Here is a 71590-nt window from a genome sequence, read left to right on the forward strand (position 1 = left end):
TTGTGTGTAGTGGGCACTCTGTGTGTGTTGTAGTGGGCGTTGTGTGTGTGTGTACTGCGCCTTCTCTGTGTGTGTGCATTAGACACTCTGTGTGTGCGTGTGTGGTGGGGGTTACAGTGGAGCTGAATATCAAGTGTTGGCAGATGTGTGTCTATTGCCCTGCCCAGTGCTCTGGCTGGCGCCCCCCCTCCTCCCAGTGCAGGGCTCCTTGTGTGATCATAGAATCATAGCACTGGAAGGGACCTTGAGAAGTCATCTAGTCCAGTCCCCTGCACTCACAGAAGAACTGAGTATTATCTAGAACATCCCTGACAGGTGTTTCTCTCATCTCCTCTTAAAAATCTCCAAAGTGGAGATTCCACAAACTTCCGAGGCCAGTTATTCCAGTGCATAGGCACCCTCACTGTTGGGATCTGTTTCCTAACGTCCAACCTAAACCACCCTTACTGCAATTGAAGTCCATGGGTTCTTGTGCTATCCTCCCTCAGCCCACACACACACACTTTTTGCAATTTTATTCCTAATTTTATTCCTAAAACTCTGTGTAACTGGTTGGGTCACAGAAACACCTTTGGAACTGCCAACCAATGTCCTGAGATGTGAAGTTGAACATTTCACCCTCTAGGTGGATGCCCCTTAGCCACCAGCTTATAAAATCATTCTCTCTCGCTGGCCCTGTCATGCTTCCCATGTTTTGTCGACTGATCTCAGTTGGGGCCTGCAGACCTTGTAGGAATAGAAAAAAAAATAATAATAACGATGCAATAAAGAACAATACTCCCACGTGCTCTGCGAAATTACTTTGTAATGGGCTGGGAATTGAATTCATCTATTTCCATTCCCCACCACTAAACAGATTCAAAAATTGGTTAGGAGTTTATTCAATGCTTTCCTCAGGGCGTCCTTCACCTCCGTGTTCCTCAGGCTGTAGATAAGAGGGTTCAACATGGGGATCAATAGCATGTAAAACACTGAGGTCACTTTGTCTGTGTCCATGGAATAGCTGGAGGTGGGACGTAAATACATGAAGAAGAGGGTGCCAAAATACAGGACCACAGAATTCAAATGGAAAGTGCAGGTGGAGAAGGGTTTGTGCCGGCCCTCAGGAGAGCGGATCTGCAGGATGGTGGAGATGATATAGACATAGGAGAGGAGGACAGTCACAAAGCTGATCACTTGAATGCAGCTCATGGAAGCAAACATCACAATCTCATTGATGTGGGTGTCAGAACAGGAGAGCGCCAACAGTGGGAGGACGTCACAGAAGAAATGATTGATGATGTTGGAGCTGCAGAATGACAGCCGAAATGTACAACACGTGTGTATCATTGAATCCACCACCCCCACAGTGTAGACCCCAACCACCAGCTGTTTACAAAGCTGCCTGGACATGATGACCGTATAGAGCAGCGGGTTACAGATGGCCACATAACGGTCATACGCCATCACAGCCAGCAAGAGGCACTCAACATCTGCGAAAACGATAGAGAAAGACATTTGCACAGCGCAGGCAGTGAAAGAAATGCTTTTCCTCTGGACGGAGAAATTCAGCAGCATCGGAGGGGAAATTATCAAGGAAATGCAGAGGTCACAAAAAGACAAATTCCTGAGGAAAAAGTACATAGGGGTGTGGAGCTGGGGATCAATTGTGATTAACAAGATCATCCCCCCATTCCCCACCAGGGTGATACCATAAATCAGTAGGAACACCGCAAACAGGGGGACCTGAAGCTCCGGACGATTAGTCAGTCCTGAGAGAATGAACTCAGTCACCTCTGAGTGATTTCCCTCTTCCATCACCTCTCAACAGAGATCAGGCTGCTACATAGATGTGGTCAGGTGGATGGTGCGGAAAACCTGTCCCGTCTCTGTAATGAAGTAAGTGAAGATAAATGGAGATAAGTTTCTCAATGGACATCAGGACCCACTCTGGAAAGGGCTTTGTACACAGATCCAGATATTCACAGCTGGTCATTCCAGGTGTTTGATAAAATTCAGACACTGTGCAAACACAATAACACGCAGGTTAATCATGCCCCCCACACAAACACTGCTGTTCACTACTCCAAACAGAAAACTGGGACTTGTGACTCTGCTGGGAGAGAATCAGTCTGAAGGGATCATTCCGCAGCTAAAGAAGGGGTGAGAGTAAAGGAGTGTCAATCTTTCCACCCTCTTTGGGCAAGGGGACCACTATGGCTTGGCATGTCGGTTTGGGGTAAAGCTCCTCACTGTGCTAATTAAGCTGTTTGGCATTTACTGGAGCGTGTAAGAAAACCCAGAGTCATCATAGGAAGCCCTGGCTTCAGTGACTAGCTAATTGCCTTTTTTTTCCAACCCAGCTGTTCACTCCTTTCGCTGAAGGGGTCGGAGTTGGGGCTGAGGCTTTTGGTGCTGGAGGTCTGATATTCAATAGCTGCTGATCCCCATGGTGTCTGTGTGTGTGTGTGTGACGGTAATTCAGGACAATAGCACGTACCTGCCGAGAAGACAGAGAGAGATGTGTTCGTGTTTCCTCATCGACAGAAACTGCCTCTTTGGAGCATTCGGGAAGTTTTATACTGAGATGTTTGATCTATGGGACATGATTCCTGAAGCAACTGGGAATACCTGAGCTCAGAGAGACACAACACTGAATTAATGCATTCAGTGAACCAAAACTACCCTCAGTGTAATTGGTGCCCTGGGGATTAATTTGACCTGCTCTTTCTTACTGTGTAATTAAATGATGAAATTTCTACCAGAGTTACAGAGTATGAGGTTTGGGGTACATTTAATCCTGCTGTTTTCAGTGCAAGCTGTGTATTGTGAAGAGCTGATCCACAGAGGTTTTTTTTTTGTGTGTGTGTGTGTAGACCAAAATCTTTTAGCTAAAAACTTAATGCATTGACTTGGAAGTAGCACGGGAGTTCCGCAGATACCACACACCACCAATCTCTTCCATGGGCCAATTCCCAGGCTGGACTACATCCCCCATGATGCATGATGGTCTCTCCTCTTGCTGAACTGCCCTGGAACATCACCAGAATTCCAAAGCTATGGTTTAGGGAGGAGAGGAGTTTGGTGTTTTGATGGAAAGCTTATAATTTACAGGGAAAAGATATTTTTTTGGAAAAAATAGTTAAAGGAAAATCCAATTTCCTATAAAAAAAAAACTTCTCAATAAAAATGTTTAACCAGCCTGAGCAACAAATTTGGAATCAAAGGATCAGAAAGTTAGATACAGGTGAAACATAGTAATTGTTTCCGGCTGTAGCTGATATCTTCTCAGTTATTCCTGGTTTCAGAATCACCTCATTGTTCTGGCCCCAGTAGGTGGAATGTAAAACCTGTAAGACATGTAAGAGTACTCCAGATTATCTCGCTATTTATAGCATGCCAATCACCATGGTATCTTACGTCCTTCCATTGCGAGGTTACTCCCCAAAGTAGAAAAGATAGGTTCACTCATTTTGCTTGATGGAGACCACATGATGACCAGAGGAGCTGAAGAGGAAACCACAGCATGCTACAGACTTCTGCAGTTCACAAAACTATCCCTCTTTATGCATATTATCTGCACACAGAGCTCAGTTTAAGATGATAAATAAATCTATGAGTCAACTAGAAATAGTCATGCTCTCATCGCAAATATTAATACATTTTTGTTAATGTATGTGAAGTTATAAGATTACACTGCATCATTTTATTACTACATGTTCCAAACTGAGGCTGGCAAACTTGTCTCTCTTCAACAAAGAAATGTGTGTGCCGGTTAATCTAAATAGTAATGTACACAAAGTCCTGCTTCCTGAACACCACTAGAAAAAACAAACAATCAGCAATCTCTCTATCCAAAGTCTGTGACCTCAGGTCTGTGCCGAGGCAACACTATGCCCCCTCTAAGAGTCATGCTCATAACTCCTCCTCCTGGTTTCTGTGCCTCCTGTGACCTGGAGGTGCCTGGGGCAGTTCTCACTGAAAATGCCAAGGTCAGGGCAGGCTGCAAAAAGGAGGATATTCCCCAAACTGGTGGTTAACACTCAAGATCTCTGCAGCATCTCTGCAGAAGCTGCTACAAAATATCTCCGAGCAGGCCAACTCCCTTCTGATTCTTTTCTTAATTTTATTTATTTCCTATCATTTATAGTCCATGAAACAGAGTGTGGCATTGCACCCCATAATTCTTTATAGAAATATGCTTATGCATGTAAATATGACAAAACTGGAATATGTTTTATGGTAGCTAGGCCATTCAGCTCCACTGTACCCTCCACCACATGTACACACATAGTCCCTGATGCACACCAAACACACACACACAGACAGAGTGCCCGCTACACACACACAGCCTGACACTGAGCTCAGTCAGAATGCAGAATAATCTCTACTGGGAAGCTGGAACAGCTGGACTATTTCCAACTCGCCTGAACAGAAAGAACCGAAGGGGATTCTGCTGCCCTGGCAGGGAGATAGGACTAGATTTCCCAACTGGTCTTTTCCATCAGCAGCTTCTCTGAGGCCTGGTTTATGCTGAAAAATTAGATCAACAGAGCTCTGTCGCACAGGGAGGGGAAATTTTTCACACCCTGTGCAAGGCAGTTAGCTTGTGCTGACCCTAAGCGTCATTTTTCCATTGCCCTAGCTACTGCCTCTCGGAGACGTGGATTAACTACATTGAAGGAAAAACCCTTCCATCACTGTGGAAAGCATCTACACTATGGTGCTGCTGCACACCATAGCTGAGTCAATGTAGTGGGCTTCGTATAGACATTCCCTGACTCGATGGGGGAGTTTTCCCCCTTCCTCTTAAAGCTATTTCTCTCTCCTTTTCATGTCACTCTTCTCCCTTCCTTGTAAAGCTCTTTCCTTCTTTTGTTAAGTTGGTCACCTCTCCAAATGCCTCTTTATGTAATTGCCCAGCATTGGGACACAACAGTGTCTAGACATGGGTGAATTTCTTCTGGACTAATCGTTTATTGTCAAAAACAATACTGTTTGGATTCACCTGAAACTCTTCACAATTCTGTTACAAATACTCCTAATAGCTTTGTCCCAGAACACTGTGTGTGCCCAGGGGGAGGATTTAGGTGCCGGTCGCAACGCAGCCACCATAGGAGAAGGTAGTGATCCTTCTCTTTCTAATTTTTAGCCCAAGAATTAGGGTGTTCACTCGTGAGGTGGGAGATACAGGTTTAATTCCCCCTTCTGTCTAGTGCCGGGCAAAGCTCTGTGTGACATTGCACTCCATATGCTTTATAAAAATATGCTTATGAGTAAGACATAACTGGAATATGCTTCATGCTAAGTGCCCCATGTAACATATCATTATAAAGGTTATAATCTACTAAATGTGTTCATCCTATTTGTTTACATGGATTATTTCTATATCTGGAGTTAGGAGAATAACCTATAAACTTGTATTACTGAGGTAGACATTTTAAGTGGAGGCCATTAAAGGTGCTTCAGAATAAATGAACTGTGAATGGCTCTGTTTACCTTCCTGTGTACCTGTGGGACAGCCCAAGACCATGTCACCAGATAGTGTGCTCCATTTTGAAGCTTAAATCCTACCTTTTATACTTAATAAAATCACTTTTGTATATTTGTAAATTCAATGCAAGTAATTGTTACTTGGGGGACAAACAGCTGTGCATATGTCTCTTGCAGTGATATAGAGGGCAAACATTTATCATTTTACCCTGTATAACCTTTATACAAAGTAAAATGGATTTATTTGGGGTTTAAATTCCACTGGTAGCTGGGTGTCTGTGTGCTGGAGACAGGTATCCTGCTGAGGTGGTTTCAGTTTAGATCTGCAGTTTTCGGGGTGTGGCCCAGACCCTCAGTCTGTGTTGCACCTGGCTAGCATGTCTGGCTTGACAAGGCAGGGTTCTGGAGGCCCAGGCTGGCAGGGGAAAATGAACTCAGAGATAATTTCAGCACATTAGGTGACAGTCCCAATAAAATCACAATCTTTACTCACCAAGCAGGAAGGGAAGCAAACAAAGCCCAAAAAGGTGAGAAAAAAGCAGCACGGAACATCCTTCTACATTCACATTTTGTCCTCTGGTAACCAGGTGGAAATGTTTCTGAAAGGGGGAATAGGATTCTAAAAAGAAGATGGAGACATCCCAAGGCGCTGTGTACTCTCTCTCTCTCTCTGCCCATTGATTCACTGCATCTGAAGGGATAAAGGAAGCAGCCATTGGACTGGGGGATGGATCGTGACTGAAGATGTTTGGTCCGTAAGACTGCTGAAAGCATGTGGTGAGGAAATTTTAGCATTAAATTTCACATCATTTGTCAACATAGGCAAAAGTTGCATTTCAGCTTTATTTGTCTTGTAACCATGTCTGACTTCTATGCCTCATTATTTGCACTCAGTTAAAATCTCTCTTTGTGTTCAACAAACTTTGTTTTATTGTTTTATCTAATCCAGTGTGTTTAAATAGAAGTGTCTGAGAAGCTAAGCTGCAGGCCTGTTAGTGCTATTAAAGAAACAATGGACAATGTAGCTTGTATTGTCCAGGAAAGGACCGGGCAGCACAGGACGTACATTTTGCGAGGGAAATCAAAGAGTGGGGCGTGTGTTGGGGTCAACCTGCAGTATAACCAAGGGTAGTGAAAGCCAGAGTGTAACCCATCTATTCCTGGCCAGGCTGCAGTTACACACACATGCTCAGGGTGTGATATGCATGCTAGAGGGATGTTTGTGAGTGTCCCCGGTGGAAGCTACTTCAGCAAGGCATTGCAAGGTTGCAGGCAGGTGTGACACAGCTCCTGATTAGTCTGGGCTGGACCCTGGTATGTCACAGCCACCAACCTAGGAAATATCCCAGTAACACCAAAGGTGTGGTGCTGACTGACAGCAGTGTTCGATTGACATGAAAGGGTGAGGTCCCCACAGCGATGGGCCCATGCACTGATCCACGGCTGCAGATGTACAAGGCCATTGTGGTAACATCACCTGCCCCCATGGGAATACATAGCAGGCACAGTGATGACTCTTCCCTTCTTCACTATGGTAGCAGAAATTATCCCGCATGGGTTGCAGGTTTGGCTGGTATTATCAGTGCTCCAGAGCGTGCTGGTGCCCCCTTCTCCAAAGTGGTGCCAACCTGTGAGGCATTGCAGGGTTGATTGTATTAGGAGGAAAGATTGACGATCCAAGTCAGCTACATTCTTTTGTATAATCCGTTGGGGAAGGGGTGACAAAGAATGGACGCAAAGTCCTGCTTCCCTGAACAACAATAGAAACAACCAACAGCCAGCAACCTCTGTATTCAGAAACTCCCAAGTCTGTCACTCCAGGTCTGTGATCAGGAAACACTCTGCCCCTACTTCCTCTAGGAACTTACAACTCCTCCTCCTGCCCTCTGTGGCTCCTGTGACCCGGAGGTGCCTGGGGCAGTCCTCACTGAAAATACAAAGGTCAGGGCAGGCTGCAAAAAGGAGGATATGCCCCAAACTGGTGGTTAACACTCAAGATCTCTGCAGCATCTCTGCAGCTGCTGCCACAAAATATCTCTGAGCAGGCCAGCTCCCTTCTGATTCTTTTGTTAATTTTATTTATTTCCTATAACTTATAGTCCGTGAAACAGAATGTGACGTTGCACCCCATAATTCTTTATAGAAATACGCTTGTGACTGTAAATATGACATAACTGGAATATGTTTTATGCCAAATATGCCATGTAACATATATCTGCAAAGGTTATGATCTACTAGGTATATTCATAGTATTTGTATGCATGTATCAATTTTGTATTCGAAGTTATGAGTATTGGCTATGTACTTGTTTGATTTTAGGTAGCCTCTGTGAAGCAGTTGGTCAGCTTCTTGAGAAAAGACTATTCTCAGTAAGTGCCCAATCGAGAAACACTTAAGCTAAGAATGAACATTGTGAGATGCCAATCCACATGTGAGCTATCCTGGGAATGTGGGGTTGGCCTGTAAGGAACTGAGTCATGCATGGACATGTGACTTGCCCATGTGACTCCAAAACTCCATCTTGGAGCTGGATTCTCCTAGGAGATGGGAAGGGGTTTCCACACACAAGAGAGAGACTATATAAGCCCCTGGGGAAACCCCTCCATTTTGTCTTCAGCTAGCACAAGAGATAGCCTCTCCACCCCAAGGAGATCCCTGAAGGAAATTGAACAAAGGACAGTAACTGGAGGGGTGTGAGTGATTACTGTACTTAGACTAGGAGAAAGTCTAATCTGTAAAAGAAACTTATTGGAATGTCTCTGATGGTGAGATTTACCTGCATTTAGTTTTTACTGTATTAGGCTTAGACTTACATGTTTTATTTTATTTTGTATGGTAATTTACTTTGTTCTGTCTGTTATTGCTTGGAACCACTTAAATCCTACTTTTGTATTCCATAAAATCACTTTTTACTAATTAAGTAATCCAGAGTATGTATTAATACCCGGGGGGGGCAAACAGCTGTGCATATCTCTCTATCAGTGTTATAGAGGGAGAATAATTTATGAGTTTACCAAGTATAAATGTTATAGAGGGTCAAATGGATTTATTGGGGTTTGGAGCACATTGGGAGCTGGACATCTGAGTGCTGGAGAAAGGAGCGCTTCTTAAGCTGTTTTCAGTTAAACCTGCAGCTTGTGCGGGATGTGGTTAAGACTTGGATCTGTGTTTGCAGCAGGCAATCATGCTTGGCTCAAACATGATAAGGGATTGAAGTCCCAAGATGGTAGGCAAATCAGGCTCAGAGGTAGTCTAGGCACATCCGGAGGCAGTCCCAAAGGGGTTTTTAGGCGCAACCCGTCACACAGAGTTTAAGAATAAAATTGCAAAACAATGTAGTGGGAGTAGGGGAAGGATAGGACAAGGACTGATGGACCTCAATTGCAGCAATGGCGGTTTAGGTTGGACATTAGGAAAAAAATCCCAAGAGTGAGGGTGACTAAGCACTGGAAGAACTTGACCAGGAAGTTTGTGGATTCTAAACCAATGAAGATTTTCAGGGAGATAGGACTAGATTTCCCAACTGTTCTTTTTGATCAGCAGCTTCTCTGAGGCCTGGTTTATGCTTAAAAATTAGATCAACAGAGCCCCGTCGCACTAGGCAGGGAAACTTTTCACACCCTGTGCAAGGCAGTTAGCTTGTACTGACCCTCAGTGTCATTCTTCCATTGAGTGAGCTACTGCCTCTTGGACACATGGATTAACTACAATGATGGAAAAACCCTTCCGTCAATGTGGAAAGCATCTACACTATGGTGCTGCTGCACATCATAGCTGAGTCAATGTATTGGCCTTAGTATAGACATTCCCTGAATCGATGGGGGAGTTTCCCCCTTTCTATTAAAGCAATTTCCATCATTCTTCTCCCTCCCTTGGTAAAGCTCTTTCCTTCTTTTGAAAGGTAAATATGTTCAGAAAAGTTGAAATTGATCTTCTCAGGATAGTTCCTTCCTTCCCCTTCCATGAATGTCATTTCAATTAAAGGCCAAAATGCTCTGAAACTGACTTGTTTGCCCATCATGTGGTGGTACCTCTTTGTTTTCCCTCCCTTCACTTACAATGAGTTGAGGACGGAAGCCGTACCTGCTCAGAACCCTAAAATCAGAACCATAAAATCAAGAGTTGAATCATTTCCCTGTTTGCTAACCACACCAACGTTACCCTTAATACTCTGGAGCTGCTTACTGGGATGACTTTGAGATTTCCTCCCTGGAGCATCTTTGATCCCAGGAAAACGGGTATGCACAGCACATGCAATTCATATTGTTGTTTGTGTCTTTCCTTGTGGAAATGGAACACAGAGGGCCAGAGAATCAGCTGGTCTCTGTCGCTGTCACTCCCGTGAGGCCTTTTGAATATAATACGAAACTGAGGTGACTGTATTTGACTTCATCTGTTGGTCACTGGTGGTTAACATTGAAGATCTCTGCAGCTGCTGCAAAATAGAATCTCCAAGCATGCCACCCCCCTCCCTACCTCCTGTCATCTGGTGTGCTGTTTTCCCAGCCAGCCTGGGCCTCCAGAACCCTGCCTTGAGGAGCCAGACATGCTAGCCTGCTGCAACACAGACCAAGGGTCCGGGCCACACCCCCAAAACTGCAGATCTAGACTGAAACTAGCTCAGCAGGATACCTGTCTCCAGCACACAGACACCCAGCTCCCAAAGGGATCTAAACCCGAAATAAATCCATTTTACTCTGTATAAAGCTGTTTAATGGTTATTTAATTAGTTATCCACAGTAGAACAACTTTGAAAGGAGAGATTGAGAGAAAATTTCTGAACATATTTACCCATCAAAAGAAGGAAAGAGCTTTACAAGGGAGGAAGAAGAATGATGGAAAAGGAGAGAAAAATCTCTTTAATGGGAAGGGGAAAAACTCCCCCATCGAGTCAGGGAATGTCTATATGAAGGCCACTACATTGACTCAGCTATGGTGTGCAGCAGAGCCGTAGTGTAGATGGTTTCCACAGTGACGGAAGGGCTTTTCCTTCGATGTAGTTAATCCACGTCTCCGAGACGCAGTAGCTAGGTCAATGGAAAAATGACACTGAGGGTCAGCACAAGCTAACTGCCTTGCACAGGGTGTGAAAAATTTCCCCTTCCTGTGCAACAGGGAGCTCTCTTGATCTATTTTCTTAGGCCTAAATCAGGCCTTCGAAAGGCTGTCAATGGAAAAGACCAGTTGGGAAATCTAGTCCTATCTCCCAGCCAGGACAGCAGAATCCCCTTCGGTTCTTTTTGTTCAGGCAAGTTGAACATATTCCAGCCCTCCCAGCTGATTGAGCTCAGTGTCAGGCTGTGTGTGTGTGTGTTTGGTGTGCACACTGTGTGTGTTGTGTGTAGTGGGGGGTACAGTGGAGCTGAGTATCAAGTGTTGGCAGCTGTGTGTCCCTTGCCCTGCCCAGTGCTCTGGCTGGCGTCCCCCCTCCTCCCAGTGCAGGGCTTCTAGTGCTTCCATAGAACCATACGACTGGAAGGGACATTGAGACGTCATCTAGTCCCCTGCCCTGCACTCACAGCACAACTGAGTATTATCTAGACCATCCCTGGCAGGTGTTTCTCTCACCTGCTCTTAAAAATCTCCAATGGTGGAGATTCCACAAACTTCATGGGCAAGTTATTCCAGTGCATAGCCACCCTCACTGTTGGGATCTGTTTCCTAATGTCCAACCTAAACCGTCCTTCCATGGGTTCTTGTGCTATCCGCCCTCTGCCCACACACACACCCTCTTTTGCAATTTTATTCCTAATTTTATTCCTAAATTCTGTGTAACGAGTTGGGTCACAGAAACCGCTTTGGAGCTGCCACCCGATATACTGAGACATGAAATTGAACATTTCACCCTCAAGGTGGAGGTCCCCAGCCACCAGCTTATAAAATCATTCTCTCTCTTTCTGGCCCTGTGATGCTTCCCATGTTTTGTCCACTGATCTCAGTTGGGGCCTGCAGACTTTGAAGGAATACAAAAAAAAATAATACAAAACATACAAAAACCTTGAAGGAATATAAAAAAAATAATAATAACAACAGTATAATAAAGAACAATACTCCCACGGGCTCTGAAAAATTACTTTGTAATGGGCTGGGAACTGAATTCACCTGTTTCCACTCCCCTCCACTAAACCAGTACCGAATGAAACAGATTCAAGAATTGGTTATGAGTTTATTTAATGCTTTCCTCAGGGCATCCTTCACCTCCGTATTCCTCAGGCTGTAGATGAGGGGGTTCAACATGGGGATCACCAGTGTGTAAAACACTGAGGTCACTTTGTCTGTGTCCATGGAATAGCTGGAGGTGGGACGTAAATACATGAAGAAGAGGGTGCCAAAATACAGGACTACTGAGGTCAAGTGGAAACTGCAGGTGGAGAAGGCTTTGTGCCGGCCCTCAGCAGAGCGTATCTGCAGGATGGTGGAGATGATATAGACATAGGAGAGGAGGACAGTCACAAAGCTGCTCACTGCAATGCAGCTCATGAAAGCAAACATCACAATCTCATTGATGTGGGTGTCAGAACAGGAGAGCGCCAACAGTGGGAGGACATCACAGAAGAAATGATTGATGATGTTGGAGCTGCAGAATGACAGCTGAAATGTACAACACATGTATATCATTGAATCCACCACCCCCACAGCGTATATCCCAGCCACCAGCTGTTTACAAAGTTGCCTAGACATGGTGACCGTATAGAGCAGCGGGTTACAGATGGCCACATAACGGTCATACGCCATCACAGCCAGCAAGAGGCACTCAACATCTCCAAAAAAGAAAGAGAGATGCATCTGCACAGCACAGGTAGTGAAAGAAATGCTTTTCCTCTGGACAGAGAAATTCAGCAGCATTGGAGGGGAAATTATCAAGGAAATGCAGAGGTCACAGACAGACAAATTCCTGAGGAAAAAGTACATGGGTGTGTGGAGTCGGGGATCAATTGTGATTAACAAGATCATCCCCCCATTCCCCACCAGGGTGACACCATAAATCAGTAGAAACACTCCAAAGAGGGGGACCTGCAGCTCCGGACGATCTGTCAGTCCTGAGAGAATGAACTCAGTCACCTCTGAGTGATTTCCCTCTTCCATCTCCTCTGAACAGTGATCAGGCAGCTACAGAGATGTTGGCAGGTGGATGGTGCAGAAAACCTGTCCCTTCTCCGTAATGAAGAAAGTGAAGTTGAATGCAGATCAGTTTCTCAATGGACATCAGTACCCACTCAGGGAAGGGCTTAGTCCATAGAGCCAGATGTTCACAGCTGGTCATTCCAGGTGTTCGATAAAATGCACACTCTGTGCAAACACAATGACACACAGGTTAATCATGCCCCCCACACACAAATACTCCTGTTCACTAATCCGAGCAACAAGTAGTGACTTGTGACTCTGCTGTGAGAGAATCAGTATGAAAGGATTATTCCATCGCTAAAGAAGGGGTGAGAGTAAAGGAGTGTCAATCTTTTGACCCTTTTTGGGCAAGGGGAGCTCTGTGGCTTGGCATGTCTGTTTGGGGTAAATTTACTCACTGTGCTAATTTAGTTTTTTGGCATTTATTGGAGCCTGTATGAAAACCCAGCAACATCATGGGAAGCCCTGGCTTCAGTGACTAGGTAGTTGCCTACTTTTTTCCAACCAAGGAGGTCGCTCCTTTAGCTGCAGGGGTAGGAGTTGGGGCTGAGGCATTAAGAGTTGAAGGTACTGAATTTAATATCTGCTGATCCCCGTGGTGTCTCTATGTGTGTGTGACTGAAATTCAGGACAATAGCACGTACCTGCTGAGAAGAGAGAGAGAGATGTTTCATTTTTCCTCATCGACAGAAACTGACTCTTTGGGGCATTTGTGAAGTTTTATACTCAGATGTGTGATCTATGGGACATGATTCCAGAAGTAACTGGGAATACCTGAGCTCAGAGAGACAACACCTAATTAATGCATTCAGTGAACCAAAGCTAACCTCGGTTAATTGGTGCCCTGGGGATTAATTAGACCTACTCTTTTTTACTGTGTTATTAAATGATGCAAATTCTACCAGAGTTACAGAGTATGAGGTTAGGGGTATATTGCATCCTGCTGTTTTCAGTGCAAGCTGGGTACTGTGTAGAGCTGATCCACAAAGGTTTTTTTTCTTTTGTGGAGACCAAAATCTATTAGCTAAAAATGTAATATTTCGACCACGGGGGTTCCTCAGATACCACACACCACCAATCTCTTCCATGGGCCAGGCTCCCAGGTTGGACTACATCCCCCATGATGCATGATGGTCTCTCCTCTTGCTGAACTGCCCTGGAACATCACCAGAGTCCCACAGCCATGGTTTAGGGAGGAGGGGAGTTTGGTACTTTGATGGAAAGCTTATAATTTCCAGGGAAAAGATAATTTCTCGGAAAAAATAGTTCACTGGGAAATCCAATTTCCTATAAAAAAAAAACTTCTGAAGAAAAATTTTCAACCACCTGAGCAATAAATTTGGAATCAAAGGACCAGAAAGTTAAATACAGGTGAAACGTACTAATTGTTTGCAGCTGTAGCTGACATCTTCTCAGTTATTCATGGTTTCAGAGTAACCTCATTGTCCTGGCCCCAGTAGGTGGAATGTAAAACCTGTAAAACATGTAAGAGTGCTCCAGATTATCTCGATAATTATAGCATGCCAATCACCATGGTATCTTACATCCTTCCATTGCTAGGTTACTCCCCAAAGTAGAATCACAAAATCATAGAATATCAGGGTTTAAGGGACCTCATGAGGTCATCTAGTCCAAACCCCTGCTCAAAGCAGGACCAATCTCCAACTAAATCATCCCAACCAGGGCTTTGTCAAGCCTGACCGTATAAACCTCTAAGGAAGGAGATTCCACCACCTCCCTAGGTAACCTATTCCAGTGCTTCCCCACCCTGCTCGTGAAAAAGCTTTTCCTAATATTCAACCTAAACCTCCCCCACTGCAACTTGAGAACATTACTCCTTGTTCTGTCATCTTGTACCACTGAGAACAGTCGAGATCCATCCTCTTTGGAACCCCCTTTCAGGTAGTTGAAAGCAGCTATCAAATCCCCCCTCATTCTTCTCTTCCGCAGACTAAACAATCCCAGTTCCCTCAACCTCTCCTCATAAATCATGTGTTCCAGACCCCTAATCATTTTTGTTGCCCTCTGCTGGAAGTTTTCCAATTTTTCCACATCCTTCTTGCAGTGTGGGGCCCAAAATTGGACACAGTACTCCAGATGAGGCCTCAGCAATGTCGAATAGAGGGGAACGATCATGTCCCTCAATCTGCTGGCAATGCCCCTACTTATACATCCAAAAATGCCATTGGCCTTCTTGGCAACAATGGCACACTGTTGACTCATATCCAGCTTCTCGTCCACTCTAACCCCTAGGTCCTTTTCTGCAGAACTGCTGCTGAGCCATTCGTTCCCTAGTCTGTAGCGGTGCATGGGATTCTTCCGTCCTAAGTGCAGGACTCTGCACTTGTCCTTGTTGAACCTCAACAGATTTCTTTTGGCCCAATCCTCCAATTTGTCTAGGTCCTTCTGTATCCTATCCCTCCCCTCCAGCGTATCTCCCTCTCCTCCCAGTTTACTGTCATCTGCAAACTTGCTGAGGGTGCAATCCACACCATCCTCCAGTTCATTTATGAAGATAGTGAACAAAACTGGCCCGAGGACCGACCCTTGGGGCATTCCACTTGATACTGGCTGCCAACTAGAAATGGAGCCACTGATCACTCCGCATTGAGCCCAATGATCTAGCCAACTTTCTATCCACCTTATAGTCCATTCATCCAGCCCATACTTCTTTAACTTGCTGGCAAGAATACTGTGGGAGACCGTGTCAAAACCCCTGCCAAAGTCAAGGAACAACACGTCTGCAGCTTTCCCCTCATCCACAGAGCCAGTTATCTCATCATAGAAGGCAATTAGATTAGTCAGGCATGACTTGCCCTTGGTGAATCCATGCTAACTGTTCCTGATCACTTTCCTCTTCTCTAAGTGCTTCAGAATTGAAAAGATAGGTTCACTCATTTTCCTTGATGGAGATCACTTGATGACCAGAGGAGCTCAGGAGGAGACCACAGCATGCTACGGACTTCTGCAGTTCACAAAACTATCCCTCTTGCATGCATATTATCTGCACACAGAGCTCAGTTTAAGATGATAAATAAATCTATGGGTCAACTAAAATAGCAATGCTCTCATCGCAAATATTAATACATTTTTGATAATGTATGTGAACGGACTTCTGCAGTTCACAAAACTATCCCTCTTGCATGCATATTATCTGCACACAGAGCTCAGTTTAAGATGATAAATAAATCTATGGGTCAACTAAAATAGCAATGCTCTCATCGCAAATATTAATACATTTTTGATAATGTATGTGAAGTTATAAGATTACACTCTATCATGTTATTCATACATGTTCCAAACTGAGGCTGGCAAACTGCTCTCTCTTAAACAAAGAAATGTGTGCTCTGTTTAATTTTGTATCTAAGCTGTAAACAGAGTCGTTAAGCAGGAAGGGAAACAAACATAGCCCAAAAAGGTGAGGAAAAAGCAGCAGGGAACATCCTTCTACACAGAGTTTTTCTCTTCTGGTAAACAGGTGGAAATGTTTGTCAAAGTAGGGATAGCACTATAAAAAGAAGGGGCAGATATCCCAAGGCACCGCTCGCTCTCTCTCTCTCTCTGCCCACTGAAACTGACTTGTTTGTCCATGACTTGGTGGTATTTCTTTGTTTTTCCTCCCTTCACTTACAATGAGGATGGAAGCAGTACTTGCTCAGAACCCTAAAATCAGTACCGTAAAATCAGTTTTGAATCTTTCCCTGTTTGCTAACCACACCAATGTTACCCTTAATACCTCTGGAGCTGCTTCCTGGGATGACTTTGAGATTTTCTCCCTGGATCACCTTTGCTCCCAGGACAACAGGTGTGCACAGCACATGCAATTAATGTTGTTGTCGTGTCTTTCCTTGTGGAAATGGAACACAGGGGGCCAGAGAATCAGCTGGTCTTGATCGCTGTCTCTCCCGTGAGGCCTTTTGAATATAATATGAAATTGAGGTGATTGTACTCCCCTTCATGTGTTGGTCACTGGTGGTTAACAATGAAGATCTCTGCAGCAGCTCTGCAGATGTTGCAACAAAGTATCTCCAATCATGCCACCCCCCTCCCTCCCTCCTGTCATCTGCTGTGCTGTTTTCCCTGCCAGCCTGGGCCTCCAGAACCCTGCCTTGTTGAGCCAGACACACTAGCCTTTTTTGAAGGAGAAAGTAGTTAAGGACATTGAGGTCAATGGGACAAAATACAACATGGTTTTACAAAAGGTAAATCGTGCCAAACCAACCTGATCTCCTTCTCTGAGAAATTAACAGATTTTTTTAGACAAAGGAAACACAGTGGATCAAATTTACCTAGATTTTAGTAAGGTGCTTGATACGGGGTGACACAGGGAATTATTAGTTCAATTGGAAAAGATGGGGATCAATATGAAAATTGAAAGGTGGAAAAGGAAATGGTTAACAGGGAGACTACAGCAGGTCCTACTGAAAGGTGAACTGTCAGCCTGGAGGGAGGTTACCAGTGGAGTTCCTCAGGGCTCAGTTTTGGGACCAATCTAATTTAATCTTTTTATTTCTGATCTCGGCACAAAAAGTGGGAGTGTGCTAATAAAGTTTGAGGATGATACAAAGCTGGGAGGTATTGCTAATTTAGAGAGAGACCGGGATATCATACAGGAAGTTTTGGATGACCTTGTAAACTAGAGTAATAGTAATAGGATAAAATTTAATAGTGAGAAGTGTAAGTTTATGCATTTAGGGATTAATAACAAGAATTTTAGTTATAAACTGGGGACGCATCAATTAGAAGTAGTGGAGGAGGAGAAGGACCTTGGAGTATTGGTTGATCATAGGATGACTATGAGCTGCCAATGTGATATGAACGTGAAAAAAGCTAATGCGGTCTTGGGATGCATCAGGTGAGGTATTTCCAGTTGAGATAAGGAGGTTTTAGTACCGTTCTACAAGGCACTGGTGAGACCTCACCTGGAATACTGTGTGCAGTTCTGGTCTCCCAAGTTTAAGAAAGATGAATTCAAACTGGAACATGTACAGAGAAGGGCTACTAGGATGATCCGAGGAATGGAAAACCTGTCTTATGAAAGGAGACTCAAGGAGGTTAGCTTGTTTAGCCTAACTAAAAGAAGGTTGAGGGGAGATATGATTGCTCTCTATAAATATATCAGAGGGATAAATACCGGAGAGGGAGAGGAATTATTTAAGCTCAGTACCAATGTGGACACAAGAACAAATGGATATAAACTGGTCATTGGGAAGTTTAATCAGAGGAGTGAAGTTTTGGAATAGCCTTCCGAGGGAAGCAATGGGGGCAAAAGACCTATCTGGCTTTAAGATTAAACTCGATAAGTTTATGGAGGAGATGGTATGATGGGATAACATGATTTTGGCAATAAATTAATCTTTAAATTTTCATGGTAAATAGGCAAAATGGCCTGTGATGGGATGTTAGATGGGATGGGAGCTGAGTTATTACAGAGAATTCTTTCCTGGGTATCTGGCTGGTGAATCTTGCCCATAAGCTCAGGGTTTAGCTGATCGCCATATTTGGGGTCGGGAAGGAATTTTCCTCCAGGGCAGACTGTTAGGGGCCCTGGAGGTTTTTCGCCTTCCTCTGTAGCATGGGGCATGGGTCACTTGCTGGAGGATTCTCTGCTCCTTGAAGTCTTTAAACCGCAATTTGAGGACTTCAATAGCTTAGACATAGGTGAGCGGTTTTTCGCAGGAGTGGGTGCGTGAGATTCTGTGGCCTGCGTTGTGCAGGAGGTCAGACTAGATGATCATAACGGTCCTTTCTGACCTTAACATCCATGAATCTATGAAATCCTCCCCCCACACACACACACACTCACACAAACATTGTTTTGGGACAAAGCTGTTAGGAGTTTTTGTAACATGTTTGTGAAAAGTTTCAGGTCAATCCAAACGGTATTGTTTTTGACAATAATTTAATTAGTCAAGATGAAATTCACTCATTTCTGGACACCTTTCCATCCCAAAGTTGGGAAATTACTTAAAGAGGCATTTGAAGAGGTGACCGACAAATAAAGTGGAATATAGTCACCTCAGTTTTGTATCATGTTAAAATGACCTCACAGGAGAGACAGCGATCCAGGCCAGCTGATTCTCTGTCCGTCTGTGTTCCATTTCCACAAGGAAAGACACGGCAACACCATTAATTGCATGTGCTGTGCACACCTGTTGTCCTGGGAGCAAAGTTGCTCTAGGGACCAAATCTCAAAGTCATCAAAGCCAAATTTAACCTCTGCCGCCAAAGTTAGCAGCTCCAGAGGTATTAAGGGTAACATTGGTGTGGTTAGCAAACAGGGAAAAATTCAACTCTTAGTCTGATTTTTGGGTTCTGAGCTGGTACTGTTTCCGTCCTCCACTCATTGTAAGCGAAGGGCAGAGAAATAGAGAGGTACCACCAGGTCATGGACAAGTAAGTCAGTTTCAGAGCATTTCAGCCTTTAATTGAAATGAAATTCATGGGAGGGGAAGGAAGAAATTATCCTAAGAGGAAATTTTTCAACTTTTCTGAACATATTTACCTATCAAAGGAAGGAAAGAGTTTTATCAAGGGAGGGAGAAGAGTGACAGGAAAAGGAGAGAAAAATCGCTTTAATGGGAAGGGGGAAAACTCACCGATCGATACCGGGAATATCTATACTAAGGCCATTACATTGACTCAGCTATGATGTGCAGCGGTGCCATAGTGTAGATGCTTTCCACAGTGAAGGAAGGATTTTTCCTTCGATGTAGTTAATCCACGTCCCTGAGAGGCAGTAGCTAGGTCAATGGAAGAATGACACTGAGGGTCAGTACAAGCTAACTGCCACCCACAGGGTGTGAAAAGTTTCCCCTCCCTGTCTGACGGAGCTCTGTTGATCTTTTTTTTTCAGCATAAACCAGGCCTCAGAGAAGCTGCCGATGGAAAAGACCATTTGGGAAATCGAGTCCTATCTCCCGGCCAGGGCAGCAGAATCCTCTTCGGTTCTTTTTGTTCAGGCTCGTTGGAAATATTGCAGCTGTCCCAGCTTCCCCGTAGAGATTATTCTGCATTCTGATTGAGCTCAGTGTCAGGCTGTGTGTGTGTAGTGGGCACTCTGACTCTGTGTGTGTGTGTTTGGTGTGCAGTGGACACTATGTGTGTGTGCATGAGGTGGGGGTGCAGTGGAGCTGAATGTCAAGTGGAGACGGATGCGTGTCCCTTGCCCTGCCAGTGCTCAGGCTGGCGTCCCCCCACCCCCGAGTGCAGGGCTCCTTGTGAGATCATAGAATCAGAGGACTGGAAGGGATCTCGAGAGGTCATCTCGTCCACTCCCCTGCACTCACAGCACAACTGAGTATTATCTAGAACCATCCCTGACAGGTGTTTGTCTCACCTGCTCTTAACAATCTGTAGCGGTGGAGATTCCACAACCTTCCTGGGCAAGTTATTCCACTCCTTAGCCACCCTCACTGTTGGGATGTTTTACCTAATGCCCAACCTAAACCACCCTTCCTGCAATTGAAGTCCATCGATTCTTGTGCTGTCCCCCCATGCCGCCCACGTCCCCCCCCGCCCCAGACACACACATTGTTTTGCAATTTTATTCCTAAACTCTGTATGACAGGTTGTGTCACAGAAACCCCTTTGGAACTGTTTCAGAGTAGCACCCATGTTAGCCTGTAGCCGCAAAAAGAAAAGGAGGACTTGTGGCACCTTAGAGACGAACAAATTTATTTGAGCATAAGCTTTTGTGAGCTACAGCTCACTTCATCGGATGCATTCAGTGAAAAATACAGTGGGAACTGCCACTCACTGTCCTGAGATGTGAAGTTGAATATCTCACCCTCTAGGTGGATGCCCCTAGGAACCAGCTTATAAAATCATTCTCTCTTTCTGGATCTGAATTCACCTGTTTCCACTCCCCAGCACTAAACCAGTACACAGTTAAACAGATTCAAGATTTGGTGAGGAGTTTGTTCATTGCTTTCCTCAGGGAATCCTTCACCTCTGTGTTTCTCAGGCTGTAGATGAGGGGGTTCAACATGGGGATCACCAGTGTGTAAAACACTGAGGCCACTTTGTCTCTGTCCATGGAATAGCTGGAGGTGGGACGCAAATATATGAAGAGGAGGGTGCCAAAATACAGGACCACAGTGGTTAAGTGGAAAGTGCAGGTGGAGAAGGCTTTGCGCCGGCCCTCGGCAGAGCGGATCTGCAGGATGGTGGAGATGATATAGATATAGGAGAGGAGGACAGTCACAAAGCTGCTCCCTGTAATGCAGCTCATCAGAGCAAACATCACAATCTCATTGATGTGGGTGTCAGAACAGGAGAGCGCCAACAGTGGGAGGACATCACAGAAGAAATGATTGATGATGTTGGAGCTGCAGAATGACAGCCGGAATGTACAACACGTGTGTATCATTGAATCCACCACCCCCACAGCATACACCCCAGCCACCAGCTGTTTACAAAGCTGCCTGGACATGCTGACCGTATAGAGCAGCGGGTTACAGATGGCCACATAACGGTCATACGCCATCACAGCCAGCAAGAGGCACTCAACATCTCCAAAAACGAAAGAGAGATACATTTGCACAGCACAGGCAGTGTAAGAAATGCTTTTCCTCTCGGCTAAGAAATTCAGCAGCATCTTAGGAGAAATTATCAAGGAAAGGCAGAGGTCACAGAAAGACAAATTCCTGAGGAAAAAGTACATGGGTGTGTGGAGTCGGGGATCAATCGTGATTAACAAGATCATCCCCCCATTCCCCACCAGGGAGATACCATAAATCAGTAGGAATACCACAAAGAGAGGGGCCTGCAGCTCTGGACGATCTGTCAGTCCTGAGAGAATGAACTCAGTCACCTCCGAGTGATTTCCCATCTTCTCTGAACACAGATCAGGCAGCTACAGAGATGTGGGCAGGTGAAGGGTGCAGAAAACCTGCCCCTTCTCTGTAATGAGGTAAGAGAGGATAAATGGAGATCAGTTTCTTAATGGACATCAGTACCTGCTCTGGGAAGGGCTTAGTCCACAGAGCCAGATATTCGCAGCTGGTAATTCCAGGCGTTCGATAAAATGCACACTCTGTGCAAACACAATGACACACAGGTTAATCATGTCCCACACACAAACATTACTGTTCACAAATCCGAAAAGAAAACAGTAACTTGTGACTCTGCTGTGAGAGAATCAGTCTGAAGGGATTATTCCATCTCTAAAGAAGGGGTGAGAGTAACGGAGTGTCAATTTTTCCACCCTCTTTGGATAAGGGGAGCTCTGTGGCTTGGCATGTCCGTTTGGGGTAAAGTTGCTTACCGTGCTTAGTAAGCTTTTTGGCATTTATTTTAGCCTGTCTGAAAACCCAGAGACATCATGGGAAGCTCTGGCTTCAGTGACTAGGTAATTGCCTACTTTTTTCCAACCAAGGGCTTTGCTCCTTTAGCTAAAGGGGTAGGAGTTGGGGCTGAGGCTTTCAATACCTGCTGATCCCCAAGGTGTCTGCGTGTGTGCGTGTCTGTAATTCAGAAGAATAGCACATACCTGCTGAGAAGACAGAGAGAGATGTGGTGGTGTTTCATCATTGTCAGAAACTGCCAGTTTGGACCATTAGGGAAGCTTTATACGAAGATGTGTGATCTATGGGACATAATTCCTGAACTGGGAATACCTGAGCTCAGAGAGCCATAACACGTCATTAATGAATTCAGTAAACCAAAGCCACCCTCTGTGTAATTGGTGCCCTGGGGATTAATTTGACCGACTCTTTCTACTGGTTTATTAAATGATGCAATTACTACCAGATTTACAGAGTATGAAGTTAGCGGTATATTTCATCCTGGTGTTATCACTTCAAGCTGGGTACTGTGTAGAGATGATCCACAAAGGGTTTTGGGGTTTTTTTGTGAAGACTAAAATCTTTTCACTAAAATCTTAATAGTTTGACTCGGAAATACCATGGGGGTGCCTCAGACACTCCACAGCACCAATCTCTTCCATGGGCCAGGCTCCCAGGCTGGACTACATCCCCCATGATGCATGATGGTCTCTCCTCTTTCTGAACTGCCCTGGAACATCACCAGAGTCCCACAGGCATGGTTAGGGAGGATGGGTGTTTGGTATTTTGATGGAAAGCTTATAATTTCCAGGGAAAAGGTAACTTCTTGGAAAAAATAGTTAAATGGAAAATCCAATTTCCTATAAAAAAACTTCTCATGAAAAATTTTCAACCAGCCTTAGCAACAAATTTGGAATCAAAGGAACTGAAAGTTAGATACAGGTGAAACAAACTAATTGTTTGCAGGTGTAAATCTTCTCTGTCATTCCTGGTTTCAGAGTAACCTCATTGTCCTGGCCCCAGTAGGTGGAATGTAAAACCTTTAAGACATGTAAGAGTACTGCAGATTATCTAGCTATTTATAGTATGCCAATCACCATTATATCCTATGTCCTTCCCTTGCTAGGTTACTCCCCAAAGTAGGAAAGACAGGTTCACTCATTTTGCTTGATGATGACCACATTATGACCAGAGGAGCTCAGGGGGAGGCCACAACATGCTACAGACTTGTGCAGTTCACAAAACTGTCCATCTTGCATGCATATGATCTGCACACAGAGCTCAGCTATAAAATGCTAAATAAATCTATGAGTCAACTAAAAATAGTCATGCTCTCCTCACAAATATTAATAATATTTTATCATGTATGTGAAGTTGTAAGATTACACTGTATTGTGTTCTTAATACATGGTGAAAACTGAGGCTGGCAAACTGCTCTGTCTTAAACAAAGAAATTTGTGTTCTACTTAATTTTGTATCTAAATAGGTGAGGAAAAAGCAGCAGGGAACATCCTTCTACAAAGACACTTTGTCTTCTGGTAAACAGGTGGAAATGTTTCTCAAAGGGGGAATAGGACTCTAAAAAGAAGGTGCAGACATCCCAAGGCACCTCTCTCTCTCTGCCCATTGATTCACCACATCTGAAGGGATAAAGGAAGCAGCCATTGGAGTGGGGGATGGCTCCTGACCTAAGATGTTTAGTCAGTGAGAGTGCTGAGAGCATGTGGTGAGGAAACTTTTCCTTTGAATTTCACATCATTTGTTAATTTAGGCACAAGTTGCATTCTACCTTTATTTTTCTTGAAACCATCTCTGACTTCTATGCCTCCTTATTTCCACTCACTTAAAATCTATCTTTGTAGTTAATAAACTTTGTTTTTTATTGTTTTATCTAATCCAGTGTGTTTAAATAGAAGTATCTGAGAAGCTAAGTTGCAGGCATGTTAGTGCTATTAAAGAAATAATGGACAATGTAGCTTGTATTGTCCAGGAGAGGACTGGGCAACACAGGACGTACATTTCTGGAGGGAAATCAAAGACTGTGGAATGTGTTGGGGTCACCCTGCAGTATAAGGAAGGGTGGTGAGAGCCTGAGTGTAGCCCAACTATTCCTGGCCCGGCTGCAGTTACACACACATGCCTCGGGTGTGATTTGCATGCTAGATGGTTGTTTGTGAGTGGCCAAAGTTGAAGCCACTTCAGCAAGGCATTGTAAGGTTTCAGGCAGGTATGACACAGCTCCTGATTAGTCTGGGTTGGACCCTGGTATGTCACAGCCACCAACCTAGAAAATATCCCAGGAACACCAAAGGTGTGGTGCTGATTGACAGCAGTGTTCAATTGACATGAAAGTGTAGGTCCCCCAAGGGATGGGCCCATGCACTGATCCATGGCTTCAGATGCACAAGGACGTTGTGGTCATCACCTCTCCACAAGGAGACCCAAGGCAGGCCCAGTGATGACTCCTCCCTTCTTCACTATGGTAGGAGAAATTATCCCGCAAGGGTGTGCAGGTTTGGGTGGTATTATCAGTGCTACAGGGAATGTTGGTGCCCCCTTCTCCTAAGTGGTCCCAAACTGTGAGGCATTGCAGGGTCGATTGTATTCAGAGGAAAAATTGATGATCCAAGTCAGCTACATTCTTTGGTATAATCCATGGCGGAAGGGCTACAAAGAATGGAGGCAAAATCCTGCTTCCCTGAACACCACTAGAAACAACCAAAAACCAGCAATCTCTGTATCCAAAGTCTGTCACCCCAGGTCTCTGCCCAGGAAACACTATGCCCCTACTTCCTCTGAGAGTCATGCCCATAACTCCTCCTCCTGGTTTTTGTGCCTCCTGTGATCCGTAGGTGCCTGGGGCAGTCCTCGCTGAAAATGCCAAGGTCAGGGCAGGCTGCAAAAAGGAGGATATTCCCCAAACTGGTGGTTAACCCTGAAGATCCCTGCAGCATCTTTGCAGATGATGCTACAAAATATCTCCGAGCATGCCAGCTCCCTTCTGATTCTTTTGTTAGTTTTATTTATTTCCCATAATTTATACTCCGTGAAACAGAGTGTGATGTTGCACCCCATAATTCTTTATAGAAATAGGCTCATAGCTGTAAATATGACATATCTTGAATATGTTTTATGCCAGATATGCTGTGTAACATATCTCTGCAAAGCTTATGATCTACTGGATATATTCTGTTTGTGCGCATGTAACGTTTTTGTATTCAAAGTTATGAACACTTGTTATGAATACTTGTTTGATTTTAAGGACCCTCAGTGAAGCAGTTGGACAGCTTCCTGAGAAAAGATTATTCTTTGTAAGTGCCCAATCAAGAAACACTTAAGCTAACAATGAACTTTGAGAGATGCCAATCCACATCTGAGCTTTCCTGGGAATGTAGTGTTGTTGTTTAAGGAACTGAGTCGTGCATGGACATGTGACTTGCCCATGTGACTATAAACGCCATCTTGGAGCTGGATTCTGCATAGGAGAGGGGAAGGGGTTTCCACCCACAAGAGAGAGACTAAATAAGACCCTGGGGAAACCCCTGCATTTTGTCTTCAGCTGGCACAAAAGATAGCCCCTCCACCCCAAGGAGATGCCTGAAAGAAACTGGAACAAAGGACAGTAACTACAGGGGTGTGAGTGATTGCTGGACCCACACTAGGAGGAAGTCTCGTCTGTAAAACAGGCTAATTGCAACATCTTTGAGGGTGAGATTTACCTGCATTTAGTTTTCATTGTATTAGGAATTTTACTTATTAATTAACTCAGAGTATGTATTAATTCGAGGGGGCGGGGGGCAGGGGCGGGCAAACAGCTGTGCATATCTCTCTAACAGTGATATAGAGGGTGAAAAATGTATGTTTACCCTATATAAGCTTTATAAAGAGTAAAACAGATTTATTTGGCATTTGGACCCCATTGGGAGCTGGCTATCTGAATGATAGAAACAGGAGCACTTCTTAAGCTGTTTTCAGTGAAGCCTGCAGCTTGTGGCAGACGTGGTTGAGACTTGGATCCGGGTTTGCAGCAGGCAAGCGTGTCTAGCTCAAACGAGGTAAGGTACTGAAGTCTCAAGCTGGCACGGAAAACAAGCTCAGAGGGAGACTCAGCACATTGCGTGGCAGTCCCAAAGGGGTTTCTGTGACCCAACACGCCACAGTGGCATAGCTGAGCAGGATCTGTGCACAGCTGATTTCTTTGAGACTCTGGTCATGATTTTAAGTGAGTTTTGGCTGTGGTTGGTAGAGAATAGACAAAGTGATTACTGTTTTGTTAGTTTCTGATTGCTTATTTCAATTAAGGGAAATAGGGACAGAAAAATAAGCAAAATCAGTAAAAGTGAAGATCAAAAGAAGCTAGAACTGCAGAAGTTGCAGACTGCCCAGAAAGGCTGAAAACTGGGTACTGGGAAAGTCTCTGTTAACTAAGAAGCCCCTGAACTGAGTGAATCTCAGTTTCAGTGAACTGCAGATAATACTAGATAATAGATAATACTTAGAACTGCCATGAGTGCAGGGGAGGGGACTAGATGACCTCCCGAGATCCCTTCCAGTCCTATGGTTCTTTGATCTCACAAGGAGCCCTGCACTGGGAGGAGGGGGGGACCCCAGCCTGAGCACTGGGTAGGGCAAGGGACACGCATCTGCCTCCCCTTGACATTCAGCTCCAGGGTACCCCCACCACATGCACACCCATAGTGCCCACTGCACACCAAACACACACACACACACACACACAGAGAGTGCCCACTACACACACACAGGCTGACACTGAGCTCAATCAAAATACAGAAGAATCTCTCGGGGAAGCTGGGATAAGTGGAATATTTCCAACGAGCCTGAACAAAAAGAACCGAAGGGGATTCTGCTGCCCTGGCAGGGAGATAGGACTAGATTTCCCAACTGGTCTTTTACATCGGCAGCTTCTCTGAGGCCTGGTTTATGCTTAAAAATTAGATCAACAGAGCTCCATCGCACAGAGCGGGGAAACTTTTCACACCCTGTGCGAGGCAGTTAGCTTCTACTGACCCTCAATTTCATTCTTCCATTGATGTAGCTACTGTCTCTCGGAGATGTGGATTAACTACATCGATGAAAAAACCCTTCCATCAATGTGGAAAGCATCTATGCTCCGGTACTGCTGCACACCATTGCTGAGTCAATGTAATGGCCTTAGTATAGACATTCCCTGAATGGATGTGGGAGTTTCCCCCTTCCTATTAAAGGATTTTTTTTCTCCTTTTCCTGTCACTCTTCTCCCTCCCTTGGTAAAGCTCTTTCCTTCTCCTGATAGGTAAATATGTTCAGAAAAGTTAAAATTTGTCTAAGGATAACTCCTTTCTTCCCTTCCCATGAATGGCCCACTGTAATTTCAATTAAAGGCCAAAACGCTCTGAAACTGACTTGTTTGCCCATGACTTGGTGGTAGCTCTTTGTTTTTCCTCCCTTCACATACAATGAGTTGAGGACGGAAGCAGCGCCTGCTCAGAACCATAAAAATCAGACTAAGAGTCAAACTTTTCCCTGTTTGCTAACCACACCCAGGTTACCCTTAATTCGTCTGGAGCTGCTTTATGGGATGACTTTGAGATTTGCTCCCTGTAACATCTTTGCTCCCAGGACTACAGGTGTGAAGAGCACATGCAAATAATGTTGTTCCCTTCCTTGTGAAATGGAACACAGAGGGCCAGAGCATCAGCTGGTCTGGATCTCTGTCTCTCCCGTAAGACCTTTTGAATATGATATGAAACTGGGGTGACTGTATTCCACTTCATGTGTTTGTACCTCTCCAAAAGGCTGTTTAAGTAATTTCCCAGCATTGAGACATGAAAATATCGAGAAAAGGGTGAATTTCTTCCAGACTAAACATAGAATCATAGACTTTAAGGTCAGAAGGGACCATTGTGATCGTCGAGTCTGACCTCCTGCACAACACAGGCCACAGAATCTCACCCAGCCACTCCTGTAACAAATCTTGAACGTCTGTCTAAGCTATTGAAGTCATCAAATCATGGTTGAAAGACTTCGAGGTGCAGAGAATCCTTCAGCAAGTGACCCATGCCCCACGCTTCAGAGGAAGGTGAAAAACCCCCAGGGCCTCTGACAATCTTCCCTGGAGGAGAATTCCTTCCCAACCCCAAATATGGTGATCAGCTAAACCCTGAGCACGTGGGCAAGACTCACCAACCAGACACTCAGGAAAGAATTCTCTGTAGTAACTCAGATCCCACCCCATCTAACATCCCAACACAGGCCATTGTGCATACCTACCGCTAATAGTTGAAGATTAATTAGTTGCCAAAATTAGGTTATCCCATCATATCCTCCCTTCCATAAAATTATCAAGCTTAGTCTTGAAGCCAGATATGTCTTTAGCCCCCACTGCTTCCCTTGTAAGGCTGTTCCAGAACTTCACTCCTCTGATGGTTAGAAACCTCCATATAATTTCAAGTCTACACTTCCTGCTGGCCAGTTTATATCCATTTGTTCTTGTGTTCACATTGGTACTGAGCTTAAATAATTCTTCTCCCTCCGTGGTATTTATCCCTCTGATACATGTATAGAGAGTAATCATATCTCCCCTCAGCCTTCTTTTAGTTAGGCTAAACAAGCCAAGCTCCTTGAGTCTCCTTTCATAAGACAGGTTTTCCATTCCTCGGATCATCCTAGTAGTCTTTCTCTATACCTGTTCCAGTTTGAATTCATCTTTCTTAAACATGGGAGACCAGAACTGCACACAATATTCCAGATATGGTCTCACCAGTGCCTTGTAGAACGGTACTAAAACCTCCTTATCTCTCCTGGAAATACCTCGCCTGATGCATCCCAAGACCGCATTTGCTTTTTTTTCATGGCCATATCACCTTGGCAGCTCATAGTCATCCCAAGGTCAACCAATACTATGAGGTCCTTCTCCTCCTCTATTACTTCCAAGTGATGCATCCCCAGTTTATAACAAAAATTCTTGTTATTAATCACTAAATGCATGACCTTGTACTTTTCACTATTAAATTTATGAATAATTTATGCTCCCTCTCTTTGTAATTTTTAGCTTAATATTGAGGGTGTTCACCTGTGAGGTGGGAGATCCAGGTGCAATTCCCCCTTCTGTCCAGTGCTGGGCAAAGATGTGCATTTGCGTTTCCTGTATTTCCAAAAAGCATCCCAGCCCCTGAGTGGTGTCGTATTCTAGACTCGGTTGCTCTCAATCTCTCCTTTCAAAGTTGTTCTACAGTAGACAAGTAATTAAAAAACCATTGGAACAGAGACATGAAGTTGAGCATGTTGGTGCCCCGAACCACTTGTATATAGAGTTATAACTTCAATCAATTTACAGCAGTAGTGTAGACCAGTCCTGAGAACGATGCAGGACAGAACATAGCCCAGTCACCAGGATCCTGTCCGGCAATGTGGGAGACCCACTTTCAAATTGCTTCTCCCCATTCGACAGAGGGGGAATTGACCTGGATCTCCCACTTCCCATGGGAGTGATCTAATCACTGGGTTAAAGTCTTCAAGGGAAGCAGCACCATTACCACCTCTTCCATTCCCATCCCTTTTGTCAGTGTGGACCTACATTGTCTTTGCTTTGACATCAAAAAGTATCCAGGAAGGAAAGGAAATGTTCCATTTCTGGTCATGCTAAATAGTTCCCTCCACCCCACAGGACATTTCTGTCAATGTTTTCAATTTGCCAAACATTTGAGGAATTTTCAGATTTGGTTCAGGTTGAACAGAATTTGTTTTTCAATGTTTTCTAACCACCCATGAATGCAAAAATCAGCTATTGGCCCAGCTCTATCCATTTCTCACTCTCCGCAACCTGAGCTGTACAATTCCCAGAATCCCTATTCTTCAGAGTCCATAGGACTTACCCACAGAACTAAGAGTAAGACCTCATAGCGAACCTGCTCCTGTGGTATAAACATCTAGAGTCTGATATGACTTTTTCTTTCTATTTAATTTATATACTCGAGAAAACTCACCCTTCCCATATTACTTTGTATTCAGTTCAATGCAGATTCTCACAGTGGACGCACACACACCACGTTCTCTTTTGGATATCTTACCCTTGTTCTTACTTATTTTGTTGCTCCCTTAACTTAAAATAAAGGCCATTTTGATGGAATTCACCTTTCTCCTCCACATGTGTGGATACAAACCAGACAACAATCTACACAACAACCCCACAGAGGACACAAAGGGCTGCAGATGATCAGGAGGGTGCAAGGTGCAAAACTCCCTTTGTTTCAGCCATAGAAATCACACACTTCATACTTGCAACTGCATAACCAAACCAAACCCACTACAAAGCAGAAGGAGATAGATTTGATTCCCCCCTCTTCTTTCCCAATACAAATACATCTATGCTTTCAAAGTGTTATGCAGACACAACTACACAAGTTTGTTTCATGGGACAAGACAAGCTGTCACGTGTATTATAACACAATTTGATTTATGACCAATAACTAATATCTAATACCTATGTATCCACACACACATCAAATGTTCTGTAGCTGCTAGATAGTTACCATTCCTGAATGTAGTTTGAGTTCTGGGCTTGAGTTCACAGCTCGTGGCGGATAACTGGCCAGGAAAGCCAGGCACAAGGAAGAACTGGGTCTCTGTTGGGCATGCACCAATGCCCTTCTGTGTTGGGAGCAGAATGTTACCCTCCAAAGTCTTCCATCTCACCCATCCTTTTTGTAGGCTTTAGTTTGAATCCAGAGTCTATAGGTCTTGATGTGTCACACTGCCTCTGGGTTTGGTGTGATTGATCACCCATCAATTGCAGACATGACTTTCAGCCTGGGACCTGGCTTTGATGTTTCTTCAATTGAACTTTTATTATTTTTTTTCCAGGGTGGACTCTTCTTGCTTTGTCAGGGCTGTTGTCTGCATCTTCAGCCATTGGTGTTTACACTTTATTTCATCAGGACAGTCTGGGCGGGAGGTTGATTCCATTATCCATATATACCTCATTCACACATCTAAACTACACTAATAAGATTACAGCAGGGTTTTGCAAAAATGAAGGTTGCAGCAAGCTTTTTCAAAATGGAGTGAGCATTTTAAAATGGAGTTTGGGACAAGTTAAAATGGAGTTTGAGTTACAATATGGACAAGTGTAAGGAATGGCAAACAGTGAGAAGAAGTTACAATGTTGAAACACTGTAAGTTTCAGCTATTTAAGCAGCAATTGGATTGAAAGCGAAAGTCAATTAGCCAGTTATTGGGGTATCTGGTTTTATGAATGAATGTAGTTTCATTCATAAATCTTTATTTTTGAAGTTATATTAATAAAATGAACCATTAAAACAATTTAATTGATCAGTTCTACAGAAGCACGTCACAAATATTCACACATTTGAAACAGGTGCCTCCTGGAATTTGATGGGGTAATAGCTTAACAAAGCCCTTATTTTAGTTGGGGCCTGCAGGCCCCATTGGAATACAAACAAATTCATAATAACAATACTATACTCCCACGGGCTCAACAAAATTACATTGCAATGGGATGGGAATTCAATTCACCTGTTTCCACTCCCCATCACTAAACCAGTACTAAGTTAAACAGATTCAAGAACTGGTTAGGAGTTTATTCACTGCTCTCCTCAGGGCGTCCTTCACCTCCATGTTCCTCAGGCTGTAGATGAGGGGGTTCAACATGGGGATCACCAGCAAGTAAATCACTGAGACTATTTTGTCCGTGTCCATGGAATAGCTGGACGTGAGACGTAAATACATGAAGAGGAGGGTGCCATAAAACAGGACCACCGCAGTCAAGTGGAAAGTGCAGGTGGAGAAGGCTTTGCGACAGCCCGCAGCAGAGCTGATCTACAGGATAGTGGAGGTGATATAGACATAGGAGAGGAGGATGGCCACAAATCTGCTCCCTGTCAAACACAACGTGAAAGCAAACATCATAATCTCATTGATGCGGGTGTCAGAACAGGAGAGCGCCAGCAGAGGGGGGATGTCACAGAAGAAATGATTGACAATGTTGGAGCTACAGAATGACAGCTGAAATGTAACACATGTGGGAATCATTGAATCCACCACCCCCACAGCGTACACCCCAGCCACCAGCTGTTTACAAAACCGCCTGGACATGGTGACCATATAGAGCAGCGGGTTACAGATGGCAACATAACGGTCATACGCCATCACAGCCAGCAAGAAGCACTCAGCATCTACAAAAGCGATAGAGAGAGACAATTCCACAGCGCAGGCCGTGTAAGAAATGCCTTTCCTCTCGGCTAAGAAATTCAGCAGCATCTTGGGGGAAATTGTCGAGGAAAGACAGAGGTCACAGAAAGACAAATTCCTGAGGAAAAAGTACACGGGGGTGTGGAGTCGGGGATCAATCATGATTAACAAGATCATCCCCCCGTTCTCCACCAGGGTGATAGAGGTCAGGCAGAAGTCAGGCAGCTATAGAGATATGGGCAGGTGAATGGTGCGGAAAACCTGCCCCTTCTCTGTAATGAAAGAAGTGAAGATAAAAAGAGATCAGTTTCTTAATGAACATCAGTACCCACTCAGGGAAGTGCTTAGTCCACAGAGCCAGATGTTCACAGCTGGTCATTCCAGGTGTTCGATAAAATGCACACACTGTGCAAATATAATGACACTTCAGATTCATCATGTCCCACCCACAAACACTTCCTGTTCACTCATTCAAAGAGAAAACAGTGACTTGTGATTCTGCTGTGAGAGAATCAGTCTGAAGGGATTATTCCATAGCTAAAGAAGTGGTGAGAGTGAAGGAGTGTCAATCTTTCCACCCTCTTTGGGCAAGGGGAGCTCTGTGGCTTGGCATGTAGGTTTGGCGTAAAGTTGCTTACTGTGCTAATTAAGCTTTCTGGCATTTACTTGAGTCTGTATGAAAACCCAGAGACATAATGGAAAGCCCAGGCTTCAGTGAGTAGGTAATTGCCTATTTTTCCAACCAAGGACGTCACTCCTTTAGCTGAAGGGGTCGGAGTTGTTGCTGAGACATTAAGTGCTGGAGGCCTGGAATTGAATAGCTGCTGATCCCCATGGTGTCTGAGTGTGTGTGTGACTGTAATACAGGACAATAGCATGCACCTGCTGAGAAGAGACAGAGAGATGTGGTGGCATTTTCCCATCCATAGAAACTACCAGTTTGGAGCATTTGGGAAGTTTTATACTGAGATGTGTGATCTATGGCACATGATTCCTGAAGCAACTGGGAATACCTGAGCTCAGACAGCCATAACACCTAATTAATCCATTCAGTGAACCCAAGCCACCTTGGTGTAATTGGTGCCCTGGGGATTAATTTGTCCCAATCTTTCCTATTGTGTTATTAAATGATGCAATTTCTACCAGAGTTACAGAGTATGAGGTGAGGGGTATATTACATCCTGCAGTTTTCAGTGCAAGCCAAGTACTGTGTAGAACTGATCCACAAAGGCGGTTTGTTTATTTATTTTTTTTGTGGAGACCGAAATCTTTTTTGTTAAGAAATACCATAGGGGTGCATCAGATACCACACAGCACCAATCTCTTCCATGTTCCTGGCTCCCAGGCTGGAGTGCATCCCCCATGATGCACGATGGTCTCTCCTCTTGCTGAACTGCCCTGGAACATCACCAGAGTCCCACAGCCATGGTTTAGGGAGGAGAGCAGTTTGGTATTTTGATGGAAAGCTTATAATTTCCAGAGAAAAGATAATTTCATGGAAAAAATAGTTGAAAGGAAAATCCAATTACCCATCAAAAGGCTTCTCAAGAAAAAAATTCAAGGAGCTTTCACAAGAAATTTTGAATCAAAGGAACAGAAAGTTAGATACAGGTGAAACATATAAATTATTTGCAGCTGTAGCTTATATCTGCTCAGTCATTCATGGTTTCAGAATCACATCATTGTCCTGGTCCCAATAGGTCGAATGTAAAACCTGTAAGACATGTAAGAGTACTCCAGATTATCGAGCATTTACAGCATGTCAATCACCATGGTATCCAATGTCCTTCCCTTGCTAGGTTACTCTCCTAACGGTAGGAAAAGTTCGTTCACTCATTTTTGCCTGATGGAGACCATAGGATGACCAGAGGAGCTCAGGAGGAGACCACAGCATGCTCTGGACTTCTGCGGGTCACAAACTATCCCTCTTCATGCATATTATCTGCACACAGAGCTCAGCACTAACATGCTAAATAAATCTAAGAGTCAACTAGAAATAGTCATGCTCTCACCACAAATATTAATACATTTTTGATAAACGATAGAGAGTCGCGTCTCTTTTCAGCCGGTGCAGCCCTGCATGTCCCAATTTCCCCTCACTCCCCATCTCACTCCATTGCTCCCTCACCTACTCCCTACTCCTCCCAAGGCCACCACCCATCTTACAAGTGCATCCTCTCCAGGGTCCAGGCACCTAATTAGGCACATTGCCCTTCACTGCCTTGTGCGTGGTCACCCAGGCACACACCTGAAAGGGAACTGTGGAAATGACCCTTCTGAATGGAATCACTATTATAAAAATGGCGTGTTGGACAATGGTGGTGCAAGTTTTGACAGATGAGAGGAAGAGCTTGATTTTTATGGTTTCACACGCAAAGAGTAGCCTTCACCTTTCTAGGCAAATGCCTTTTATTTCACAGGAAAAGAGCAATTCAAGAATGACAAATAGTAAAGTCCCAGTGAAAGAGGGGACAATTTAATTTCTGTGCCCATCCATGCTGGGATCTCTTCAATGCATGGCCAGGGATTTCATCTTGTGAAATGACCCAGTTGTAACACTAACAGCTCCTATGCATTGCAAATATCCATTCTCTTCCTACAGGTCTCAGGACTTGTTTTTTTTTTTCTCAAATAGAGATGAGTCCTTCCTGCACAATCTCCTGCATGGATATGTTGCTAGTGGCAGCCTCTTGTCCCTGCCCAGCAACCTGGTGAAGCTAGGGAAGGGAGAATGTGCATCCTCCCCTGCCTTATAGTGACATCACATGGGCAACACTGGACCTTCTACATTCCTCAACTTGTGCCTCCTGAGGATGCTCAGGGCTTCTCTGCACTGTGCCTAGGTCTGCTGGATATGAATAGACTTGCTTAAAGAGGTAACCATAACATGGACACTACCCATTAGACCACATCCCCTGCTGCTGTCAATGGATGCCTCTCCCTGGGAGTCATTGGGCCAGATTCACAGGTGGTGTAAATCACCATTGTGCTGTGGTTTTTTGGAGGTGGGAGGGGGGGGAGTGAAGAGTTTCATGGCGATAGAATAAATTGACATTCCCACAGACTTTAAAGGGTGTTACTGTGCAATCTAGGGGTTGTTCCCATGGAATTTGTTCTGATTGTGCTGCTGATTACATAGGGCTATGGGTATGGCTACACCTGTTTGGTATGTTTCACAGACAGGAGTCCTCTCGCATTCTATGTTTCATATGTTCGAATAGCTGACTTTTTTCTCTTGTATTTGGGAGAGTGTAACTTGTGGTGGGGGTGGAATTGTTCGTGTGGATTTTTTGTTTTTTTTTTGTTTTTTTTTTTTTTTTTTTTTTTTTTTTTTTTTTTTTTTTGCTTTTTAAAGTATGCCTTATAATGTATCATTTGAAAACTCATAATTTGCTGATCATTATTGTCCTGATAAAATACATATGGCAACATTGTATGCAAATTATAAGATTACATTGTATGGTGTTTTCTGAAAACATCCACTCAGTGTGCAGCGGTAGTCAAAGAAGTGAACAAACTGTTGGGAATCATTATGAAAGGGATAGATAATAAGACAGAAACTATAATATTGCCTGTATATAATATCTTGAATACTGCCACATCTTGAATACTGCATGCAGATGTGGTCGCCCCATCTCTAAAGAGATGAATTGGAAAAGGTTCAGAAAAGGGCAACAAAAATGATTAGGGCTATGGAACAGCTTCTTTATGAGGAGAGATGAATAAGACTGGGACTTTCTAGCTTGGAAAATAAATGACTAAGGGGAGGATATGATAGAGGTCTACCAAATCATGACTGGTGGAGAGAAAGTAGATAAGGAAGTGTTATTTACTCCTTCTCATAACACAAGAACTAAGGGCCACAAAATTAAATGAATAGGCAGTAGGTTTACAACAACCACAAAGAAGTATTTTTTCACACAATGCACAGCCAACCTGAGAAATCCTTGCCAGAGAATATTGTGAAGGCTAAGACTATAACAGGGTTCAAAAAAGAACTAGATACATTATGGAGGATAGGTCCATCAATGGCTATTAGCGAGGCTGGGCAGGGATGGTGTCCCTAGCCTCTCTTTGCCAGAAGCTGGGAATGAGCTACAGGGGATGGATCACTTGATGATTACCTGTTCTGTTCATTCCCTCTGGGGCACCTGGCATTGGCCACTGTCAGAAGACAGGACACTGGTCTAGATGGACCTTTGCTCCGACTCAGTATGGCCATTCTTATGTTCTTACGTTCTTATTAATATGTTTCATACTGAGGTTGGCAAACAGGTCTATCTTTAACAAAGAAATGTGTGCTCTTCTTAATTTTATATTTAAGCAGTAAACAGAGTTATCAAGCAGGAATTGAAACCAAAGAAGCTCAAAAAGATGAGGAAAAAGCAGCAAGGAATCATTCTTGCACGAGGACATTTTATTTCCTGGTAACGAGGTGGAAATGTTTCTCAAAAGAGAGATAGGACTTCAAAAAGAAGTGGCAGACATTCCTATGCACCTCTCTCTCTCTCTCTCTCTCTCTCTCTCTCTGCCTGTTTATTCACTGCATGTGAAGGGATACAGGAAGCAGCCATTGGACTGGGGCAAGGGTCCTGACCTAAGAAGTTTGGTCAGTAAGACTGCTGAAAGCATGTGGGGACAAAACCTTTGCTTTGAATTGCACATTGTTTGTTAAGTTAGGCACAAGTTGCATTTTAGCTTTATTTTTCTTGTAACCATGTCTGACTTCTATGCCTCATTATTTGTGCTCACTGAAGTTTAGTGACTACACAGATAGGTTTTATTTTATTGTTTTATCTAATCCTGTGTGTTTAAACTGAAGTGTCTGGGAAACTTGCATTCCTTAAGGCGTCCTTCACATGCTCCTCCATGTTCCTCAGGCTGTAGATGAGGGGGTTCACCATGGGGATCTCCAGCGTGTAAAATGCTGAAACCATTTTGTCTGTGTCCATGGAATAGCTGGAGGTGGGGCGTAAATACATGAAGAGGAGGGTGCCGTGAAACATGACCACTGAGGTCAAGTGGAAAGTGCAGGAGGAAAAGGCTTTGCGCCGGCCCTTGGCGAAGTAGATCTGCAGGATGGTAGAGATGATATAGACATAGAAGAGGAGGACAGTCACAAGGCTGCTCACGATAATGCAGCACATGAAAGCAAACATCACAATCTCATTGATGCGGATGTCAGAGCAGGAGAGCACCAGCAGCGGGGGGATGACACAGAAGAAATGTTTGATGATGTTGGAGCTCCAAAGTGACAGCTGAAATGTACAACATGTGTGTATCATTGAATCCACCAACCCCACAGTGTACGCTCCAGCCACCAGCTGTTTACAAAGCTGCCTGGACATCACATGCCATTTGTAATGTACCTTCACAAAGGAATCCCTCGAATAGCTAAAAAGTCAGTATTAGAGACTACGAGAGGCATCCTCCGTGCAGTTGTGAGACACACATACACACCAAATGTAAAGGAGAAGACAGCATTGCTGTATAGAATGAGGGGCTGAGTCATCATTCTCTTACAAACAGGTTTTACGCCACTGTTACTCAATTGCCATGTGAGGACAAGATTGTCTAGTGGATTGGGCACTTGCTGCGCACTCTGAATTTTGAGGCTCAGTTCCCGGCTCAGCTGCAAACATCCGAGGTCATATAAGGATAGATATATCTCTCTGAGCCTCAGCTTGTCATCTGTAAAACGGGGATAATACAGCCAGGGATGTTGTCAGGATACAAACATTAAAGATTGTAAGGTGATGGGAGGTACTGTGGTGATGAGGCCAGACAAGGACCTGAAAACATTCATGAACCTTCACAGCACCCTTATAAGGCAGGCAAGAATGATTACCCCCATTCTGAGGTGGGTCAGGTGAGGCAGAAAGAGTTTAGGGCTCTGTCATAAATATAAAGGGAAGGGTAAACCCCTTTAAAATCCCTCCTGGCCAGAGGAAAAATCCTCTCATCTGTAAAGGGTTAAGAAGCTAAGGGTAACCTCTCTGGCACTTGACCAAAATGACCAATGAGGAGACAAGATACTTTCAAAAGCTGGGAGAAGGGAGAAAAACAAAGGGTCTGTGTCTGTCTGGGTGATGCTTTTGCCGGAGACAGAACAGGAATGGAGTCTTAGAACTTAGTAAGTAATCTCACTAGATATGTGTTAGATTATGATTTCTTTAAATGGCTGAGAAAATAGCTGTGCTGAATAGAATGACTATTCCTGTCTGTGTGTCTTTTTTGTAACTTAAGGTTTTGCCTAGAGGGATTCTCTATGTTTTGAATCTAATTACCCTGTGTATTCACCATCCTGATTTTACAGAGATGATTCTATTTTACTTCTATTAAAAGTCTTCTTGTAAGGAAACTGAATGCTTTTTCTTTGTTTTAAGATCCAAGGGTTTGGGTCTGTGGTCACCTATGCAAATTGGTGAGGATTTTTACCAAACCTTCCCCAGGAAGTGGGCTGCAAGGGTTGGGAGGATTTTGGGAGGAAAGACGTTTCCACACTACATTTTTTCAGGTACCCAGATGGTATTCCATCTTGGTGGTGGCAGTGGAAGTCCAAGGGTAAAATAGCTTGTACTTTGGGGAAGTTTTAACCTAAGCTGGTAGAAGTAATCTTAGGAGGTTTTCATGCAGGTCCTGACATCTGTACCCTAGAGTTCAGAGTGGGGAAGGAACCTTGACAGGCCCACTCTTCCATAGCTGTCCAAGAGAGACTCATAATTAGCAGATGCCTTTGAAAATGCTGCCTCCGGTTATTCAGAATGCAAAGAGGCAAATATGTTTTATATGTGATGAGGGATTATTTTATTACACACAAATCCATTCATTCTTAAATAGATGTGATAGATATATCAATAGACAGATGTCAGCAGCAAATCAGCAAAGTGAAAATTACACTGATAATATTGTCCCTTTAGATAGATAGATAGATAGATAGATAGATGATACTTCACTCCAGGGTTCACAGATAATTCCACTATCTATCTATCTATCTATCTATCTACCTACTTTTACTGCAGGTGTCAGCAAACACCAGAGCACTTTATGAGTTCTTTAACATTGTGCATCTTGGTGTTAAAGGGCGAAGGGAGTGGACTGTCCAAACACTCAGCATTGTTGATCTTAGCCTCAGGAAGCAAAGGGTCTTGAAGTTGAAAGGCTCCGTAACCCTTTCTACTCATAATTAGGGGCATGCACAGGCATTTAAATGTAACTATTTTGGGGGGGACACTTTAAATACTGACCCCCCCACTCCCCCATTCCTCCAGGCCCTGCTGCCTCCCCCACCCCTTTAGCTCCCGTTGCCTCCCTGGGATCCCCACCCATCCTCCCAGCATCCCGCTGCCTCCACCCCCCATTGTCCCGGGCTCCGGACACTTACTGGTAGCTGCGGGCGAGAAAGGGGCAGGGCTCCCTGGGCCCCCCATAGCAGAACTCTGCCGCCAGCCCGGCTTCCCTGTTCTGGGTGCCATCTAGTGGGGCTCAGCGGGAGTGCGAGCTGGAGTGCCTTTCCCAGGGAGATCTCCAGCCATGGTCAGCCCGACTTCCACCATGGCAGAAAGGGGGTAAGAGCGGGGAGAGGAGGGAATCTAGGGGTGGGGGCCAGTGTAGAAGCTGCAGGCAGTGGCAGAGATTCTGGGGGGGCCATGTGTCCCACATTGTGCACGCCCCTTCTTATCATCATCGCTTCACACCGTGACCGAGACACAAAATTTATCTAGAAGAGGGTGAAACTTTCCATGAATAGTTTTAGACATGTTGTTTTTTTTTTTTACCAGGAATCGGGCACCATGTTGGAGAAGGAGATGGTAAAGTGGTCAGGAGCGACTTTTGAAACTGGGAGAGGGCACCAACAGGAAACTGTGGGGGCTTGTGTGGGCCACTGTGAAAAAAGGGCACCTGACCCAGTTTGTCCCTCCCACACGTCGCCGCTGAAAGTCGTGGTATTGAAATGATTCAATCAACCCAAAATGAATATTTCTTTGGCCGACGTTTTGAATTCACCAATATTTTTGGTGGTTTTTCAGTTTGGGTGAAGCGGAATTTTTTTTTTTCTTCAGCAAACTGAAAAATTAGTTCCGGGTCCAGAGCTATCCACGTCCCATTCACCATGCCCTGAGCTATAACGTTCCCTGAATCCCTGCTCTTCAGAGTCTAGAATATTTTCCAGGAGACCTAAAAACAAGAACTCACAGTAAACATGGTGATGGGGTGTAAATATGTTGTGTGGGGTATGACTTTTTTCCTGTTTATTTCACTTTTACAAAAAATGCCATCCCGCCTCCCCACCCCCAGATGCCATTTTGCTATTCATTTCACTATCCCAGAGGTTTTGGAGGGGTAGCCGGGTTAGTCTGTATCAGTAAAAACAACGAGGAGTCCTTGTTGCACCTTCGAGACTAACAAATTTATTTGGGCATAAGCTTTTGTGGGCTATAACCCACTTCATCAGAGGCATGCAGTGGAAAATACAGTAGGCAGGTATAACTATACAGCACATGAAAAGATGGGAGTTGCCTTACCGAGTGCGGTGGTCAGTGCCAATGAGGCCAATTCAATTAGGGTGGATGTGGCCCATTCCCAACAGTTATTTACAAGTTGACAAGAAGGGGTGAATATCAACAGAGGGAAAATTACTTTTTGTGGTGCTAAAGAGGCCAATTCAATCAAGGTGGATGTAGCCCAGCCCCAGCAGTTGACAAGAAGCTGTGAGTATCAACAGAGGGAAAATTATGTTTTGTAGTGACCCAGCCACTCCCATCTTTATTCAGGCCTAATTTGATGGTGTCAAGTTTACAAAATAATTCCAGTTCTAGAGTTTCTCGCTGAAGTCTGTTTTTGACGATTTTTTCTTGAAGAATGGCCACTTTTAAGTCTGTTATTGAGTGTCCAGGGAGATTGAAGTGCTCTCCTACTGGTTTTTGAATGTTACAATTCTTGATGTCTGATTTGTGTCCATTTGTTCTTTTGCATAGAGACTGTCCGGTTTGGCCAATGTACATGGCAGAGAGGCATTGCTGGCAGTGTCCACAAACAGTGCACTTTATAATGAAACTTTACATTTGTTCTTCCGTGTGTTGTTGTTCTCTTAACCTAAAAGAAAGGCCATTCTGACTGAAAGCCTCTTTCCATGCTTGGTGCATGGACAACAAGCCAGGTGACAATCTCTACAACTGATTTGGACCGCACAGAACACATGAAGGACAGCAGAGAACCAGCACGGTGTGTGAACTTCCCTTTGGTTCAGCCACAGAAATCCTGCACTCCACACTCGCCACTGTCTAATGAAACCAACTCGATGTCAAAGGAGAGGGAGATGGATTAGGTGCCCTATTTCTCTCCCAACACAGACAATTGCGTACTTGCAAAGCACATCACATATATTTGTATATTTATACTTGTAACCCTAACAACCCCTCAGTGCCCACTGGCAAAGAGTCCAATGTCATGATAAGCAACTCCTCTCAGCCCTGACAAACTCACTACACCTAACGCGTTGATGTGATGGTATTTCTCTATAAAGAACATCGGGTAAGGAATCAAATGAAAACTGATATCATACCGGTCTTCATACTCATTGTGTGATATAACAATTAGAAAGCTATGGATATGTACTAACAATATGCTCGAATGATGAAACCAGGCAGGGATGGTAAACAAGTTTCTCCAAGACAAAGAAATGTCAGTTTGCCTTGTGACCCTGACAGACCACATGCCAGCTCATGCCAAAGCTGAACGAAGACAACTACAAAGCTGGAAACAGTCTGGCTCCCCTATGTCTTTGTATTGTTAAAATAGGCATGAGAATTATAGGACTGTGTTTAGAGTTTAGAGGTTATGAAATGCTTGTAAGTTTCTGCCAGCATTCATCTCACTTATAGTGCCTCTATCCCATGTCTGTTATTAGGTTATATTTAAGTGCTTGTAACAGGAAATCACCAGCCAGGAGAAAATCATGAACAAGTGTGAGATACCAGTTTCTAACATGCATCAGAGGGGTAGCCATGTTAGTCTGTATTCACAAAAATGACAAAGAGTCCGGTGGCACCTTAAAGACTAACAGATTTATTAGGTTTCAGAGTAGCAGCTGTGTTAGTCTGTATCTGCAAAAAGAAAAGGAGGACTTGTCGCACATTAGAGACTAATAAATTATTAGTCTCAAAGGTGCCACAAGTCCTCCTTTTCTTTTTGCAGATTTATTAGGGTAAGCTTATCCCTTAATAAATCTGTTCGTTTTTAAGGTGCCACCGGACTCCTGGTTTCTAACAGGAGATGTTATCTTCTGTCCAACAAGAGACCCATCAACACCCGCAAACCACCGTGGAACATCAGAGCACAACAGACTTCATTGACAGCTCCCTCCCGCCCCCGGAAGAGGAGATGTGCAAGTGATTTGCTCCCAACAGCTCCACTTGCAACTAGAAGCAGAATAATCATTAAAAATAAATCAATAAAAAACCCCTAAAAAGGCAGAACTGTCTTTTCTTCTGCTTGGACTCTGAGGGGCAAAGATTAGGAAGCATAAGATCCCCAGTGCTTGGCCTGGTTTAGCCCTGAAAGATACATGCAGCTTGCTTATTACAGATGCTTCTTGTACCTTTTGAAACCTGATTAACTCATCTGGGTGTGTGTTTACCAGATGTAATCTTGTAAAGAACTCTCATTTCTTTTTTCCTAGTTCATAAATCTTTAGATACTTTCTTATAGGATTAACTACAAGTGTCTTCAGTGTGAGATCGAAGGTGCAATTGACCTGGGCTAAGCCACTGGACTTTTAGGACTAAGAGAAATATTAAGATTGCTGAGCTCTTCGGTGTAAGAAACCATCTATCACAAAGGTAACCTTACATGGGTGGCAAGATAGATAAAGTACCCGAGGAGACTGTCTGTGATTCCATGTTAAGGCTGTTGTAATGGCCATGGAGTTTACACTTGCAAATTGGTCGGTGAAATCTAAGACTAGAACTCACAGCTAATTTGGGGTTTGTGCCCTGGTTGTTAACAGGCTGCCCTTGGGTTGGTATTTACACTTTTCAGCCATTCCCAGACATCTTGACATATCGGTCTGCCTAGGTCTCCAATGTAAATGGAACAGGGTAGGCCAGAGACAATGGGAATTATATTTGCATTTGAAGTCAACTGGAAAAGCCCATTAACAACAGGGTGAGAAAACCAGCTAGACAGCAAGGCATCCACACACCCGCAGGGCAGAGGAACTCTGGAGGTACAAGAATACATTTCAAAGGTATACGGGACTATAAGAAGAAGGGGAAAAGACATTTTGTGCTTCATCACTGAGGGGGACAAAGAGGTCCATGAACAGCGGATCCCCAGCCATGTAGGTTGGTACCACTGAGGAGGTTCCTTTAAGTGAGAAACAGTCTCAGGGCAGGTCTACGCTCCGGGGAAAAGTCAAGCCTAGCTACGCAAATTGAGTTATGTTAGAAGCGTGACTCAAGTTGAAAGTAGCTTAGATCTGCTTACCATGTGGTCCACACCAGTCTGGGTCGAAGGGAGAAACTCCCCCGTCAACTCCCCTTACTCTTCTCGTTCTGATGGAGTACCAGGAGTCTACGGGAGTGCGTTTGGCGTGGATCAATCGCTGCAGCGTTGACCCACCTAGTAGTGGAGATAAGCCCTCAGATAAGGATTGCAGCCTGTTGAGTTTTAGTCAGGAGAAAATGCATTGTACTTTTTCTTTCATTTGGAACCATTTTCTGTTTCTATTATCTTTGCTTAAACCTCTGCTCATTTTTAGTAAAGGTATTCTTGGTTTGACTCTCAGTTCATCTCAGTGTAATATATTAAAGCGTGAATCCTCAGCTGATCTAGCAGGCTGGGGTGTATACTATCTCTCTGAAGACAGGGGACTCAGTCATTTCGGTGACAGCCCAGGGATAGGGGCTGGATACTGCCGGGGAACACGTTTCAAGGAGCTTTCAGGATTGGAGTGCAACTGAGGTGACCTGTGAGGCAAAGTAAAGGCTGGCTGAGCTTTGGAGGAGAATGGTTGGAGGGCGGGGATGGAGGAGGGTCAACAAGCTGGCTAGTCCGAGAGCTGACAAAAATAATTTAGCCCCTGCAAGTCGCTTGCTCACTGATACATGGGAGAGACAGGGTGACTCACAATCCTGAATTCCCCCAGAAAGCGTCACAACCTTCTTGAACCTTTCTGGGGCTGCCAGACATTGTTGGAACACAATAAAAGAAAAAAAAAACAATCCAAATAAAGCTCAGTGATAACCTGCATGATGAGGAATGAGATTGCAGTGGAGCGGGAACTGAGTTCTCCTGCTTCCACCTCCCAATCAGTAACGCAGTATGGAGTAAACAGGCTCAAGAGAAAGTGAGCAATTTGTGCATCACTTTCCAGTGGGCATCTTTCACCTCCTTGTTCCTCAGGCTGTAGATCAAGGGGTTCAGCATGGGGATCACCACCGTGTAGAACACAGAGGCTATTTTGTCAGTGTCCAGGGAGTAACTGGTGGAGGGTCGGAAATACATGAAGAGGAGGGAGCCATGGAACATGGCCACGGCCGTCAGGTGGGAGGTGCAGGTGGAGAAGGCTTTGCGCCTGCCCTCAGCGGAGCGGATCCGCAGGATGGTGATGATGATATATGCGTAGGAGAGGAGAATGATCACAATGCTGCTCACGACCAAGCAGCCAGTCGAGGCAAACATCACAATTTCATTGACGCGTGTGTCGGAACAGGAGAGCGACAATACCGGAGGAACATCACAGAGGAAATGATTGATGGCATTGGAGCTGCAGAATGATAAACAAAAAGTAAAAACGGTGTGTACCATTGAGTCCAGCAAGCCCACGGCATACACCCCAGCCACCAGCTGATGACAGAGCCATCGGGACATGGTGACTGTATAGAGCAGCGGGTTACAGATGGCCACATAACGGTCGTATGCCATCACAGCCAGCAGGAGGCAATCTACATGACCAAAAGTACCAAAGAGATACATTTGCACAGCGCAGGCATTGTACGAAATCCTTTTACTCTCGGCTAAGAAGTTCAGCAGCATCCTAGGGGAAATTATGGAGGAATAGCACAGATCAGAGAAAGACAAATTACCGAGGAAAAAGTACATGGGGGTGTGGAGACGGGAGTCAATCTTGATTAACACGATCATCCCCAGATTCCCTACCAAGGTGACAATGTAGATCACTAGGAACAACACAAAGAGAGGGACCTGAAGCTCCGGGCGATCTGTCAGTCCTGAGAGAAGGAACTCGGTCACCGTTGAGTGATTTCCCTTTTTCATCTCCTCCGAACCAAGACCAGGGAGCTGCAGTGACGTGGGCAGGCAGGTGGCTCAGGAATTCTATCCCCTCCCTAGAAGGAGAGGAAGGGAAGAAATTATGGAGGTTAGTTTCTTAGGGGACTCCCCTGCTGAATCAAGAAAAGGCCTTAGTCCACAGAGCCAGATGTTCAGAGCCAATCATTCCAGTTATCTGAAAAAATGGACACACAGCAGAAATGTAAGAACCAGTGGGTTAACTATGCCCCACACATGGGCATTGCTGTTCCTACACACAGCAGCAAACAGTGACTTCTGACTATTGCACTGAAATAGTCGGGCTGAAAACAAGGGGTGAGAGTTTGTGCCAAGTGGCACTCTTCCCAATTCATACAAGGTGGGCTCTGCCATTTCAGTTCTGGGTTACTTAGTGTGATCATTAAGCCTGTTCAGGAAAATGAAAATGGTTTGCATTACTTGGTATGAAATCCCAGAGTCATAACATAATGCACACACTACACCACCCTCGCCCCCGGCACCTGTAACCTGCTGCTTTCTCCAAAAGATGAGGGTTTTTTCCTTTAGCACAAGGCATGGAACATGATGCTTTGGCTTCCAAAGATCTTGGTTCAATCCCGGGTGATGACCACAGTGTCTGAATTTGTATGTAAGCATAATTCAGTCCAACTGCATGGACCTGCAGAAGACAGAGAGATATATCTTTGCTTCCCCCCTCAAGAGAAGCTGCTACACGGGAGAATTCAGGAGGTTTTACACTGTTCTTGGTGACCTGGGGGACCTGATCCCTGAAGCAATCGGGTTCACCAAGGTGCACAACACACAATTAAAACACACTGGGTCGGCCAAAGCTACCCCAAAGTAACTCGTACACTGGGGGTTTAATCTGTTGCACTCTTTGCTCCTTTTGTTATTAAACAGTCCCATGTCTGCACAGTTACCCAGGGCAGAGCTAGGGGTATGTTTCATTCTGATGCTTTCACTGTGCGCTGAGGGACGAGTGGCGTGGGTGTGATGACTATCATGGGTGTGGGGAGGAAAGGAGATTGAGGGAGAAAATGGGATGTCAATGAAGTTACCCCAGGGGAAGATCTCCAGGTCTCCAAATCCCTTCTTGTCTTACAAAATGACGTTGTCATCCTTCTTCCAACCCCATGATTCTAATTACAGCAAACACACCTAGGAATCGGTCTGCTATCCCACGCTGACCCCCATGCACCCTGATGAATAACAATATTAACCAGCAACAGCTCCTTTTTTTTATTTTTTATTCTCCCTTCTCTCCCCTCCCTTTCACATCTCCCCGTCTCTTTCCCCTAAGTCTTTCCATGGTGACTTTCTCCTCGCGTGATTTCCATTCTCCCTGCCCCCTCTCTCAGGGCTAGATTGTCACAGTCCTTTCTCAGCAAGGGAGAATAAGGCCTTTCCCCTTGCCCCTTGCTCAATGATGCTCAAATCATGGATTCTGGCCATGATGGAAATGGCAGGGGCTGCTCACCCAATAGACCCCTCTGGAAGCAAGCAGGTAGGGGAGAACACAAGGAGTGGGAGGAACCTCCCCCACTAAGCATGACAGAAACTGTGATTGTTTCTAATATCCAATCTAAACCTCCCCCACTGCAGCTTGAGACCATTACTCCTCGTTCTGTCATCTGCTACCATTGAGAACAGTCTAGAGCCATCCTCTTTGGATTGGATATTAGGAAAAACTTTTTCCTAAGAGGGTGGTGAAACACTGGAATGCGTTACCTAGGGAGGTGGTAGAATCTCCTTCCTTAGAGGTTTTTAAGGTCAGGCTTGACAAAGCCCTGGCTGGGATGATTTAACTGGGAATTGGTCCTGCTTCGAGCAGGGGGTTGGACTAGATGACCTTCTGGGATCCCTTCCAACCCTTATATTCTATGATTCTATGATTCTATGATTCTGGTCTCCTTGGGTGGTGTAGCTACCCACTGACCCATACTCGGGGTAAATTGTAAGCTTAAAATCTAGAATTGCATCTCCTTCCATTCATCCCCTTTCCCATCTTCCTACTCCTCTCTCTTTCTCTAACTTGTCCATCTTCAGTGTTCTCCTCTCAGCTCCTTCACCCTGCCCCCCTCTCCTCCTCTGCCTCTGGTTCTCAGCCACTCCGACCTCCTCCTGTAGCTCTCGCTCATCAGTGTCAGTGCCCTTTGGGATAGGGAATCTCTCTTGTCCAATAACATAAGTGTCTTCGAATCATAGAAGATTAGGGTTGGAAGAGACCTCAGGAGGTCATCCAGTCCAATCCCCTGCTCAAAGCAGGACCAACCCCAACTAAATCATCCCATCGCAGCCAGGGCTTTGTCAAGCTGGGCCTTAAAAACCTCTAAGGGTGAAGATTCCACCACCTCCCGAGGGAACCCATTTCAGTGCTTCCCCACCCTCCTAATCAAACAGAGTTTCCTAACATCCAGCCTAGACCTCCCCCATGGCAACTTGAGGCCATTGCTTCTTGTTCTGTTATCTGCCACCACTGAGAACAGCCAAGCTCCATCCTCTTTGGAAACCCCTTCAGGTAATTGAAGGCTGCTATCAAATCCCCGCTCATTCTTCTCTTCTGCAGACTAAATAACCCCATTTCCCTCAACCTCTCCTTGTAAGTCAAGAGCTTTAGTCTTGTGACATGACTCAGTTACAACACCATCAGCTCAAGAGCACGACAAAGTTGAATTATCTTCCTATAGAGCCCACAACTTGGTTATTTCTGTCGTACAGATGGGCCTTTACTGAACAATCACTGCCATGCAGAATGTCCTTGCAGCAGCCCCCTGTCCCTGGTCAAACTAAGGAAGACAGAATGTGCATTCTTGATTTAGTTGGTGTTGGTCCCGTTTTGAGTAGGGGATCGGAATAAATGACCTCCTGAGGTTTCTTCCAACCTTAACATTCTATGATTCTAGGATGATCCCCTGCCTTCTAGTGATGTCACACAGGAGAGCAAGGCTCTGTCAGAACCTAGATTCATAGATTTTCAGGCCAGACGGGACCTTTGTCATCATCTAGTCTGACTACCTGTACAACGTAGGCCAGAGAACTGCCCCCAAATCATTCCGAGAGCTGATTTTTTTTAGAAAAACCACCAATCTTGATTTAAAAATTGTCCTTAATGGAGAATCCACCGCGACCCTTGGTAAATTGTTCCAGTGGTTACTTACCTTCACTCTTAAAATGGGTGCCTTATTTTCAGTCTGAATTTGCTAATGGTGCAGCATGTCTTCAGAGAAGTCCTGTTATGGTGAATGAATGTCTCACGGTGGAAAGAGAAATAAGTCCCTCAACCACTTATGAATGTGAGATGTGGGGTGAGGGTGGAATTGGGGAAAGCTCTGTCTCTTGTACTCTCAGAAGGACAGACACCCTCCTTTCCACTGTGGGGTGTTACCTTGCACTTCATATGATTTTCCAGGATGATCCAAATCCTTCCCCCCTTTCCGGCCCCCATGCACCAGGCTGGCAGCACGAAGGGGGCACAAAGCCAACCCCGTCACCAAGTTGAGAAGTCCCCTGCCATGGGTGAGTTGCTGGGTAACATAGAGTAGGGGTAGCCATATCTGCACCATTCGCTCTAGCCGGTTGCCAGTTTAGGGGTGGGGCCAGAGAAAAGGGGGTGTGGACAGAGTGGCCTTGTGCTCTGTTGAGCTTTGCCCAGCACACTACAGCCTCATCCCAAAACAATAGTATTTAAATACACAAACCAACCAACCCTCATGGGATGATATTCATTATTCTGGCAAAGAGCAAGAATTCTATTCCGTTTTACATCTTTCCCTCTAGGTGGCGATAGCACCACTAGGGATCCCCAGCTGTTGAGGGGCTGTCGATCCACTGTGACTCACTGCAGCTCCGAGGCTGCCCTAAGTTGTAATGGGAGGGCTGAACTGAGCCCTAGGCCGGCCCCAGGATTGGAGGCCACCAAGGTGCCCGGCTAAAGCCCTATTCATTTAGCAGATGTAAGAAAAAATAGCATTAAACAATGGCCCTGCCCGATACCAGTCAGCTCTGTGTTCTTGGGGAACCAGGGTGCAGTATCCAGCCTGTCTGACTCATGAGGGACACTCTCTCCCACCAGCCTCTGCTTGAACCAAAACCGATCAGAAGAAAGACTTACACGAAGCAATAAAAGGCAGTGGGAGACACACCTAAACCCCTCCTGACAAGGGGGACAGGATTAAGGCAACTCCCCTAGCCTCATCTGCATCAAAGACGGGACAGGGAGGCATCTCCATTAGCACACGGAATGCAGAACAGAGATTCCAAGGCAAGAACCGCACTGAGCTCTGGGACCAGAACAGCAGGAAGCAATGCATCATGGGGGAATCTCTGCTCCAGGTGTTAATCAACCTACGCCTGCACACACCCAGCTTAGCAGTTATCACACCAGTTCTAGTAATGAATCCTTGATTGATATCCAAAATACTAGAGCTGCCTAATTGCATTGTGAACTCCCTGGAAGGACCCCCCATAGCCAGGAATGATCACTTCCTATTGTCTAGCCTAAAGAAAACCCTGGAGTCATCAGCATGAGCTTCAAATTAAGCATGTCTGCTTGCAGCATTGGGTCCTTAGCGAGCTACAATGGGGAGTACGTAGAAAATCACCAGCCAGTCATAAAACCATCTACGAGCAGTGGATGGAAGTGATGAATCAATGCCACCAAAGAATTGCAGCTCTTTGCTAGGCTGGACTAAGGGGCTTGCTATGTGGAAGCCTGCCACAGAGCACAGTGGTAAAGAGCGCATCCAGGTCCAGCTAGCTGATTGGGACCTCACTCACAATGGTGACACAGGAAGAAGAACATGAGAGTGGAGGGAGAGGTCCATCTTGACAGGTGTTTGTCTAACCTCTTATTGCATCCCTTGTTACTCCTTTGACTTCACAGGAGTTGCTCCTGACCTAGAGCAGGATAAGGGATATCCAAATAAGGCTGTACAGTGGGGTCTGCCTGAGAAAGCTTGACTCGTGGATCTTATCTGCACTAGGAAATTTACTACCTGCCAGATGCAATGCACGCTCTAATGAGACTGGGCACATCTACACTGCTGCTGCAAATCAAGTCTGAGATGCCCAAGGGTTTCCACTGCATTTTGTGTAATTAAACACTCTGGTAATGATTTTCAAATTAGATCATTTGGATGTCTCCCTTTTGGGGTATGGAACATGAGATGCCCTCACAGTGGCTGGGAGAATGGTCAAGCATATTCTGAAAATCAGCCCCTTTATCACAGAATCATAGAATCATAGAATATCAGGGTTGGAAGGGACCTCAGGAGGTCATCTAGTCCAACCCCCTGCTCAAAGCAGGACCGATCCCCAATTAAATCATCCCAGCCAGGGCTTTCTCAAGCCTGACCTTAAAAACTTCTAAGGAAGGAGATTCCACCACCTCCCTAGGTAATGCATTCCAGTGTTTCACCACCCTCCTAGTGAAAAAGTTTTTCCTAATATCCAACCTAAATCTCCCCCACTGCAACTTGAGACCATTTCTCCTTCTTCTGTCATCTGCTACCACTGAGAACAGTCTAGAGCCATCCTCTTTGGAACCCCCTTTCAGGTAGTTGAAAGCAGCTATCAAATCCCCCCTCCTTCTTCTCTTCTGCAGACTAAACATCCCCAGTTCCCTCAGCCTCTCCTCATAACTCATGTGTTCCAGTCCCCTAATCATTTTTGTTGCCCTCCGCTGGACTCTTTCCAGTTTTTCTACATCCTTCTTGTAGCGTGGGGCCCAAAATTGGACACAGTACTGCAGATGAGGCCTCACCAATGTTGAATAGAGGGGAACGATCATGTCCCTCGATCTGCTGGCAATGCCCCTACTTATACATCCCAAAATGCCATTGGCCTTCTTAGCAACAAGGGCACACTGTTGACTCATATCCAGCTTCTTGTCCACTGTAACCTCTAGGTCCTTTTCTGCAGAACTGCTACGGAGCCATTCGGTCCCTAGTCTGTAGCGGTGCATTGGATTCTTCCTTCCTAAGTGCAGGACTCTGCATTTGTCCTTGTTGAACCTCATCAGATTTCTTTTGGACCAATCCTCCAATTTGTCTAGATCCCTCTGGATCCTATCCCTACCCTCCAGCGTATCTCCCTCTCCTCCCAGTTTAGTGTCATCTGCAAACTTGCTGAGGGTGCAATCCACACCATTCTCAAGATCATTTATGAAGATATTGAACAAAACCGGCCCCAGGACCGACCCTTGGGGCACTCCACTTGATATTGGCTGCCAACTAGACATGGAGCCATTGATCACTACCCGTTGAGCCCGACAATCTAGCCAGCTTTCTATCCACCTTATAGTCCATTCATCCAGCCCATACTTCTTTAACTTGCTGGCAAGAATACTGTGGGAGACCGTGTCAAAAGCTTTGCTAAAGTCTAGGAACAACATGTCCACTGCTTTCCCTTCATCCACAGAGCCAGTTATCTCGTCATAGAAGGCAATTAGATTAGTCAGGCATGACTTGCCCTTGGTGAATCCATGCTGACTGTTCCTGATCACTTTCCTTTCCTCTAAGTGCTTCAGAATTGATTCCTTGAGGACCTGCTCCATGATTTTCCAGGGATCGAGGTGAGGCTGACTGGCCTGTAGTTCCCAGGATCCTCCTCAAGCTGTCTCAAGCTGAGCACCCCAACAATTTAAGGCACAAGGCACTCTTTACAGTCTTGGTCTCCACGCCGGGCAGTGTATGTCGTGATTTCAGATGGGCTGCAACCCCCCCTATGAATAACATGGCTACAGCAATACTGCAAAGTATTAACAGGGTTGAAGGTGCTATCGCCACCTAGTGGGAAAAATGTAAAACTGAACATAATTCTTGCTGTATTATCCTGTTCGGGTGGGGTTTGTTTGCTTGCCTGCAGAAGTACTGTTGTTCTGGTCTGAGCTTTCATGCAAACACATAATTCTGTGCCGCACATCCAGCAAAGGAAAGGCCTTGTTCTCTCTTAAGAAGCTGAGCAACATCTTGGGAACGATGGCGGAAGAGTAGCAGAGGTCACAGAAGGACAAGTGACTGAGGAAGAAGTACATGGGGGTGTGAAGCTGGGGCTCGAACTTGCTTTTCACCCCACTTTTTACCCCACTTTCATGGGAAAAAACTCCCACTTCTTCAGATGCATAAGAAGTGGGATTTTTTACCCACGAAAGCGTATGCCCAAATAAAATCTGCAAGTCTTTAAGGTGCCACCAGACTCCCCCTTAGTTAATATGAAATGACAAGTCCGAAAAACAGATATTGTGTCTGCTTTAGAGGCTACATTATAGGAATGTCACACCTAACTTAAGACCCTTTGAACATTTTTTCTTGTACAATTTTCCCTAGATTTCTTTAATGTGGCAATAGTAGGAAGGTGTTGGCCAGACATGGAGGACAGAGATGTGCCCTGACTTCTTCTATGATGTCTGAAGATATGGATGGATCAGGGTTGTTAGTGACGTAGGAAATTGAAAGAACAGAGTGAGGGGCAGAAGAGGGGCAGAAGAGGGGCTAATTGTCTGTATTGGGGAGCCCGTCTCTGCCCTTCGTTTCTCATTCACAACCCAAATTTCTGGAGCACAGGAGCCTGTGTACCTCTCCATCTACTTTGTGTTTCTTGCTCATTGACTGGGAGGTCTCTGGCCCCACCCCTCATTCCTGCTCCCATTTCCCTGAGGCCAGAAAGAGATGGCTGAAGCATTGCTTTAGCACAGCTCCAAATCTGTGTTCATGGCTTGGTTGGGAGAGTATGATCTAGGCTACATCATGACCCTTATAGTTCTTCTGGTGAGGTCTCTATTGTTAGAGAAACATAAAGACTTGACCTAAATTGGTACTAATCACAGAGGTCCTGTCTAGAATGATTATTCAAAGGCCAATAACTGTTGTGCGTGAACAGCCATTAGTTGTCTTCAGTTAAGACCTGATCCAGTGTCTGGATTTTTGCTCCAGATGATATTGAGACAACTGTGACACAGGGCCAGGCCTGTGACAAAACCGGAGCAATGAGATTTCACCCAGTATTAGTTCTCAAAGATACCCTGGCTGCACTAGATGATTAGAGTTGGGAGGAAATGCCTGGTGACATGGCCACTGCTGCTTACATTCCAGGATGCCGCTTGTATTCCACCCCATGTTCAGTGTGGGACCCCCACTGGTGTGGAAGAGGAACCCAGAAACGTTGGGAAGTCTAGCAGAACCACTGGTGCTGGGACTTCCTGCTTCGCGCTCCAGCCCCTTGACGCCATTCAGAGTGAAAGTGTAGCCCACGGGGCAATGTGCATATCTGACCTTCCTAGGTGCCAAAGTGTCTCTTTAGTTCAAGCTGTACCAGCTTCTGCCTTTACTTATGGAGATCCCTGATTAAACTCATCATGTGTCAGTCCAGATGTAAGCGGTCACAAAAGCAGGATTGGAACCAGGTGGTCAAGGATATAGACTGTATTTTTCCTTCATATATCTTTACAATCTCTGTACGTGGGGAGCAGGAAATAAGGCTAGATACCCTCTCTTCTATTTACACAGTATTCCACATATTTCTCCATTATGAGAGATGAGTGACGTTAACCACTCCTACGGCAACAAGATGGTGGGTCCCAAAAGCTCAATTGTGACCATAGCACACAAGAGAAGCCAGGCGACATGATCAAACAGTGACAGTGATCCTTGGGAAATTTGCCCTTTTTTGCCAAGTGAATCATTCGTGAATGCAACCCTGATTTTTTTTGACTATATTTGGTAATTCTGAAGAATACATTCAAATGTTCAGATGGGTAATTTTCACTTCTGGTTTCAGAGGGGCAGCTGTGTTAGTCTGTAGCAGCAAAAACAGCAAGGAGTCCTCGTGGCACCTTAGAGACTAACAAAGTTATTTGGGCATAATCACAAACTATTCACTTGGACTCTTCCGTCGTTGTATTGAGTGTAAGAGGTTGATGGCCTGACGATCCCTTCCCAGGGGCAGGCTTAGGTAAAGTCCCGCTGTCCCAGTCATGACTGCAACCAATGCCCCTTATACCCCATTTCCAGACAAAAGCCAGGTGAACTAAGGGAGGAACCTATCCACATAACATCTCAGAGACCTAGCTCACCAGCTGCTGCTGTACTTGGACTTCACAGATCGGGGAAGTCATTTCCCCAGATCCAGGGTGTCCAATCAGCTAAGGACCTGACTGAGCCATCCTACTCAATTGTCATTTGTAGCCCCCAAAATGTATCCCCCACTGCCTGGGGTTGCCAATTCCTGACCACGCTTTGCACCAAGGCTCACAAACTGACCTGCCCATAATGACCACCCTAGAAAGCCCAACCTTGGTGTCCCCCTCTCTGAAAAGCAGTAGATCATCGGCGTTGCTCTTCTATTCATCCATTGCTGACGCCGTCCACCCCATTCCTGTCCCTGGCCCAGCCATCTGGTTAGCCCTCCCTCCTAGCACAGCGTCCCCTGGGATTGAAAGGTGCTGCAATTGCACAACCTGTTTCCGTGGGGGCAGAAGAAATAACAGCAACTCCGGCAACACCAGGCCGGCAGCAGAAGCAGTAATCTGCCGAGCTTCCAAAACTCCCATTGCTCAGCCCTGCATTAACTCCTCTAGTGTATTCCCATAGGACTTGCCCAAGACTGTTACAATCTGTTGGCTCTTCAGGCGCACGTGTGTAATGAGTTAGTGAGGTCTCAGTACAGTTCCTGACTGGGCAGGTGTCAGCTAAGCAAAAGCCACCATCACAACTCACACCAGGTGTCCCCCCCCGAATCCTGGGGGCTGAATTCCCCAGTCCGATAGCAGCTGTCAGGGGTGGGTTCTTGCATAGTCATGGCTGAGACACATTTTGGGGGAATTTTTTTTGTCTGTGTTTTGGGCACCTGGTCTCATAATAACTGTGGAACATTCACTCTCCAGCTCTGTCAGTCCAACCCCTCTCTCGAGCCTTGATACATTTTAAATACAGAACAACCATCAAAACATGAATGGAAAATGGAAAACATGTTCCTCAAAGGGGAGAGTTTAATTGGACTGAGCCAGTGCTAGGGTCCCAGTCAAATGCCCACTGAAATCGATAGGAAGATTCCTATTAACGTCAATGGGTGTAAGGCCAGATTTTTAAGGATATTTAAAATTAATGTGACTTAGGCACCTAAGTACCTTTCAAAATCTGGCCCCTTTGTGCTTTAATTTCTTTGTAAGAAAAGAAAAAGGAAAGGAAAACAAACTCTCAGAAATAGGGCTTATCAGTGGAAGGAGCAAAGACTACAGTCCTAGTGGAAGACTAATTATATTTCAGCAAATTCTTCTATTTAGTGCAAGATGAAGGATGCATTAGAGATTCACAGGACAGACCGACAGCTGGGATGGTTACATTGGCTTCATTGTCAAAGCTTTCTGAGATTTTTTGTTTTGTTTTTTTTTTATTTCTGCTACTTTAACTTGCTCCTGAATAAAAGTCCTTCAGGGGCAATCAGCTTAAGAACCTACAGAGAAGCCTGGTTCCTACAGGGCTATTTAAAGTGTGGCATTGGCCACACTCAGTAAAGAGTTTGTTGCCAGATGATGTTTAAACCTCACCCCCAGGCCGGAAATGAGACCCATTCTTAGGGTCCCTCTATGCAATCCAGAAGTCACTAATGATGTGCCTAAGGATCTCGGGAGGGTATTTAATCCTGTCAGCACTGAGTTAAATGTTCATACCAAGGCCCTTCTGAGCTCAGAATGGACCAATGGCTGTTTCTGTCCTTGCTGGCAGACCTTGATCTAAGCGAGTAGCTTCCTTCCCTATCTCTCTGTCCAGTTCTCTCTCTTCTTCGGGCAGTCGTTGATCTCCTTGGGAGGAAGTTTAAGGAGAAATAATTAAAGTAAGTTATGTGAAAACCACAGAATCATAGAATCATAGAATATCAGATTGGAAGGGACCTCAGGAGGTCATCTAGTCCAGCCCCCTGCTCAAATCAGGACTAATCCCCAACTAAATCATCCCAGCCTGGGCTTTGTCAAGCCTGACCTTAAAAACCTCTAAGGAAGGAGATTCCCCCAGCTCTCTAGGTAACGCATTCCAGTGCTTCACCACCCTCCTAGTGAAAAAGTTGTTCCTAATATCCAACCTAAACCTCCCCCACTGCAACTTGAGACCATTACTCCTTGTTGTGTCATCTGCTACCACTGAGAACAGTCTAGAGCCACCCTCTTTGAAACCCCCTTTCAGATAGTTGAAAGCAGCTATCAAATCCCTCCTCATTCTTACTAAACAATCCCAGTTCCCTCAGCCTCTTCTCATAAGTCATATGTTCCGGTCCCCTAATCATTTTTGATGCCCTCCACTGGACACTTTCCAATTTTTCCACATCCTTCTCATAATGTGGGGCCCAAAACTGGATATGGTACTCCAGATGAGGCCTCACCAATGTCGAATAGAGGGAATGATCATGTCCCTCGATCTGCTGGCAATGCCCATACTTATGCAGCCCAAAATGCCATTAACCTTCTTGCCAACAAGGGCACACTGTTGACTCATATCCAGCTTCTCATCCACTGTAATCCTTAGGTCCTTTTCTGCAGAAAATTCATGCACCTGGGGTCCAAACTCTGATTCCAGCAGCATTTGCAAAGCAATTCAATTTTATATAGCATCAGCCGAGTTCTAGGTGGCAAACATTTGAGGTTTATTTCGCTAAAAACTCAACTTATATTTGCTGCTGTGACTTATTAAAAAGTTGCATGACACCGGGACCCCCTTAAAACCAACTTTTAATTATACTCAAGGGAACCCACTCTAAGAATTGTTTACAGATTTCGTGGAGAGTCTGTGATCATAGTTACAAGCAGTGAGAACAGGAAACAAAATCATTTGTTTCTGGAACTAATGTCCTGTCACTTTAAAAGTTAATAGGACCAAATCCAGAGCTGGTATAAGTTGGCATGGCTGTCTAGACTCCAAACACCAGCTGGGGATCTGGATCACTGATTAACTTCAACAGAGATATGCTGTTTTATACCTGCTGGGGACTTGCCCAGTGCTTGATTCCTCTGGACAGCACTACAGGTGTTCGCCAAGGTAACGGCTCACTAAGCACTATGGTCACAATAACTAGGAGTTCAAAATACACAAACACTTGATGTCACTGGGTTATTAGTATTTTGAACCCAAATCTGCAGCCAGCACTCAAGGGTTTAGGCTTTTTACAGGCTCTGACTGATACTCAAGACAGTAATTCTCCAGAACATTGTCCAGGAGCTGGTGAGCAAAGCAAGCCAAGAGAAGTGAGAGAGAGCAGACTCTCATGCCCAGCCACGTGTCAGGGAGTAAGGAAGACCCCATTTCACCCACCCGTCCCTCTCCCATTTACCAACCATCCAGAGAGATGGGGAGAGGAAGGGGATTCAGCCATGACTTCCAAGAGGTAGTTAGGGAAAGAGGATAGTGAGGAATGATGAAGGAAATGGGGGAACAGTAGCTGCAACCTCTCGGCTACCTCCACAGCAATCGCTCCCCCCGCACCCGCCGCCCACCCCCCACCCATACACACCCATGAAATTCCGTGTATAGTTTCTCCCAAGTTACAGATTGGGCCTGGTGTGCTCCCTACTAGTTCCCCTGAAGACTGTATTTTATCTCAACTTCCTCAAGAGCTATGTAAAGATTCATCTCCAAAGGGGACTTTAATAAATAGCTGAGAAGGTGATATTACCACCTGTCCCATATATTCCATTCAATTTCCTGAGGTTGTCTGGTTTCTGCTTGCCCTGGCTCCTGGGGGTGAGGTCCAGTTAAATAGCCTCAAGTTTGTTTGGGGTATTGAAAACCAGTATCATGGTGTGATGACATGTTATCTTTATGTTGAGTCAACAAGTCTTTTACCAAGCTGTTCTTAGGACACAATGACATCACATGCTGATGTGACCTCACAATGCACTATCAGGGCTTCTGGGACATGACTCTTTTCTACTGTGGGGCAAATTCCAAGAGGCGGGAACCACAGGTGGAGGAGGTGATAAGCTAGGAGGCCCTTTCCCACCCATCTCAAACCATCCCAAGTCAACATTAACCAAATACCATTGCCTTCTACCAATTGTTTCGCTGGGTGAATGAAATAACCTAGTCATCACAATACAGCTCCTTGCTCCTTGGCCTATTCGTGTTAGCCTTGTCCATGAGAGACAAGCACAAGGGTGAAAAAGTTCAGGGTTGCTCCTTCTCCGGAGATTGTTAGCCATGGTATCCAAGTGGGGTAGCTCTCTTGGGTGGCCTTGATGGCTCATAGTTTAAAAAGATGATCTTTCTGCCCGGGTATGAGATGGGAGCATAGAGAGGGACCATATACATTTGTTTTAGAGGAGTCTCGTATTCTCACAACTGGAGATATGCTCTGCCTTGTGTGTTCTGAATTTCTGGTGGTCACACTCCGAGAGTTTGCAGGAATCTGTTGATTGTGAGGAGAAATATTCATGTCTCAAATGGAATGTTGCTTCCTTAGGAGGGTAAGTAGTGTCATTGTAATTAGTGGAGACAAATCTCAACAGAACGAGCATCTCATCACCAGGATTGTTGTTCTTTTTGTTGGATCGTGGTGTTCAAATGAGGGTGGAGTTGTTCATTATGGGTCACGCGTCAGATTTCAAATGTCTTAACCATTGCCACTCACAAACATTCTCTTTTCAGATAGGTCGAAAGAACCCCATTCCATGACTCTCTCCAAAATAGCTCTAATTCCAGAGAGACCCATATTGCACAACCATCTGTGGGCAGCTTAAATAAAATGTACGGCACTGACATGACATAAATGGCATTGTACTTAAATGCAAAGCTAGATGGTTTGGAATGCTGCATGCTACTCCTAAGATGCAATAAGCCTTGTTTCTCCCTCGCTCATAATGCTAATTGTTTGCAAAGGAACATAGCAAAACAAGGACAGATGAAAGCTCAAAGGGATTCACACAGTTTTATACTATTTTATAGATATACATTTTCATTTAACAGATCCTCAGAGTTTGCACAGTATTACAGCATTGCCTAGTGGCCTGAACTGAAACTGGGACTCCATGTGCTTGGTGCTGTACAAACATAAGTAAGAGACAGTCCCTGCCCTGAAGAGGCTACAGTCTCAAATGGCAAAAACATGGGAGGGAAGCACAGGTTCAAAGAAAGTAAGTGACTCACCCAAATTCATAATGTAACAGAACCGAGACCCGTGATTTCAGAGCCGCAGTCCAGGGCTATCACTGGGTCATACTGCTCCAGTGCTCCTGGGACTATGATAACGATAATCAATAATCTAACTGACAGGAGGTATAAAATTGAACAAAGAACTGGAAAAGCTTCCACTTTTCACTGAGCCTTAAATGTTGCAAGTGTTCACATTGAACTAGAATAGCAATAGGAGGATTCAGAGAAAATCACTGGGAATTTTCACAGAAAAAACGAAAACCCCCGATATTAAACTCTCTTTTCTCTAAAATTCCTGCTGAACAGCATTACTATGCAGAACTCCCATCATTCTACACATCGCATTTTCCCTTTCACCCCTAATGTCACTTTTCTGCTCCCTAATTTTCTCATGGCTTTTTTCACCTCCTTATTGCGTAGGGTGTAGATCAAGGGATTCAGAAAGGGGATGACAATGGTGTAGAACACCGCGACCATCTTATCCACCGAGAAGGTGGTGGAAGGTCTTAAATACATGAAGATACATGGCCCAAAAAATATAATCACTACAGCAATATGGGAGGCACAAGTGGAAATAGCTTTGCGACGACCTTCAGTGGAGCGAGTTCTCAAGGAGACTAAGATGATGACATAGGACACAACCAGCACAACAAAAGAGGTCAGGGAAATCAACCCCGTATTGGCAAGGGTCATGATGCCAACAAGATAAGTGTCAGTGCAGGCCAGTTTCAGCAAAGGGTGCACATCACAGAAATAGTGGTCAATCTCATTGGGCCCACAGAAGGGTAACTGGATGGTCAGGACAGTCTGAACCATGGAATGCACAAAGCCGCCCACCCATGAAGCCATCATAAGGGAGCCACAAACACATCCAGTCATGATGGTTGTGTAATGGAGGGGTTTGCAGATCGCAATGTAACGATCATACGCCATCACTGTGAGGACGAAGATTTCAGTGCACCCAAAGAAATGGGCCACAAACAGCTGGGCTATGCAGCCATCAAAGGAGATGGTTTTCCTCTCCACAAAGAAGTCTGCAATCAGTTTTGGGGCTGTGACAGAGGAAAGGCACATGTCTACAAAGGACAGATAGCTGAGGAAGAAATACATGGGAGACTTCAGATACTGGCTGCTCTTTACAGTGACAATGATGAGAAGATTTCCCAGCAAAGTAGCGATATAGAGGAGTAAAAAGAATATAAAACACACTGGCCATAACTTCTCATTGTGGCAAAGTCCCAAAAGGATGAATTCAGTCACATTGTGTGTGGGCTCCATGTACTCAGTTTAAATGATGGGTATATGGAATACCGCTAATCCACCTGCCATGACACAAGACAAAGATAGGAAGAATCAACACATATTGACCAGTGATGAGGTGAATATCAAGATGCATTGACTGAAGTGGTAGACTTTGTCCAAAAACAAAAATGAACAATATGTAACACAAGGAACTAGAGGAAATTGGCTTGAGTTCCATATTGCCATGAACAGTATATACTCAAAATAATTAGAGTGGAAAATCTGAAGATGATTCATTCTAGTCTTCCCCTACAATGAATCTTCAAAGGCTTTAATTGTAAGTGAAAAACTGAACCTTAACTATGCTTTGCAATCAGCTCTTCCATGATACAAATTCTATTTTATTCTTATTGCATTGTTAAACACCTTCAGAAGTCCCATTTTTCAACCAAGGACATCTCTTACCTTTGAATGTGAGCACATAAATGCTCACAAAAGTATTGATTTCTACATGCAAACATGAAACTGAGTTACCAAGTTAAGTAACCAAGGATTGAAAACTGGTCTCTGATTATTTTCATCACAAAATTATTTCACAAAATTTACATTTAGTTGAAAAGGCATTTTCATTGAAAAAAAAATGATTTCAGTGAAGAATTTTGACCAGCTTTACACAAACCCCAATTGAAACAAGGATTGAAACAATAATTTATCAGCAGGACTCACGGATACACTTTAGATTATTTATGCTGTTCCAAAAATGCAAAGCAGCCACAAACACTGTTCGATTGACCAGTTAACTCTGTCGCCAGAGGGGTGGAAAGCAGCTGAAGCCGATGAGCGAACTTGACCCTTTGTGGGTTATCATTTGATTTGAGGCGACTGAATTAAATTTTCTGTGTTCAAAAGAAAGTATTTATGAGTGATCATAAGCAGGAATGCATTAAATATCGTTTGGGGGTGGTCATTGCTTACAGACTAGCATCTAATAAACCTATTTTATACATTTCAAAACTAAAATTAAAATAACAAATAAAAATAATATGAAGATTTTTCAAGAGAGAAGCTTGTAATGAAGATTTTAGACACAGTCATCGTACTTTAGGTGAATTAGTTGAAGACTGATTGATGGAGTGGGGAATTAGATTGGAATGAATCCTAATAAGGTAGTTTTGTTTTTCTTTTACATTGGTAGAGCTAAGCAGGGAAAGAAGAGCATAAAATACTCACCCTTGCTGGAAAACTCACATGGGTTGTATTTGCGTATCTTAAAAAGGATGGTGATGGGCTTTATTTCCTCTGCTTCTAACCTGCTCCTATAGCAAAGGTGTTCGGGTCTGAACAACAGTAAGCAGTTGATGAGGGTGATCAGATACTCCCTGCTATATAGATTTTTTGCTTTGTACATTTCATCCTCACACCCATCTTTACAAGCCCTGTCTTAGGATGTCCTTCGCTGTCTGTCAATTCTGCAAAGACCAAATTAGTGAACTAGAGAAGTGGTTTACTCAAGGCAGCCCTCAGGAATCTTTTCACATCAACCACTTCCCCAACTCGCAAAGCCTCAGATCTAAGAGCGTCTCCATCCCTCGCTCCGCAAAATCTAAGACCCAACAAGATCTTTGGGAAAACTTGTCTCTCTCTCTGCTGTGAAGTCACAGCAGAAATATTTAAAATCAATATGTAGTGGCAGTGCGTCATTGCCTGGTTAATGAGCTCCCTGAGGCACTTCAAGGCTTCTCCACTGGAAATAGTTGTTGAAGAAGCACTCCCCTATATAGCTTTAAACATGTATTTGAAGGAAACTTTCAATGTTCTGCTGAGAGTTAGTCCCTTTCATAGTCTTCAAACCCCATTTTTCAATAGGACGCCCTCCCCCACCCCGCCTCTTCACACTTTCACCAAGGGATGGCCTTAGAGATCCTGCTATTGTCCGGTTCCTTCTACTCACGCCCAACTACATAACAAGAGGGCACAGGAAATCCTGTGTCAAGTTTCTCATTTCACTCCTATGCTTAGAAAGGGGACCTTGAGAACTTGGGCAAAAGGCGACAAGCTCTGTGGACCTGCTGTGTGTGAACAGCCATTGGATCAGGCCTTAACCAAAGAGAGCTCATGCCCAGCATAATCAATGGAAAATCACCGGGTTGACTTCAGTGGCATTTGCATCACCCCTTAATCACTGATCTACAGGATCGAACAACGTTTGGATTTCTCTTCTACGTGATAATGTGACTCAACTGTGACAGGACCAGGGCTTGTGGTGTCAGTTCTCAAAGACACCCTGGCTGCACAGGATGATGGGAGTTCTGAGGAAATGCCTGGTGATGTGGCCACTGCTGCTTACATTCCAGGATGGTATCTTGTATTCCACCCTATGCTTAGTCTGGGATGCCACCGCTGTGGAAAGTTTGGGAAGTCTAGCAGCATCACTGGTGCTGGGACCTCCCACCCCATATAGGCACTTGATACCATTCACAGTGAAAGTGTAACCCACTCGTGAATGTGCGTATCCGACCTTCCTACATGCCTGTCAAGGTTCCTTCCCCACTCTGAGCTCCAGGGTACAGATGTGGGGACCTGCATGAAAGACCCCCTAAGCTTATTCTTACCAGCTTAGGTTAAAAACTTCCCCAAGGTACAAACTTTGCCTTGTCCTTGAACAGTACGCTGCCACCACCAAGCATGTTAAACAAAGAACAGGGAAAGAGACCACTTGGAGATGTCTTCCCCCAAAATATCCCGCCCCCCAAGCACTACACCCCCTTTTCTGGGGAAGGCTTGATAATAATCCTCATGAATTTGTACAGGTGAACACAGACCCAAACCCTTGGATCTTAAGAACAATGAAAAATCAATCAGGTTCTTAACAAAAGAATTTTAATTAAAGAAAAGGTAAAAGAATTACCTCTGCAAAATCAGGATGGTAAATACCTTACAGGGTAATCAGATGCAAAACATAGAGAACCCCTCTAGGCAAAACCTGAAGTTACAAAAAGACACAAAAACAGGAATATACATTCCCTCCAGTACAGCTTATTTTACCAGCCATTAAACAAAAGGAAATCTATTCCATTTTCAGCTAGAATACTTACTAGCTTAACAGGAGTTGGAAGGCTGCATTCCTGATCTGTTCCTGTCAAAAGCAAAACACAGACAGCCAGAATCCTTTGTTCCCCCCACTCCAGATTTGAAAGTATCTTGTCCCCCATTGGTTATTTTGGGTCAGGTGCCAGCAAAGGCTACCTAAGCTTCTTAACCCTTTACAGGTGAAAGGATTTTGCTTCTGGCCAGGAGGGATTTTATAGCACTGTGTATAGAAAGGTGGTTACCCTTCCCTTTATATTTATGACAGTGCCAAAGTGCTGAAGCTGTTGCCCTTTAATTTAAGCTGTACCAACTCCTGCCTTTACTTCCAGAGATCCCCAGTTATATCCATGGTGTGCTGGCTGTCACAGATGGAGGCTGCTACAAAAAACAATAGTGGGACCATGTAGTCAAGGATATCAAATATGTTTGTACTTCATATGCTTTTGCAAAATCTGTACATGGGAGTGGAGAGGGGAGAGAACATGGCTTGATGCCCTCTCTTCTACTTATGCAGCCATAGACAAACTGGCCCATCGGAAGAGAAGAGTTCATTATTCCCTGTGGCAACAAGATGTTGTGTCATGAAACCACAATTGCAATGATATGGCCAAATTGAGCAGATAGAGCAGCCATTTGAGACAAACAAACTATGCCATTGACATAGTATTCATTGGGAATTTATCCCCTTTTTTGCTAAGTGAATCATTCATAAAAGCAATACTGATTTTTTGTGACCATACTCGTAACTCTTAAGTGTACATGACAATGTTCAGATGGGTAAATTTCACTTCTGAGTTGTTCACAAACTGTTCGCTTGGACTCTTCTCTCTTTGTATTGAATTTGGCAGGTTGGTGGCCTGCCAATCCCTTCCTAACTCTAAGTGGGGATCCCAGCTGGCTTCAGTAAACTCCCGCTGTCCCAGTCATGAATGGAAACAATGGAGGGGCTGCAGAAGCCTCTTGATGCCCCTTTTAGGTCAGAGGACAGAGGAGCTAAGCAAGGAAATTATCCATGTACTTGTTTGGAGACACTGTCCGTCGGCCGTGGTGCTTTGTCAGGTCAGCTGGGGCCTGACTGACTCACCCTGCCGAGCTGCTGTTTGTGACTTCCAGGGTGTCTGCCCTATAGCACAGGGAGGCCAATTCCTCAAAATGGGTCCACTAAATGACCTGCCTCAGCAGAGCAAAGCACAGCACAGAGCCCTCTGTTATCCTTGCCTGGTGGCTCTGCTGGCCCTCCTTCTCTTGCTGACCATCCAGGAAAGCTGTGCCTTGGTTTTCCCCCCTCTGAAAAGCAGTTGTGAATCGCTTTCACTCTCCAACTCACCCATTGCTGACTCAGTTTCCCCCCTTGCTCTCCCTGCTCCTGCCCTCTAGGTAGCCCTACCTCCTGGCACTGTATCCCCAGGGTGGAGGGGTGCTGCCTGCTCCCAGCCTGGTCTTAGGACAGCCGCAGAGGCTGAAGAAACACTGGGGACTGAGGCATTGTTATGGCAGGAGCATGCCTAGCTTCAAAATTTCCTTTGGGCAGCCATGCATTAGCTCCTATGCTATATCCCCACAGGATTTGCCCAGTACTGTCAGGGATGAGGCTGGTGAAGGGGCCTGAGGTACGATACCCGATGACCCATGCCTTGGTGGTGGTCTGTGTTTGCAAGCACTGTGCAACCAGAGAGTGGCCGCACCAAATGGAAGAGACAAGCACAGAATCCGTATGTCCAAGATGGTGGAGAGGGTGAAGGAATCTCCTGCCTCTCCCGCTGAATAGACAGAAGGCTCAGAGTGTCCCTTTGTGGCACCCCAAAGCGAATAACCCACCCAAACCCTTATTTCTGACAACTTAGCATGAGCTAAAAGCCAACAAGCTGTAAAGTTACAGCAAAAATATTGAGAGTGAATGAAAGCTTATGCTCTAATACATTTGTTAGTCTCTAAGGTGCCACAAGTATTCATTTTCTTCATGTAGTGGTAGCATGTCATTGCCTGGGATAATGAGTTTCCAGAGGCATTTCAGGGTGTCTCCATTGGAAGCAATCAGTGAAGAGGCAGCTAAGCCATATTGCTTTGGACACATCTTTCAGGCAATCTTTTGGTGCGTTTTGACAGTTAAGCCCAGATTTTTAGACATTTCTCTGCTTGGTGTTACAACGGCTAAGGGACTTAGCTACACTGCCTTTTCCAAACTGACAGGTACTAAGCAGCCTGAGTTACACTGAAACTTAGATTGCTAAATTCCATTTTCAAAAGTGATTTGGACACTTAGAAGCCTTAGTCACTCACGCCTTATAGTACGGAATGGAGCAACACCTAAATATCTTTTAAAATCTGGTCTTTAGTCTCTTTCGGTGTTCTGTAAAAGTGGCAAAGAGTCCTGTGGCACCTTATAGACTAATGGACGTATTGGAGCATAAGCTTTCATGGGTGAATACCGACTTTCTCGGATGCATATAGTGGAAATTCCAAGAGGCAGGTATAAATATGCAAGCAAGAATCAGGCTAGGGATAACGAGGTTAGTTCAGCCAGGGAGGTTTGAGGCCTTTCTATGTCATACGGGGTTCATATCTAGTTCATTCTATTGACACCTTCCTATATAACAAGACATTGCAGGAACTCCTGTATCCAAATCTTCAGTTGTCTCCGAATGTTCAGGAAGGGGGATCTTGAGAAGTGTAGCAATGGAGAGTTAGCCCTCTAGGAAACGGTGGCTGTGAACAGCCATCACTCCTAACGAGAGCTGTGTAAGTAGATTTTTCAGTTCATTGGAAATTCCAGAGATAAATGGTGGGGGAGAGGAACTGTTTGGGGTTGAACCAAAACCAAAATTTTGGTAAATTGAAAAGTTTAAAAAAAACTTTCATTTTGGGTCAAATGAAACATTTTGTTTGACCTATAAAGAAACATGTTGATTTAGTTTTGAGCAATTCTTAATGTTTTATTTTTTTAAATAAAATTAAAGGAAAATCAAAACAATTTTTTTTTCTGAAATTTTTAAAAGTTTCCTTCCCCCCCGACCAAAACAATTCAGTGAAATCAACACTAAGTATATCAGTTTACCTGAATCTGCATTTTTTTGCTGGGAAAAAAGTTTCAGTGGGAAAATGTCACCTTGTTCTAGTCCTAAACAATCACGGAAATAAGAGATTTAACAATATTCCGATTTCTGTTCTACTTGCTCATGCAGTAAAGTTACAGGCCTCAATCATAACAATGCAAGGGAAGGGGCGATTCAGCGAGCTTTACAGCAGACACATTATAGCAAAACCAGCCAGTGAGGGCTCTGGGGAAGTGCATGGCCAAATGGGTCCTACTACATTTTGTCACCAGATGCTGCTGACATGCCACTGCAGGCCTGCGCTGGGCCTACAGCTGGAGTGAACAGAGGACCCAGCATGGGTGGGAAGTCTAGCACTACCAGTGGTGCTGTGTTCCTAGGGTGAAAGCCAGTGAAAGGTTCCCACTGATTTCACTGGGACCTGGATCAAAGGCCACGCAGATTTCGCAAGTGGCTGCCCTTTGTTCACCTGTGCAAGATATGTATTGGGAGTGGGGATAACACCCACACTCTCACTTACTGGCCGATGGAACCAGTCCTGCACTGATCCATAGTGAGAGACCTGTGATGTTAGCCTAGCTGTAATGACACAAAACCAAGACTCTGACACTTCTCTCAGAGCGGGCACATGGCAAAACCAAACTATTCCTTTAAAACAGTATTCACCGGGAATTAGACTCCGTTTTTGCTTAACAAATCATTTGTTAAATGAACCTCATTTCCTTTGAATGAATTTGGTATTTCTAAGTATTTGGACAGTAGTTGGGCCTAATGATGTTAATTTATGGTTTGTTCACAAACCGCTCATCTTGACTATTTAGTCTTTGCTATTTGTTCTTTTGTGAGACAAGACACCCAAGCCATATAATATACTTCCTACTCCCCGCTTGAAGGGATGACATTTTTCACCTGGAGAATAATGAAAGGGGGGAAAGTATTCTTTCTGGGACCAATTTTCAGAAAAATTTGCAATAATATCTGTGAAAAGTTTGGGGTTTGCAAACACTTTCATGAACACACCAGTGTTGAAACCACACAAAACAAACAACAGAACTCAATAGATCAGAGTGACCCAAAGTTCCTGCTTTGGTTGTAGATATATTCATCAATCCATTTTTTATTTTGCTTTGTTTTAACTATTAGGCCAGGCATGGGAGCTGGGCTAACGTGAGTGAAGCAAACCAGTGTCTGTAATTCTTTTGTTTCAAGTTTACTTCAGCGTCTGGAGATTCCCCTAATTGTTCTTGTGCATGGCATATTCTCACCTTGTAGCTAAGTAATTAAGTGTGTGTAACAGGAAAATTTAGTTTTCAACTTGCGTCATTACAGAACTTTTTTTTTTTCCAAAGAAGTTTTAATAATGCCCACTGGACCTACGTTAAGTATCTCCGGATGTTACCATGGCATCCCTGTGTTGGTGTTTATCTGGGATAAGAACAAGATTATATATAAAAAAAAAAGTTATCATCAGACCCGAGTCATACTTCAAAAGTTATTAAAAGTTACCAACAATCAAAGGAAATTCTTAAAGGAACCTGCAACCTCCAGGATTTTGAAGCTCTGCTGGATTGTAAAAATAAAAGATGGAGATTCCATCTTTTGCGATGATTTGTTCTGACAATGCTGAAACACAGCTGCACTTGACTAGGAATCAATCATTTGGCCCATTGTTCCATAAGTGCTCTGTCTGGTTTGGTATATTTTAGAAAGGCCAAGGAGTACATAACATGATCATGTGCATCCAAAAGGTTGACAGTGGGGCTGGTCGGAAAATTGTTGTTAAAAGTTTCCTGTCTGACAAAGTCATATCAATTTAAATGATTTTTTTTCATGAGATAATATCTCTTTTAGTGAAAATTCCCATGAGAAGACATCAGAAAAATTAATTTCAGAAAAAAAAATGACAACTTTTTGTTTTGAACTGTTTTCTACTTTATTTTTATTTTTAAGATACTTTTATTATTTTCATCGTAGTGGTGCATAATTGTCAGGGTATGTCATAATGGGACAGCTCATGTCAGATTATGATACTATCATAGTCAACATTTTCATAGAATCATAGAACTGGAAGGGACCTCAAGAAGTCATCAAGTCCAGTCCCCCGCACTCATGACAGGCCCAGCACCATCTAGAACATCCCTGAGAGGTGTTTGTCTAACCTAATCTTAAAAACCTCCAGTGATGGAGATTCCACAACCTCCCTAGGCAATTTATGCCAGTGCTTAACCACCCTGATGGTTGGGAAGTTTTTCCTAATGTTGCCGGCACCCAGTGCTGAGAGGCTAAACAACAGCTGGAGTTGGTTCGCTACCCGGTGTGCTATACCCAATAATCACAATGGGGTGGAGAAGCAGAAAAGTTTATTTGCAGCTGCAAAACGGTACAGGGAGAATAGAATCTCAAATCCTGCACACAGAGCAGGAAGTTACACCGGCTTTTATACATCCTTTTTTCCAGCATACTTATCCAATAGCAAGCTGCCCTAAGTATCCATATAACCAGCCAATCCAGTTCCCAGCTAGTGCCCTTGTTCTCTGTTTCATTTGTTAAACTATACATAAAGCTGCTTTATTCAGCATTTTTCTTCCATATCTGCCCTGTTTGGCCTTGCTTAGTTGCAGGCAGTCTGACTCTGCAACATATTGTTGCAGATTCTCAGCATAACTGCTGTGAGTGCCTCCAGGCGGGGGGGCCAAGGACACTTGGGCCTAGTACACAGAGCTGCTGCGAATGCCTCCAGGCGGGAGGCGGCGGGGGGGCAAGGACACCTGGGCCTAGTGCGAGGGGGCTTCATCGACACTCGTGGTCTTTCATCCCCTCGAGTTACCTAGTGGCCATGCCCCAGTGTCCCCAACAACTTCCTCCTTTGAGAACAGTCAACAACCTTGGCTCTGAGTTTTCTCACTTGGGCTACTTATTTCCTTACAATAGGACTTTGCATAAGCACTTTGTGATAGCCCTGAAGAGAATGACTTATTAACTTTTGCAAAAGGGCCCTGACACATGATACTGCACAGCATAATACCAGTAATACAAGCAATACAGGAAAGAGAAGTTTCAATAGCAGGCTAAATAAACCACCAAGCCAAGACGACAAACCCCAGCCTGAAAACAAGGTTTGCAACCAATCGCTCTTGGGGGCAGTATAGGCAACCTGTGCTCCGGCTCGGGCATGGGCCTCAGCCTGTACCACCTTTTCATAGATCTCATAACTGCTATCATTTACATATACACAACATCGGGGCCCGACGAGGGCACAAAACCCTCCTTGGGATGCCAAGAGATGGTCCAAAGCCAGCCTGTTTTGGAGGGAAAACGTCCTGAGCTGCTGTACCTCTTTATTTAATGTTTTTACTGCTGATCCTAAATCACTAACCGAGTCCTCTAACTCTAAGGCCACTTTGTCAAGTACCATTAGCAGCCTTACAGTATAGAGGCCTATGCATGCCAGGGCTGGCCCGGTAAACAGTGGCGCTATTGCCAGTACAGAGCACCCTACCAGCTTCTCGGTTGTGAGGGGATTCTTCATATTGCCCTCCAATGCCATAGTCAGTCACCGCAGGGTCTTTTCTCGTGACTCAACAGAGGTGTCTCGGGCATTTCTAATCTTTCCTTTGGGCAGTGTGGCAGTTATGGAAAGATGAGGAACTCCATGAGCTATATAACAGCTACCTGTCCAGTTGGCTGGCAGCACCTTGTAAGCCTTTCGGCCACATACAAAATAGTGACCCTGTAGGGCCCAGTAAGGACTGTTTCTTAAGGGGATTCCTGGGATATTTAAGGCTGCTTTGGCTGCTTTTCCAAACTGTTCATATGCCCCTAAGGGGGCATCCCATCCTCCTGATTGGGTACAAGTGGGGGCATTTCTAATTGTGCCGTTCAAATTACACTCACCATAGGGACCACTACAAACCCACCATTGGCTTGCTACATTGGAGATATTAACTGGACGGCAAGTTATATTTCCAAACCCTTTTTTTTGTGGTAAGATTATTTGTAAGAGTTTCCCTAAAAGGGGAGGAACCATTACACCCACACTGTTGGCCTCCCCTTTTGGTCTTTATTCAATACCCATCAGCCACTGTGTAATAACACAGGAGCTCTTTCCCACAGGATGCCCATAGTGATCAGATTGGTTTCGGGTAAAACATAACACTCTCTCAGTGAGTACTGCAACTGAATACTCCTGGTCCTGATAGGTGGCTTGCTGTAAAGAGGTCTTATTCCAGAACGGCGAGTCCGTTCTTTCCTGCTCTTTGGTGGTGGCTAATTCTGCTAGGGTCAAGGGCAGCATGTCAAGGGGCATTCCTGTTTTGGGGGACAGTAGAGTTGGAGCACATACCCAGCAATCAGTCTGGTTTGTTAAAGTAGCAACATGGTGCGCAAGCAAAACAAAGGAGTTATGCTCCCGATATGCACAGTTTGGAAATAACAATACAGAGAATAACAATGTTACCCAATTAATTATCACCAGAGTCTTCCCATCCCAGGGTCTCCAGTACCTGGGTGGGCCCATTTTAGCATTAAGGTGCCCACTATTTGTGTCTTTTAAACAGTAGCTTTAGCCTAAGATCGTCACTAGATGAGGAGTCAGCAGGTTGGACGGTCCACTGTTCTGCTGACGAGGGGGCAGGTACTGCCTTCAGACGAGAGTGATGGATCCAGTTCTTGTCTCCCTCGATTT

General features: G+C 44.6%; 6 protein-coding genes and 1 pseudogene across 6 annotated transcripts; all 7 read right to left on the bottom strand.

Annotated features, from left to right (window-relative positions):
- Window positions 1-858: 858 nt before the first annotated feature.
- Window positions 859-1797, bottom strand: LOC140913753 (olfactory receptor 5AR1-like). The gene has a single exon (XM_073350553.1). It carries the CDS (start codon window positions 1795-1797, stop codon window positions 859-861), a length of 939 nt encoding a protein of 312 aa, XP_073206654.1.
- A 9822-nt stretch (window positions 1798-11619) lies between these two features.
- LOC140912343 (olfactory receptor 8U3-like) lies at window positions 11620-12558 on the bottom strand. The gene has a single exon (XM_073346572.2). The coding sequence runs from the start codon at window positions 12556-12558 to the stop codon at window positions 11620-11622; it is 939 nt and encodes a 312-aa protein (XP_073202673.2).
- Window positions 12559-20497: 7939 nt separating this feature from the next.
- LOC140913754 (olfactory receptor 8U3) lies at window positions 20498-21430 on the bottom strand. The gene has a single exon (XM_073350554.2). It carries the CDS (start codon window positions 21428-21430, stop codon window positions 20498-20500), a length of 933 nt encoding a protein of 310 aa, XP_073206655.2.
- Window positions 21431-31463: 10033 nt separating this feature from the next.
- Window positions 31464-32472, bottom strand: LOC140912608 (olfactory receptor-like protein OLF2; annotated as a pseudogene).
- A 4432-nt stretch (window positions 32473-36904) lies between these two features.
- LOC140912620 (olfactory receptor-like protein OLF2) lies at window positions 36905-37441 on the bottom strand. Its single transcript, XM_073347299.1, has one exon. The coding sequence runs from the start codon at window positions 37439-37441 to the stop codon at window positions 36905-36907; it is 537 nt and encodes a 178-aa protein (XP_073203400.1).
- Window positions 37442-44432: 6991 nt separating this feature from the next.
- LOC140913755 (olfactory receptor 5G9) lies at window positions 44433-45371 on the bottom strand. The gene has a single exon (XM_073350555.2). It carries the CDS (start codon window positions 45369-45371, stop codon window positions 44433-44435), a length of 939 nt encoding a protein of 312 aa, XP_073206656.1.
- Window positions 45372-59848: 14477 nt separating this feature from the next.
- LOC140912622 (olfactory receptor 4S2-like) lies at window positions 59849-60799 on the bottom strand. Its single transcript, XM_073347301.1, has one exon. It carries the CDS (start codon window positions 60797-60799, stop codon window positions 59849-59851), a length of 951 nt encoding a protein of 316 aa, XP_073203402.1.
- Window positions 60800-71590: the final 10791 nt, after the last annotated feature.

This window comes from Lepidochelys kempii, chromosome 6, assembly GCF_965140285.1.
Source record: "Lepidochelys kempii isolate rLepKem1 chromosome 6, rLepKem1.hap1, whole genome shotgun sequence".
NCBI classification, from domain to species: domain Eukaryota; kingdom Metazoa; phylum Chordata; order Testudines; family Cheloniidae; genus Lepidochelys; species Lepidochelys kempii.

Excerpts from the sequence above, each read along its gene's own strand:
- LOC140913753 (XM_073350553.1), bottom strand. The coding sequence starts at position 1,797 with ATGGAAGAGGGAAATCACTCAGAGGTGACTGAGTTCATTCTCTCAGGA.
- LOC140912343 (XM_073346572.2), bottom strand. The coding sequence starts at position 12,558 with ATGGAAGAGGGAAATCACTCAGAGGTGACTGAGTTCATTCTCTCAGGA.
- LOC140913754 (XM_073350554.2), bottom strand. The coding sequence starts at position 21,430 with ATGGGAAATCACTCGGAGGTGACTGAGTTCATTCTCTCAGGACTGACA.
- LOC140912620 (XM_073347299.1), bottom strand. The coding sequence starts at position 37,441 with ATGTCCAGGCAGCTTTGTAAACAGCTGGTGGCTGGAGCGTACACTGTG.
- LOC140913755 (XM_073350555.2), bottom strand. The coding sequence starts at position 45,371 with ATGAAAAAGGGAAATCACTCAACGGTGACCGAGTTCCTTCTCTCAGGA.
- LOC140912622 (XM_073347301.1), bottom strand. The coding sequence starts at position 60,799 with ATGGAGCCCACACACAATGTGACTGAATTCATCCTTTTGGGACTTTGC.